The 72,089-nt window shown below is 36.8% G+C and overlaps 1 protein-coding gene across 1 annotated transcript; it reads left to right on the top strand.

Annotated features, from left to right (window-relative positions):
- Nucleotides 1-23,980: 23,980 nt before the first annotated feature.
- becn1 (beclin 1, autophagy related) lies at nt 23,981-65,815 on the top strand. Its single transcript, XM_026249455.1, has 8 exons — nt 23,981-24,092; nt 29,090-29,226; nt 29,419-29,613; nt 30,881-31,027; nt 33,486-33,635; nt 55,872-55,932; nt 59,028-59,170; nt 65,491-65,815. The coding sequence occupies exons 1-8, from the start codon at nt 24,003-24,005 to the stop codon at nt 65,657-65,659; spliced, it is 1,092 nt and encodes a 363-aa protein (XP_026105240.1). The 5' UTR covers nt 23,981-24,002; the 3' UTR covers nt 65,660-65,815.
- Nucleotides 65,816-72,089: the final 6,274 nt, after the last annotated feature.

Here is a 72,089-nt window from a genome sequence, read left to right as displayed (position 1 = left end):
CGAATGAGTTTCCTTTTTTATATAGATTAAAATTGAAGACAGAAGCAAGTGGTAAATGTGGTCACTTTAATATTCAAATCCAGTAGATCCAGTTTATGTTCACGTGGCTGTTTTCGTTTATAGTCGCCAAGCTATTATGTGTTTTGAAATAATCTTGTCCGTGATGTGTTCGTTCGTACGACGAAAGCAGAATCCTGCAGCTCGAGAGATATGTTATTCTGCCAGTCGCGCTTTCAAATAGTCTTGCACACTTAAACAGGTCACAAACACCTGCATTTAGCTCTTGTTGTGTTACAATGGGTTTATTGTGTGCATTTGTGGTAATATTTTATTTAAAAAAGCTCTTAAACAAGAATAAATTCGTTTGTTTTGAGCTGGACACTGTACGCGCTGATCGGAGGCGGTGATTTCAGATAGGCAGCCACAAATATTTCATTTTCACACAAACAGTTCAAAAACATCTTAATTTAGCTCTTGGTGTGTTCTAATTGGTTGATTGTGTGATATCGCTGTAATAATTTATTTTTAAAAGCTTTAAAACAGGAATAAATTCGTTTTTCTCTGAGCTCTTTACTCCAGACGCTCGTGATCACAGCGGTGATTCATCTCTCCTATTTCTCACGTATCTCTGGCCAGAAATAATTTATCCATGAGCCCTGAACCGGTAATAATCAGATATGTTGGTTTAGCTTGTCAGTGTGAATTAAATCTAAGTATTTATTTGTATTTTTAACCGATTTAAAAGTGAAAGTAAAAGTCCGGGAATTGAACCTGTAGGGGCGCTATTTCTCTCAGACAATGGAAGTCTAAGCACACACACTCAAACAGAGGGACAGAGTGAGATGAGATGTCTGACAGTTTTTTAATTTTCTGTTATCCATACAGTGTTGTAAAGTCGTGAAACTATGCATATTTCCTCAGAATGACTTTTTCATCTGTATGAAAAAATTCTTTGACGTGTTTGGAAGCTGCAATTTAAAAATACAATAATGATTCCCTTTGTAAGGTCATTTAAAAAAATCACCACGGCAAAACCATTCAAGCTATCCAAAATCCATTCACAATTTAAGTTCCTATCAGAAATACTGATGTGTGTTCAGAGTTTTGTGAAATTCTAAGTATGTTATTTGCCTCAAAATCACCTGAGAAGTATTCCAGTTTGACATGTTGCCACGGCAACAATTTTTTAGATATCAATATCCCCCTTGCAGATTTATATCGGCTGTGTTTTAACATTATTCTGATGAAGTTTGAAGCAAATCGAGTAATAATAAGATGCTGAATTCAAATCATTTTGAAAATGACACACTTCCTTCTGCCAGTTGGTGGCGCTATAACTTTGACTCCTAATAGTCACATATATGCGATCGACATCATACAACGAATAATCTGATGAAGTTTGATTAAAATCAGGAAATGTATGTGGATGGTATTAGACACTTCCTGTTTCTCATTTCTCGCCATAATTTCAACGCCTCGCCACGAGCAAACCGTTCGAGATATCAAAAATCCCCTGGCAATTTTTCATCCCCAGTGTCTTGAGATCATGTTGACCGAGTTTGGCGGCAATCGAGAAAAAAACCTATGACAAGTATTTCAAATTCCAGAGCATGCGCTTTTTACATAACTCTAAATAGCTGACTTCCTGTTGGGTGGAGCCTATGACATGCAATACGAAAGTTGTTCGGCACGATGAGATCTATATGTGTACTGAGTTTCATATGAATATGTGCAAGTATGTGTGAGCTATACATCAACATTTCTGACTGTGTTCCAGGGGGCGCCGTAGAGCCCCTGTGCCACGCCCGGGTCCCAGCCTCTGCAGGCTCCTAAAGGCCACAGATTCCAAAGTGTGCGCAAATTTTCAAGAGTTTTTGAGTATGTTAAGGACCCCAAAAGCCCCCACAACTTTGACGAAAAATTTGAATACTAAACCCTAAATAGCCAACTTCCTGTTGGGCGGAGCCTATGATATGCAATACAAAAGTTGTTTGGATTGATGAGATTTATATGTGTACCGAGTTTCATACGTCTACGAGCAAGAATGTATGATATATGGCCCTCCATATTCCAGGGGGCGCTGTAGAGCCCCTGTGCCACGCCCGTGTATCAGTCTCTGCCCGGCCCTAATGGCCGCAGGTTCCAATCTGTGTGCCAATTTTCAAGACTTTTTAAGCACGTTAAGGGCCCCAAAAGCCCCCGAGACGTTGGAAAAAAAAAAAAAATAATAATAATAATAAATATAGCTGCAAGCAGCGATGGCGGGCTCAAGCCACCAATGCCATCGCCACCCCGGTGGCATCAGGTAAACTGTGCCCAGCGGGCACATGCATTCACAATATCCCTCTGGCAGTGAGGTTTTAAAGGATACGGCAGTTAAAGGGTTAATCCGAATCATCTAGACTTTAAAATCACATTCACAGAACAATATATATATTAGTAACACTGTACAATAAGATTTCATTTATAAACATTATGTTAACATGAACAATATTTATATAGCATTCATTCATGTCAGTTAATATTCCAAACTTAAACATGAAAACATTGTTTTATTGTGATTTTTTTCCAAGTACATTTTACCAATTCCAAACCATATAAATCTTAATAACTACCATTATTTTTTATTTAATCATTTATGAGTGCTATACAATAGTCCAGGAAAGCTGGAAGAGAAAAACTCCTTATATTCATGTGTGCAGAATTATTAGGCATGTTTTCTTTTACAGATGAAATGCGCTAAAATAGACTTTTAACTCAAACTGTAAGGTCGAAAATTATGAAATACCCATGAGAAATATCAAACACAAATGCAATACAGAAATGGATAAGTTAAGACTTGACCATTGTACAAAAAATACTGACTGGGTCATGAGGTCAGAAAAGAAGAAGAAAAAAGCAGGTCAAGAAGAACTGACAAAAAGAATTGCAAAATAATTAGTAATTAATGTGAAGATTAATTTTTAGTCAATTCTGCAAGACAGACTTTTCAGGAAAGGAGGTGGAATAAAAATGAGCTCCTAAATCTTAATCCTGGATTCTGGAAGATATATTCCTCAAACCATCGAACAAGAGGAGGTGGTGCTGGTCCTTCACGAGTCACTCTAATCTGTGCATAAAGCCTATATATAAAGACTTAATATATAGTATTTCACAATACTTCATGGTATTCTAATTAAATCATTTTTTGGAATCTTAAGTCTCTCAGAGTCCGACACCGAGTAATTCTGGAGACTCCAGGAAAGTGGCAGTTCTGTAAAATGTTGGCGCTGGAGACTAAATGCACCCTGATAGTTTCACACCTAATTCACTTAACACACACACACACACACATTACCCACAGTGACAGTGGGACTGAGTGACATCAGATGTATGATAGTTTTTTTTTAATTTTCTATCATCCATATAGTGTTGTATAGTCATGAAACTATGGTCATGAGACCAGTCATTCTGAGGAAATATGCCTCAGAATGACTGGTCTTCTATGTGTACATTTTTTTTTTTAAAGTGTTTAGAAGCTGCACTTTAAAAAAATAAAAAGACATTTACTGGTTCCTTTTTTACTATTATTTCAAAAAACATCACGGCAAAACCATTCAAGCTATCCAAAATTCATTCACACCTATTCTGTAAGATTAATTCTTTAAACAGTGGTAAAAGAGGATGTGGTGCTGATCCTTCAAGAGTCACTCAAAACGTATCTGTCCATAAAGCCTATAAAGAATTATTCTTAATATACAGTTCAAAATACTTCAGCTTGTTATTCTAATTAAGTGAGGGTCATTTTATCAGTAAAATATATACAATTCATTTTTTTTTGAAAGATTTCTATAAATGATTTAAATCATACTCGTTTCTACAATAATTATTTAAAAGTAATCCTATAGCTCCCTCTGGTGGCCATTATAGGTACTAAGAATTGCAAGCTTGATTTATAAGTTATGATAGTTTAAATTTTATGCTGGCTCTTGAAAGTGATAAAGCTATGAAACTTACTGTGCTTCCTTCAAATGAGGACTTCTACTTATATAAAAAATTATGAAGATTTAGAATGAAAAATTGTAAAGATATAGTAAAATAACTATTGTATTTTTTTATGTTACTTTAATAAATCTCTATGGCAACACCATTTAAGCTATCCTAAACCCATTCACAATTTAACATCTCAGTATATTGGCATCATGTTGAAAAAGGAGTATGGAGTAGTATGAGTAGGAGTATGAATTCATTTGCAGGCTTTATCATAAATCCACAATAAAATTTCTGAGTTCTGTATCAATCTGTGTTGTTGTTTGTTTATTTTTATCTTTTATTTTTCATAGGAAGATAACTTACTCTCATTTTTAATAAATGTGCTTATAAACCAAGGACAAGCTATTTATAGCTGTATTTATAAACTGCTTACTACTGACTATTAATATTGGGACAAGGCTTTATAAAGCATGAACTGACTATTTAATAATGAGTGCAGTTATTATAAAGTGTTATCAATGAATTTGCTAATGTTAACAAATTAGACATTATTTTACAGTGTTATCAAATCCTTAAATGACTCATAAGCATTTGTGAAAGTTCTGCTTGCATTACAGCTTAGTATTGATCTGTGAGCTGAACAGATTTACTGTTACATCCATGAGATTATGTAAATTAAAATAAATATAATGTCACAGGATGTCATAGGTCAGTATCAAATGAGTTTGAAATTATTATTTGCAGCACAAATAAGGTTTTTTTTAGGATTTTTAAAAATCCCTAAAACTGTCAGAAAAAGGTTAAGGCCTAAGCTATTTCTATGTGAGTGGCTAATTTTATTTTTGTTTTTATAATTGTAATACACAAACTATGAAATTATACAAAATGTATAAAAAGATAAATAAATAAATACGCACACATTAAAAAAGCAGCCAAGTCGAATGAGTTTCCTTTTTTATATAGATTAAAATTGAAGACAGAAGCAAGTGGTAAATGTGGTCACTTTAATATTCAAATCCAGTAGATCCAGTTTATGTTCACGTGGCTGTTTTCGTTTATAGTCGCCAAGCTATTATGTGTTTTGAAATAATCTTGTCCGTGATGTGTTCGTTCGTACGACGAAAGCCAGAATCCTGCAGCTCGAGAGATATGTTATTCTGCCAGTCGCGCTTTCAAATAGTCTTGCACACTTAAACAGGTCACAAACACCTGCATTTAGCTCTTGTTGTGTTACAATGGGTTTATTGTGTGCATTTGTGGTAATATTTTATTTAAAAAAGCTCTTAAACAAGAATAAATTCGTTTGTTTTGAGCTGGACACTGTACGCGCTGATCGGAGGCGGTGATTTCAGATAGGCAGCTGCAAATATTTCATTTTCACACAAACAGTTCAAAAACATCTTAATTTAGCTCTTGGTGTGTTCTAATTGGTTGATTGTGTGATATCGCTGTAATAATTTATTTTTAAAAGCTTTAAAACAGGAATAAATTCGTTTTCTCTGAGCTCTTTACTCCAGACGCTCGTGATCACAGCGGTGATTCATCTCTCCTATTTCTCACGTATCTCTGGCCAGAAATAATTTATCCATGAGCCCTGAACCGGTAATAATCAGATATGTTGGTTTAGCTTGTCAGTGTGAATTAAATCTAAGTATTTGTTTGTATTTTTAACCGATTTAAAAGTGAAAGTAAAAGTCCGGGAATTGAACCTGTAGGGGCGCTATTTCTCTCAGACAATGGAAGTCTGAAGCACATATACTCAAACAGAGGGACAGAGTGAGATGAGATGTCTGACAGTTTTTTAATTTTCTGTTATCCATACAGTGTTGTAAAGTCGTGAAACTATGCATATTTCCTCAGAATGACTTTTTCATCTGTATGAAAAAATTCTTTGACGTGTTTGGAAGCTGCAATTTAAAAATACAATAATGATTCCCTTTGTAAGGTCATTTAAAAAAATCACCACGGCAAAACCATTCAAGCTATCCAAAATCCATTCACAATTTAAGTTCCTATCAGAAATACTGATGTGTGTTCAGAGTTTTGTGAAATTCTAAGTATGTTATTTGCCTCAAAATCACCTGAGAAGTATTCCAGTTTGACATGTTGCCACGGCAACAATTTTTTAGATATCAATATCCCCCTTGCAGATTTATATCGGCTGTGTTTTAACATTATTCTGATGAAGTTTGAAGCAAATCGAGTAATAATAAGATGCTGAATTCAAATCATTTTGAAAATGACACACTTCCTTCTGCCAGTTGGTGGCGCTATAACTTTGACTCCTAATAGTCACATATATGCGATCGACATCATACAACGAATAATCTGATGAAGTTTGATTAAAATCAGGAAATGTATGTGGACGGTATTAGACACTTCCTGTTTCTCATTTCTCGCCATAATTTCAACGCCTCGCCACGAGCAAACCGTTCGAGATATCAAAAATCCCCTGGCAATTTTTCATCCCCAGTGTCTTGAGATCATGTTGACCGAGTTTGGCGGCAATCGAGAAAAAAACCTATGACAAGTATTTCAAATTCCAGAGCATGCGCTTTTTACATAACTCTAAATAGCTGACTTCCTGTTGGGTGGAGCCTATGACATGCAATACGAAAGTTGTTCGGCACGATGAGATCTATATGTGTACTGAGTTTCATATGAATATGTGCAAGTATGTGTGAGCTATACATCAACATTTCTGACTGTGTTCCAGGGGGCGCCGTAGAGCCCCTGTGCCACGCCCGGGTCCCAGCCTCTGCAGGCTCCTAAAGGCCACAGATTCCAAAGTGTGCGCAAATTTTCAAGAGTTTTTGAGTATGTTAAGGACCCCAAAAGCCCCCACAACTTTGACGAAAAATTTGAATACTAAACCCTAAATAGCCAACTTCCTGTTGGGCGGAGCCTATGATATGCAATACAAAAGTTGTTTGGATTGATGAGATTTATATGTGTACCGAGTTTCATACGTCTACGAGCAAGAATGTATGATATATGGCCCTCCATATTCCAGGGGGCGCTGTAGAGCCCCTGTGCCACGCCCGTGTATCAGTCTCTGCCCGGCCCTAATGGCCGCAGGTTCCAATCTGTGTGCCAATTTTCAAGACTTTTTAAGCACGTTAAGGGCCCCAAAAGCCCCCGAGACGTTGGAAAAAAAAATAATAATAATAATAATAATAATAATAATAATAATAATAATAATAATAAAAATAATCCTAAGGAAAACAATAGGCCTCTCGCCCTTTGGGCTTGAGCCCTAATAATAAATATAGCTGCAAGCAGCGATGGCGGGCTCAAGCCACCAATGCCATCGCCACCCCGGTGGCATCAGGTAAACTGTGCCCAGCGGGCACATGCATTCACAATATCCCTCTGGCAGTGAGGTTTTAAAGGATACGGCAGTTAAAGGGTTAATCCGAATCATCTAGACTTTAAAATCACATTCACAGAACAATATATATATTAGTAACACTGTACAATAAGATTTCATTTATAAACATTATGTTAACATGAACAATATTTATATAGCATTCATTCATGTCAGTTAATATTCCAAACTTAAACATGAAAACATTGTTTTATTGTGATTTTTTTCCAAGTACATTTTACCAATTCCAAACCATATAAATCTTAATAACTACCATTATTTTTTATTTAATCATTTATGAGTGCTATACAATAGTCCAGGAAAGCTGGAAGAGAAAAACTCCTTATATTCATGTGTGCAGAATTATTAGGCATGTTTTCTTTTACAGATGAAATGCGCTAAAATAGACTTTTAACTCAAACTGTAAGGTCGAAAATTATGAAATACCCATGAGAAATATCAAACACAAATGCAATACAGAAATGGATAAGTTAAGACTTGACCATTGTACAAAAAATACTGACTGGGTCATGAGGTCAGAAAAGAAGAAGAAAAAAGCAGGTCAAGAAGAACTGACAAAAAGAATTGCAAAATAATTAGTAATTAATGTGAAGATTAATTTTTAGTCAATTCTGCAAGACAGACTTTTCAGGAAAGGAGGTGGAATAAAAATGAGCTCCTAAATCTTAATCCTGGATTCTGGAAGATATATTCCTCAAACCATCGAACAAGAGGAGGTGGTGCTGGTCCTTCACGAGTCACTCTAATCTGTGCATAAAGCCTATATATAAAGACTTAATATATAGTATTTCACAATACTTCATGGTATTCTAATTAAATCATTTTTTGGAATCTTAAGTCTCTCAGAGTCCGACACCGAGTAATTCTGGAGACTCCAGGAAAGTGGCAGTTCTGTAAAATGTTGGCGCTGGAGACTAAATGCACCCTGATAGTTTCACACCTAATTCACTTAACACACACACACACACACACATTACCCACAGTGACAGTGGGACTGAGTGACATCAGATGTATGATAGTTTTTTTTTAATTTTCTATCATCCATATAGTGTTGTATAGTCATGAAACTATGGTCATGAGACCAGTCATTCTGAGGAAATATGCCTCAGAATGACTGGTCTTCTATGTGTACATTTTTTTTTTTTAAAGTGTTTAGAAGCTGCACTTTAAAAAAATAAAAAGACATTTACTGGTTCCTTTTTTACTATTATTTCAAAAAACATCACGGCAAAACCATTCAAGCTATCCAAAATTCATTCACACCTATTCTGTAAGATTAATTCTTTAAACAGTGGTAAAAGAGGATGTGGTGCTGATCCTTCAAGAGTCACTCAAAACGTATCTGTCCATAAAGCCTATAAAGAATTATTCTTAATATACAGTTCAAAATACTTCAGCTTGTTATTCTAATTAAGTGAGGGTCATTTTATCAGTAAAATATATACAATTCATTTTTTTTTGAAAGATTTCTATAAATGATTTAAATCATACTCGTTTCTACAATAATTATTTAAAAGTAATCCTATAGCTCCCTCTGGTGGCCATTATAGGTACTAAGAATTGCAAGCTTGATTTATAAGTTATGATAGTTTAAATTTTATGCTGGCTCTTGAAAGTGATAAAGCTATGAAACTTACTGTGCTTCCTTCAAATGAGGACTTCTACTTATATAAAAAATTATGAAGATTTAGAATGAAAAATTGTAAAGATATAGTAAAATAACTATTGTATTTTTTTATGTTACTTTAATAAATCTCTATGGCAACACCATTTAAGCTATCCTAAACCCATTCACAATTTAACATCTCAGTATATTGGCATCATGTTGAAAAAGGAGTATGGAGTAGTATGAGTAGGAGTATGAATTCATTTGCAGGCTTTATCATAAATCCACAATAAAATTTCTGAGTTCTGTATCAATCTGTGTTGTTGTTTGTTTATTTTTATCTTTTATTTTTCATAGGAAGATAACTTACTCTCATTTTTAATAAATGTGCTTATAAACCAAGGACAAGCTATTTATAGCTGTATTTATAAACTGCTTACTACTGACTATTAATATTGGGACAAGGCTTTATAAAGCATGAACTGACTATTTAATAATGAGTGCAGTTATTATAAAGTGTTATCAATGAATTTGCTAATGTTAACAAATTAGACATTATTTTACAGTGTTATCAAATCCTTAAATGACTCATAAGCATTTGTGAAAGTTCTGCTTGTATTACAGCTTAGTATTGATCTGTGAGCTGAACAGATTTACTGTTACATCCATGAGATTATGTAAATTAAAATAAATATAATGTCACAGGATGTCATAGGTCAGTATCAAATGAGTTTGAAATTATTATTTGCAGCACAAATAAGGTTTTTTTAGGATTTTTAAAAATCCCTAAAACTGTCAGAAAAAGGTTAAGGCCTAAGCTATTTCTATGTGAGTGGCTAATTTTATTTTTGTTTTTATAATTGTAATACACAAACTATGAAATTATACAAAATGTATAAAAAGATAAATAAATAAATACGCACACATTAAAAAAGCAGCCAAGTCGAATGAGTTTCCTTTTTTATATAGATTAAAATTGAAGACAGAAGCAAGTGGTAAATGTGGTCACTTTAATATTCAAATCCAGTAGATCCAGTTTATGTTCACGTGGCTGTTTTCGTTTATAGTCGCCAAGCTATTATGTGTTTTGAAATAATCTTGTCCGTTATGTGTTCGTTCGTACGACGAAAGCCAGAATCCTGCAGCTCGAGAGATATGTTATTCTGCCAGTCGCGCTTTCAAATAGTCTTGCACACTTAAACAGGTCACAAACACCTGCATTTAGCTCTTGTTGTGTTACAATGGGTTTATTGTGTGCATTTGTGGTAATATTTTATTTAAAAAAGCTCTTAAACAAGAATAAATTCGTTTGTTTTGAGCTGGACACTGTACGCGCTGATCGGAGGCGGTGATTTCAGATAGGCAGCTGCAAATATTTCATTTTCACACAAACAGTTCAAAAACATCTTAATTTAGCTCTTGGTGTGTTCTAATTGGTTGATTGTGTGATATCGCTGTAATAATTTATTTTTAAAAGCTTTAAAACAGGAATAAATTCGTTTTCTCTGAGCTCTTTACTCCAGACGCTCGTGATCACAGCGGTGATTCATCTCTCCTATTTCTCACGTATCTCTGGCCAGAAATAATTTATCCATGAGCCCTGAACCGGTAATAATCAGATATGTTGGTTTAGCTTGTCAGTGTGAATTAAATCTAAGTATTTGTTTGTATTTTTAACCGATTTAAAAGTGAAAGTAAAAGTCCGGGAATTGAACCTGTAGGGGCGCTATTTCTCTCAGACAATGGAAGTCTGAAGCACATATACTCAAACAGAGGGACAGAGTGAGATGAGATGTCTGACAGTTTTTTTAATTTTCTGTTATCCATACAGTGTTGTAAAGTCGTGAAACTATGCATATTTCCTCAGAATGACTTTTTCATCTGTATGAAAAAATTCTTTGACGTGTTTGGAAGCTGCAATTTAAAAATACAATAATGATTCCCTTTGTAAGGTCATTTAAAAAAATCACCACGGCAAAACCATTCAAGCTATCCAAAATCCATTCACAATTTAAGTTCCTATCAGAAATACTGATGTGTGTTCAGAGTTTTGTGAAATTCTAAGTATGTTATTTGCCTCAAAATCACCTGAGAAGTATTCCAGTTTGACATGTTGCCACGGCAACAATTTTTTAGATATCAATATCCCCCTTGCAGATTTATATCAGCTGTGTTTTAACATTATTCTGATGAAGTTTGAAGCAAATCGAGTAATAATAAGATGCTGAATTCAAATCATTTTGAAAATGACACACTTCCTTCTGCCAGTTGGTGGCGCTATAACTTTGACTCCTAATAGTCACATATATGCGATCGACATCATACAACGAATAATCTGATGAAGTTTGATTAAAATCAGGAAATGTATGTGGATGGTATTAGACACTTCCTGTTTCTAATTTCTCGCCATAATTTCAACGCCTCGCCACGAGCAAACCGTTCGAGATATCAAAAATCCCCTGGCAATTTTTCATCCCCAGTGTCTTGAGATCATGTTGACCGAGTTTGGCGGCAATCGAGAAAAAAACCTATGACAAGTATTTCAAATTCCAGAGCATGCGCTTTTTACATAACTCTAAATAGCTGACTTCCTGTTGGGTGGAGCCTATGACATGCAATACGAAAGTTGTTCGGCACGATGAGATCTATATGTGTACTGAGTTTCATATGAATATGTGCAAGTATGTGTGAGCTATACATCAACATTTCTGACTGTGTTCCAGGGGGCGCCGTAGAGCCCCTGTGCCACGCCCGGGTCCCAGCCTCTGCAGGCTCCTAAAGGCCACAGATTCCAAAGTGTGCGCAAATTTTCAAGAGTTTTTGAGTATGTTAAGGACCCCAAAAGCCCCCACAACTTTGACGAAAAATTTGAATACTAAACCCTAAATAGCCAACTTCCTGTTGGGCGGAGCCCATGATATGCAATACAAAAGTTGTTTGGATTGATGAGATTTATATGTGTACCGAGTTTCATACGTCTACGAGCAAGAATGAATGATATATGGCCCTCCATATTCCAGGGGGCGCTGTAGAGCCCCTGTGCCACGCCCGTGTATCAGTCTCTGCCCGGCCCTAATGGCCGCAGGTTCCAATCTGTGTGCCAATTTTCAAGACTTTTTAAGCACGTTAAGGGCTCCAAAAGCCCCCGAGACGTTGGAAAAAAAATAATAATAATAATAATAATAAAAAATAATCCTAAGGAAAACAATAGGCCTCTCGCCCTTTGGGCTTGAGCCCTAATAATAAAAAATATAGCTGCAAGCAGCGATGGCGGGCTCAAGCCACCAATGCCATCGCCACCCCGGTGGCATCAGGTAAACTGTGCCCAGCGGGCACATGCATTCACAATATCCCTCTGGCAGTGAGGTTTTAAAGGATACGCCAGATAAAGGGTTAATCCGAATCATCTAGACTTTAAAATCACATTCACAGAACAATGTATATTTAACTTTAGTAACACTTTACAATAAGATTTCATTTATAAACATTATGTTAATATGAACAATATTTATATAACATTCATTCATGTCAGTTCATATTCCAAAATTAAACATTAAAACATTGTTTTATTGTGATTTTTTTTCCAAGCACATTTGACCAATTCCAAACCATATCAATCTTAATAACTACCATTATTTTTCATTTAATCATTTATGAGTGCTATACAATAGTCCAGGAAAGCTGGAAGAGAAAAACTCCTTATATTCATGTGTGCAGAATTATTAGGCATGTTTTCTTTTACAGATGAAATGCGCTAAAAAAAGAGTTTTAACTCAAACTGTAGAGTCGAAAATTATGAAATACCCATGATAAATATCAAACACACATGCAATACAGAAATGGATAAGTTAAGACTTGACCATTGTACAAAAAATGCTGACTGGGTCATGAGGTCAGAAAAGAAGAAGAAAAAAACAGGTCAAGAAGAACTGACAAAAAGAATTGCAAAATAATTAGGAATTAATGTGAAGATTAATTTTTAGTCAATTCTGCAAGACAGACTTTCAGGAAAGGAGGTGGAATAAAAATGAGCTCCTAAATCTTAATCCCGGATTCTGGAAGATATATTCCTCAAACCATCGGACAAGAGGAGGTGCTGCTGGTCCTTCACGAGTCACTCTAATCTGTTCATAAAGCCTATATATAAAGTCTTAATATATAGTATTTCACAATACTTCATGGTATTCTAATTCAATCATTTTTTGGAATCTTAGATCTCTCAGAACCTGGCACATTGTAATTCTGAGACTCCAGGAAAGTGTCAGTTCTGTAAAATGTTGGCGCTGGAGACTAAATGCTCCCTGATAGTTTCACACCTAATTCATTTAACACACACACACACACACACACATTACCCACAGTGACAGAGGGACAGAGTGACATCAGATGTATGATAGTTTTTTAATTTTCTATCATCCATATAGTGTTGTATAGTCATGAAACTATGCATATTTCCTCAGAATGACTTGTCTTCTATGTGTACATTTTTTTGAAGCATTTATAAGCTGCACTTTAAAAAAATAAAATACATTTACTGGTTACTTTTTTACTGTTATTTAAAAAAAAAATCACCACGACAAACCATTCAAGCTATCCAAAATTCATTCGCACCTCCTCTGTAAGATAAATTCTTTAAACAGTGGTAAAAGAGGATGTGGTGCTGATCCTTCAAGAGTCTCTGAAAACGTATCTGTCCATAAAGCCTATAAAGAATTATTCTTAATATACGGTTCACAATACTTCAGCTTGTTTTTCTAATTAAGTGAGGGTCATTTTATCAGTAAAATACATAAAATACATATTATTTTTCTTTGAAAGATTTCTATAAATGATTTAAATCATACTTGTTTCTACAATAATTATTTAAAAGTAATCCTATAGCTCCATCTGGTGGCCATTATTGGTATTAAGAATTGGCAGCTTGATTTATAAGTTATGATAGTTTTAATTTTATGCTGGCTCTTGAAAATGATAAAGCTATGAAACTTACTGTGCTTCCTTCAAATGATGACTTCTACGTATATAAAAAATTATGAATAGTTGGAATTAAACATTTTAAAGATATAGTAAAATAACTATTGTATTTTTTTATGTTACTTTAATAAATCGCTATGGCCACACCATTTAAGGTATCCTAAACCCATTTGAAATTTAACATCTTCAGTATATGGCTTCATGTTAAAACAGTTTGGTGTGAACTACTTGTGTCTTCTTGGAGGAGAATTAATTCATTTACAGGCTGAGTTTATCATAAATCCACAATAACATTTCTGAGTTCTGTATCAATCTGTGTTGTTGTTTGTTTATTTTTATTTTATTTATTTTTCATAGGAAGATAACTGACCCTTTACTCTCCTTTTTAATAAATGTGCTTATAAACCAAGAACAAGCTATTTATAGCTGTATTTATAAACTGCTTACTACTGACTATTAATATTGGGACAAGGCTTTATAAAGAATGAACTGACTATTTACTAATGAGTGCAGTTATTATAAAGTGTTATCAATGCATTTGCTAATGTTAACAAATTAGACATTATTTTACAGTGTTATCAAATCCCTTAAATGATTTGTAAATGTTTTGTAATGATTTTATTGACCTACAAGCATTTGTGAAAGTTCTGCTTGCATTACAGCTTAGTCTTGATCTGTGAGCTGAACAGATTTACTGTTACATCCATGAAATTATGTAAATTCAAATAAATATCATGTCACAGGATGTCAGAGGTCAGTATCAAATTAATTTGAAATTATTATTTGCAGCACAAATAAGGTTTTTTAGGGATTTTTAAAAATCCCTAAAACTGTCAAAAAAGGATAAGGCCTAAGATTTCTATGTGAGTGGCTAAATTTATTTGTTTTTATAACTATAATGCATAAACTATAAAATTATACAAAATGTATAAAAAAGTACAACAGTTATTCTTTTCCAATGTTTTTTATTTATTTAAACTTATTATTTTTTTTTTTTGGATTTACATTTAAAAAAATTAGCCTACTGCATTCATTCTAAACAGCTTGAATAAAACCTGTTAATATTTATTATAGACCACTGTAACTGTGTATAATCTAACAAACAAGTTTATTATGAAAATAAAAGTGTACACCAGATAAATTGGACGATAAAGAAATTGCTAACAATAGTATAATAGAGCATGTTTTAGGTTTTTAGGCGTTTAGATGCAGAAATGGACAAATCAAATGTAAAATAAAATGTAATTGATTTAATTAAATATAGATTAAGTCTTGTTAGAGCAAAATAATAAATAAATACGTACACATATTAAAAAAGCAGCCAAGATGAATGAGTTTAATTTTTTATATAGATTAAAATTGAAGACAGAAGCAGCTGGTATATGCGGTCACTTAATATTCAAATCCAGTAGATCCACTTCAGATTTATTTCTTAACAGTTTATGTCCACGTGGCTGTTTTCGTTTATATTCGCCAAGCTATTATGTATTTTGAAATAATCTTGTCCTTGATGTGTTCGTTCGTACGACGAAAGGCAGAATCCTGCAGCTCGAGAGATATTCTGCCAGTCGCGTTTTCAAGTAGTCTTGCACACTTAAACGGGTCACAAACACCTGCATTTAGCTCTTGTGTTATAATGGGTGTATTGTGTGCATTTATGGCAATATTTTATTTGAAAAAGCTCTTAAACAAGAATAAATTCGTTTGTTTTGAACTTGTGACACTGTAAGCGCTGATCGGAGGCGGTGATTTCAGATAGGCAGCCGCGAATATTTCATTTTCACACAAACAGTTCAAAAACATCTGAATTTAGCTCTTGGTGTGTTCTAATTGGTGAATTGTGTGATATCGCTTTAATATTTTATTTGTTAAAGCTATAAAACAAAAATAAACTCGTTTTTCTGAGCTCGTCATTCCACACGCTCATGCTCAGAGCGGTGATTCATCTCTCGTGTTTCTCACGTATCACTGACCACACATCAATTATTAATGAGCCCTGACCCGGTAATAATCATATATGTTGGTTTAGCTTGTCAGTGTGAATTAAATCCAAGTATTATTTTGTATTTTAACCGATTTAAAAATGAAACTAAAAGAGAGTCTCCTCCCTTTCAGTCGAATTTCCCTTTAAGGAATTGAACCTGTAGGGGAGCATTTTCTCTCAGACAATGTAAGTCTCAGCACATAATACTCAAACAGATGGACAGAGTGAGATGAGATGTCTGACAGTTTTTTAATTTTCTGTTATCCATACAGTGTTGTAAAGTCGTGAAACTATCCATATTTACTCAGAATGACTTTTTTTTGTATGAAAAAAGGTTTTGAAGTGTTTGGAATTTAAAAATGCAGGACAATTAATAATTCCATTTTTACTGTCATTTAAAAAAATCACCACGACAAAACCGTTCAAGCTATCCAAAATCCTTTGGCAATTTAAGTTGTTTAAAATGTTTTGGCATCATGTAGACAAAGTTTGGTGTGTATAGTGTTACTCTCCTCTGAGCAGTATGCATTAATTCACAGCTAAATGTAAAAAAAAATCCACATTCAAATCAAAATAGCTGACTTCCTGTTGATCGTAGCTGATGACTGTGAATTAGAAAGTTGTCCGTCTTGATAAGAACAATTTTTGTACCGAGTTTGGTGTCTGTAGCTAAAACTAACCCCCCCACTTTTGACAAAAGGTGGCGCTATAGAGTGCCTCTTCCACGCCCTCTTATGAACTTTTGCCAGTGTCTAGTTATCATAAATACTGATATGTGTTCTGAATTTCATGAAATTCTAAGCATGTTATATGCCTTAAAATCACCTGAGAAGTATTCAAGTTTGACATGTTGCCACGGCAACAATATTTTTAGATATCAATATCCCCCTAGCAGATTAATATAGGCTGTGTTTTAACATTATTCTGATGAAGTTTGAAGCAAATCGAGTAAAAATAAGATGCTGAATACAAAGCATTTTGAAAATGACACACTTCCTGCTGCCAGTTGGTGGCGCTATAACTTTGACTCCTAATAGTCACATATATGCGATCGACATCATACAATGAATAATCTGATGAAGTTTGATTAAAATCAGGAAATGTATGTGGATGGTATTAGACACTTCCTGTTTCTCATTTCTCGCCATAATTTCAACGCCTCGCCACGAGCAAACCGTTTGAGATATCAAAAATCCCCTGGCAATTTTTCATCCCCATTGTCTTGAGATCATGTTGACCGAGTTTGGCGGCAATCGAGTAAAAAACCTATGACAAGTATTTCAAATTCCAGAGCATATTGCTTTTTACATAACTCTAAATAGCTGACTTCCTGTTGGGCAGAGCCTATAACATGCAATACGCAAGTTGTTCGGCACGATGAGATCTAAATGTGTACTGAGTTTCATATTAATACGTGCAAGTATGTGTGAGCTATACATCAACATTTATGACTGTGTTCCAGGGGGCGCTGTAGAGCCCCTGTGCCACGCCCAGGTCCCAGCCTCTGCAGGCTCCTTAAGGCCACAGATTCCAAAGTGTGCGCAAACTTTCAAGAGTTTTTGAGTATGTTAAGGACCCCAAAAGCCCCCACAACTTTGACGACAAATATGAATAATAAACCCCAAATAGCCAACTTCCTGTTGGGCGGAGCCTATGATATGCAATTCGAAAGTTGTTTGTATTGATGAGTTCTATATGTGTACCGAGTTTTGTGCTTCTACGTGCAAGTATGTATGATATATGGCCCTCAGCATTCCAGGGGGCGCTGTAGAGCCCCTGTGCCACGCCCGTGTATCAGTCTCTGCCCGGCCCTAATGGCCGCAGGTTCCAATGTGTGTGCCAATTTTCAAGACTTTTTAAGCATGTTAAGGGCCCCAAAAGCCCCCGAAACCTTGAAGAAAAATAATAATAATAAATAATAATAATAATAATAATAATAATAATAATAACAAATAATCCTAAGGAAAACAATAGGGCTCTCGCCCTCCAGGCTTGAGCCCTAATAATCCTAAGGAAAACAATAGGCCTCTCGCCCTTTGGGCTTGAGCCCTAATAATAAACGGAGCAATTCCAAGAGGGTCCTCACACCATCGGTGCTCGGGCCCTAATTACGAATCCTTAAGCTATCCAATAGCTATTAAAAGACATACACAATAAGTGATTATAACATGATAGGCAAATGGACTGCTAAGCGATGGACTGATATTAATTTAGAAGTCTTTTTGAGTTCATTTAGGTCCATGTATATGTAGAAAAGACAGTTTCTTTGCCATTGTCTTGACAAAGATTTCTGTGGAGACCAAGAGGTTCAAGGTTATGTATAATATATATATATATTTAAATCAGGATTTTTGTATGAATCATTTGAATAAATGGATGGTGAATTACTTATTCTTAATGGAAATCACTTGTCACTACCTTAAAAGTGAAGCTGTTCCATACATGCACAATAGTGGTTTTCCACTGACATCCAAAAGGCCAACATTTGTGTAAAGTGTAATGTAAATCACACAATGTACACAGAAGATATGAGACACTACGCGTTTTCAAAATGTCTGGCAAGTTATATTAGCAAAAAGATCATGAAAATATTACTAATTTTAAATCTGTACTTTCTTGACATCATTATAATAAACATCTGTATCAATTTAGAGAAAGAGCAAAACAGGATTTTCAAAGTTAAAAACATTGAAAAACACAAGGTTAAAAAACATTGTCATTTTGTCAAAATATCATTTTAAAATTACCTAAATTCTCATAGATCCCCAAACGGTTCGCGCAAAGCTGTTCAAAAGATTCAGTTTCCTTAAAGCCCACCTTTCGGTAGCATACTGTGTTCTGATTGGTCAACTGACATAGTTTTGATTGGTTGTTCCGCACACAACTTCATGGTAAACAATGCGTTAGCATCTTTTTGGGGTGAATTTTGTCTTATTCCTCTTATCGCGAAGCAAACAGTAAAATAAAAAACTTGAACAGTCTCGCTGCTTTTTCTTCTGTGTGGGTGTATTCAAACTGCGTGCTTCAGTTTGAATCTGAATAGCGCGTTCAGCGCGGGGGCGTGGTCACATTAGATATAATGAAGGGAGACGTGAAAAACGGACATTGCGTTGTTTTCATATGGATTACTTTATCACAGAATATCTGTTAGCAGCACTTGTTACGCTTCATTTTAATGACGTGTTTGTAAATGAAAATCAGTACAGACAAAGGCTGCAGACAGCACACATACTGATAAGACGCTCGGGAGAAAACAAACACATAACTTCATAATCATACTTCGCGTTGTGATTCGGAGATGCTTGTTGGTCCAGAGTTCCGTTTCTCCCAAGACGGTAGGCAGAGATTATTATGCAAAGTGTTCCTAGTGACGTACATAGAGATGGGCAAAATATTTGAAATCTATAACGACTCGTTACAGCGATTCAGAGTCGACTCCTTACTTTAGAAGCCAATAACTTTATAAATCGTGTACTTTTTGGTTTAATTACTTTGCACATTGTTTACACTGATGGACAGCTACATCATACACTGTAACACAGGTAATTTTTGATTTCCCATCTGTGTGGCTCTTTAATGTAAATCACAGGATGGATGCAGAGAATATAGGACCCTTTTTGTTTCCCATTCTTACGTTTTTAACGCATCAACATGGCAACACAGTTCGAAGTAAAAAATCTAAATCTAGTTAGCTTTCTGCTGGCTGGAGCTAATTAAAGTTCTAGCTTAAGTTCTAGTTCTAATAAAAGCTAGTGCTGGGTACCACTGGCCACAGCCAAAACAAATGCCCACAGAATAAATAAATCTTGCTAAGCTTCTAAAGGGTGAAAAATATCTTGAGTTTTAATGTATTCTGAGAACAAGAAATATGCATGGAATGTTGTGGAGCTGATGAGCCACATCTCTCCTTGAATTGCAGTATCAAATTAAAAGAATACTGCTTAAGACAAATTTGTCTTATAGCTTTCATGAGTTTTTAACCATGGTACAGTGCAGGAAAATTGAAAAATTACACATTCCATCCAACATGGTGAACTTTGTTACAATTTCAGTGCACATCAGAGAAACTTCATCCTGACCATATCCTGTGTTTGGGGGAGCTGTAGAGCCCCCTGACCAGGGCCTAGCCCAAGCACAGCAATTTTTTATTTTTATTTGCAGGAGTCTGTGATGTGATGTGTGACCAAAAAACATTTTTAAACACTTTTTTAAGGTTATTTACATGAAATTATGCATAATTTATTGTTATGTAGCCACACTGGGTTGTACATAATTATTAACTCAAATGATATATAGGGAATTTGAATAATTAATCAGGAATATGATTAATATATATATATATATATGTATTAGGGGTGTAACGTTTCACAAAATTCACGGTTCGATACGATTCACTGGTGTCACGGTTTGGTTCGGTATGGTTCGGTACGTTTTAGATACAGCAAAAAGAAAAAATTGGCAGATAAATGTCCTTGATTTTTAAAAAATGTTTTATTTATTAAAACTAACAAAGTATGTTTCTTGTTTTTTTTTTTACATTGAACAGTGATGGAGCTATTCTTTACCCATCTTCTATGGTGTTTTCTTAGCAGCATACTGTATAAAACAAAAAGCTCCTTGTAAAAAAAAAAAAGAAATGTTATATTGTTGTAGTAGTTATGAACAAATAAAAGATGTAACTTTTTATATGGAACTCTAGAACTCTTTATATTGAGTGTGTTTTTACTCAATTGGTTCTCTACAGGGCTTATGTTTTTTGGAACAAAGCAGGAATTACGGTCTGGCTGAAATGGGCTCGTGAAGGAATATTGTAAAGGGGCTCAATTACATGTTCTTAAAACCTGCGTTTTCCACTATAGGCGCTCGCTCACTCAGTACGCGCTGAAGGCTCGTTGCATATGGCTAAAGGGTCTTTCACATAGGACGCGGTATGCGCGGCGCAGGACCCTGGGCTCAGCGTTGCCCTTCAGATACAACGCGATTCGCGCTGCACTATGCCAAGAGCAAACTAGGTGGAGTTTTCAAAACTGCCCATGCATACGTTCTATTTATAACAGTTCTTCTATATAATAACATGCAGGCCTGTTAATTGTATCGTACTGCTCAGGAAATTCCGACAAAGTACAGTACTAGTCCATTTTGATTTCCGTGCTTGTTTGGATGCCCCGATCGATTGGTAAAGTGCACCCAAACACCAGACCTGTTGGTTATTGGAGGATCTTCTATTTCTGGTCTGTTAAACGCATTGGCCATTTTGCAACGAGCCTTCAGCGCATACTGAGTGAGCGAGCGCCTGACTGAGTAGCCTAACATAAACATATAAGCTGGTGTTTTTTTCTTCTTCGGGGGTGTCAGGGGCGTTGCCTGTTACGTCGTTTGGGTTATTGGGCTACCTTGTTGAACGCATATCATTATATTTCACAATTTTTTTATTATTTTCCAAACATAATTAATTAGCCCAACGAACCGTTCGGTACATAATGCGTACCACGTACTGAACCGAAAGCCTCGTACCGAACGGTTTAATACAAATAAGCGTATCGTTACACCCCTTATATATATATATATATATATATATATATATATATATATATATATATATATATATATATATATATATATATATATCATATGACAGTTACATTAATATTATTGATTATGAAAAATAGCTCAATTGCATTTATCAATAACTCATTACAGGGCACTGTAATTTACTCATATGGCAATATTCCATTCTTCATATCAATTATGGTGATATCTCTTACTGTAAATTACCACAAATCAAACAGTGGTTTGTCCAGCAAACGGCCGTAAGATTAACTTGTCAATTTTCTATAAAGTTATCACTTCTTATAATTCAAGGAAAATATTATCTGGCCATGAAAACATTATCCTATCATTATGATAAATTTAGTTACTCAAAGTAAACAGCATGTAGCTAAAGATCAGACACTTCATTGACTCGTAATGTGAGCGGTTCAGAGGCAATCATGAATATATATGGGTTTTTAATAATTGAACTAATAATACATCAAACTACAAATCACACAGAGTAAATACGCGTACGACAATACAGACAGTAAACTTTGTACAAGACATAACGGAATCCAAATGAGGGAGAGAGAGAGAGAGAGAATGAATGAGAGAGAAAGGAAGAGAGAGAGAGGTGAATGAGAGAGAATGTGGCCACAGAATGAGCTCAGTTATGCAAACTCACAGACAGTAAGCCTTGAAAGACAACAACGAATCAAATCATAGGCAAACTTTAAACAGCATTTAAATCTCCATAGAAAATGATATTTGCAAGTGTCTCTCGTGATGCTTTGTGCGTGGTCTTTTGAAACCAGCGTGCATGTGGTTCTGTTCTGTCTTCCGGGGGTTGCTGCGGAATCGCACGTTTTTTGAAAAGTCCAACAAAACAATGTTTCGGAATTCGTCTTCCTCGTGTGGAGAGGCGAATAGCCGAATAAACTTAGTAATGAAAAGAAACAAAAACGACGAAAATGGAAGCTCCTGAAGGAGCCATGAGAACGGCTGTCCTCTCAGCCTCCGTGCTGAGAGGGGACGGCGATAGGAGGGCGGCCCAAGGCCGCGCAGAAGGACGAGCAGGGTCCGAGGCGTGGAAGCGAAGAAGCGAAGAGTAAGAGAGTAAAAGGAACTTCCTGGGTCAGCTCTTATGGTTCATGCCTCTGTTCGCGTGGTCAACCAATGAACGTCCGTGATCTGAAGTGGGAAAAAGTTCCTTTGTCTCTGTGGAAACACCCACCCTAATAAATTAGGGATTATCAGATTTCAGCAGTGATATTCTAGCAAGTCCGTAATTCAAGATTAATACATTTTTCATTAATTTGCTTTATATAAGTGGGTCCGTCAAAGCATGACAATTAAACAGATACCAAAAATAACATATATAAATGATCAAAACATAAAGTTGCATTCCAAAGCAGAATTACACACATTTAAAGTTTGAAATTTAAAGTATATAGTGTGTTAATCACACATTTTGATTAACACACTATATAAACTGCAGACACTCCAGTTTATATGGGGGAAAATCTAATGCACCAAAAAGGTAATACTCTATACATTTAGACTACATTTGAGTACATTTTACCATTCTCTTTCCTAAGAGTTAGCTTCCCTGTCCTGTTTGTTAGGTCATAAAGTTTTACGACCTGGTCAGGAGTAGTGTTACAACCCATGGTTCTATTTGAGAACATTCATTCCAAAAACATTTCGCCTTTACAATTCAGCAACTTTAACCATTTACACAGGATTAACCATTTTTATGCAATACACAAACATTCAAAATACATATTATTAATAAAATGACGAAGGTAAAGAACTTTAAGAAAGGTTTGTTTGTGTGTGTGTTGTGGAATGTGTTTCATTTCTCCTTTGAGGCTGCTCACGGGTATCCCTGGACAGTCTCAATAGGTGTAAAAACTGTCATCCACGGCAGGATGTTACCGACTTCACGGCGCCCCAAATGGTGAATTATGTTGTAAAACGAAGGTCCTTGTTTACTCACGTTCTGGTCTTTGAGTGCAGAATGTGTTAGAGTCAGGATTCATTAATATGGAACAGATGGCTGAAATACCATCAGCTCATTAGTGTTACAGTTATTAGTAAATGCATGTAACGTGTAACAATGACACAGTAAAATAAAGTATTACCGCATTGTCTGTCTCACACACTTTGCCATGTTTATTATTATTATTATTATATATATTTTTTTAGTTCTGAACTTTTTTAGTTAACAGAAAAATACACATATCATTGCATGCTATTTTCTCAAGTAGGGTAATGTTCCTGTTCTGTAAATCCCTTTTTTAAAATCACATTTGTGATTCTCAGTTAATGCATAATTGTGTCTCTAGTCCGTTTTTTTTTATATCTTTGTATCTCTATTATATGCATATTTATCTATATTTATTGATATCTATTTATTATTTATTGATATTCATGTGATGTGTTATATGCAACTCTTGTGAACTGTAACAGCAATGTGCTGAGCTTAAAGATTAAATATTACAATTGTATGATGGTGTATTAATTAGCTGTTTGTGTTCTTTAGGATGATGTCAACCGAAAGTGCAAATAGTTTCAGTCTAATTGGAGAAGCTTCAGATGGAGGAACCATGGAGAACTTGAGTCGCAGGCTGAAAGTATGGATTCATTAATACAAAACTGCACTATACAACTATACACAATTTCATATTTACATCATATTTACATCTTGGCAGACACAAAAGTAGTACAATAAAGCAGAGGATTTATTAGTTACAGTTGATTTCATTTATCTATAATCGATCTGATAATTTTTGCATTGCTGTTGATATTGCTATTTTAAACCATTAGTCAGAACAAAAAGCATTTGAAGGATGATGTGCACAATTCTGTTATTTGACACCAATATACCAATATGACACCAAAGCAAAACAAAACAACTATGTGTGTATATATACACACATAGTATTAACCAGACTTCCCAAGTTTTCAAACATATCAAAGTGCATTTCATAATATTTCATTCCCATAATTTAATAAAATGCGACACAAAATGTGGCCACTATTTAAATAAAACAATGGGACTTAAAAAGATAGGACAGATTATTAAAATGTCCTAATGTTTAAACTCCCGTTCTCTCATTATGATCAACGAAGTGCACACAGGATGTAAATGACATTCATTGTGTAATGTAGTCAACTTCATTGATTTATATTTAAATAATTGACAACATAGGTGATTTTAAAAGCAGTGCTGTTTACTTGCTTTCTATATTTAGTCCATTCACAATTCATGTAAAACCTTTATTTTTCATGCACACACATTTAAATGCAAGTATGATTATGCTAAATTATAAGTCAGAAAATTATTGGGGATTGACAGTGATAATTATAAAAATGGATGGAAAAAATTTCAACATTTGCAAATCCGTGTTGGTTGAGCATATGTTTAATATAGTTTAAAAAGCATCTAAACATTTTTGTTCCTATTGTGATTAGAAACAAATTTATCTCTATATTGTTGTTAGCATGTTGCATTGCTTATGCATATAATAATTCATATATCAGTTAAATCTATATATCTCAGTTAATAAGTAGACAAAGTAGGCTATTACAGATTACTTATTAAAACTATAACTATAATGGCTAAAACTTAAAAAAAAAAGGAATAACTAAGTAGTATTTTTAGTGTGTGTATATATATTCACAGCCACCGTGTGGCTTTAGTAAAAAGGTGAATGGTGAGAAATATGCATTTAAAGACATAAATATACTTGGAATATGTCAAAGTCATTTATATGTGCCAATTTTCCTGTTGCCAGCAGGTGGCGCAATCATTATAAGGAAATATTGGCCTTCAGATTTTTATGCATAAGTTAAAACAACTTCGCTGGCTGTGGCGAGAAATCAAATTTTGTCATGGCGTTATGGACAAGCCCTTTAACAAAAACTCAAGATCTCCATAATTTAACATTGCACAGGCCTTTAGATTAGACTGACCACAAAAAATACATTAATGTCAAAAGATTTCTAGGAGTAGTTTGTCGCAGCATAAAACATGTCACTTCATGTTGCCAGCAGGTGGCGCTATGACTATAACTGAATATGGGCATGTAGATCTGTTAAGGGCAGAAGTCTTATCTAACATGTGAAGTTTGGGGCAGATTGGACATTGTATGTCTGAGTTACAGCAACTTCCTTTTTCATGGCGAAACATCAAAATTTGTCAGGCCGCCATGGACACGCCCTTTAACAAAACCTCAAGATCTTCACAAATTAACATCGCAAAGGCCTTTAAATGATTTTAAATTAAGCAACACATGAGGCAGAACCTTCAAAATACCAACAAGGTAGGCAGATATCTTCATATTGTTCCAGTTAAAAGTGTGAAATTCTCTTGTCAGAACGTCTACACGACAAATTGATTATCATCACCGAAACGGGTAGTTTTCCACATTTAGAAAAATATTAGATTACAAATTTTCTATGAAAATATACTTCATTAATGCCTGATTATATCTACTGAGTAAAAAATTTGCTAAATCATCATGGTTTCTCTGTTGTTAGCAAAACATACTAAGACACCTCATCCTCCGCAACACCATTTTCACTCACCGCAACAATTTAAGGCCAGTTGGTAATGAGAATTTAATCATACAGACTATTTTTAAATGTATAAAATTAGTTATTAAATTAAATATTATTTAATAACAAAACAAAAAAGCTTAAGCAAAGGCTAGGGTGACCAATTTCAGAGAAAACGTTTATACCAACCCACCAAACCCCAGGAAGTAGAGAGACATTGTGGGTTAGAGGTTACAGCAGGAGTAGTTATCAAAAATTGTTGGGAAGCCTACACAAATGTTGGTGCATCTATCATTATGAGGACTTTCTATAAGTGTAATGATTTTTATACTGAGCAACAGAACTATGTGTGTGTTTTTGTGTGTGTGTGTGTGTGTGTGTGTGTGCGTTTGCGCGCACTGCTGTGTGTGTGCACTTTGGATGGGTTAGATGCAGAGCACAAATTCTGAGTATGGGTCACCATACTTGGCTGTATGTCATATTGGAATAATTTCTAAAGGATCATTTGACACTGAAACCTGGAGTAATGATGCTGAAAATTAAGCTTTGTCACCACAGAAATAAAATTCTGGTTTAAAGTATATTAAAAAGATAACCATCACTTTATCATAATATTACTGTTTTTACTGTAGTTCTGATCAAATAAATGCAGCCTTGATGAGCAGAAGAGGCTTTAAAAAACTTTTATTATTTTTTATTATTGATGCTAAACTTTTGAATGGCAGTGTATTTAGATATGACAAAATGCAGCAGTTTTAAATTCTAATTCAAAAACAATTATTAAAGAATGGTTAGGTTAAATTGAAGGAGAACATCTTTATGGAAATAAGAAAAATATATTGTGAACCATCTTTTTAGGAATGAGCGATTTTTGAAAAACTTTAGGTAAACACTTGGGTGTACTCTTTACCAGAACCAACTCTTTCAGTAGAAAGAAAAAAATCCACTTGAGTTACCATAGACTACATTCCCACTGTCAATGACAATTAATAAATAGTTATTACATAATTATATGATTATTACATAAAATATAAAATAAAATAAGAAACATTATTTTGTAATAATGTATTGTGAATATTTTTTTAATAATAAAACTAAAATTACAAAACTAATATTAGTCTGGTTTGTTTTCTAACATTGCACTATTAAGTATTTATTTTTGTGGAAAACCACAGGGTCCCCTTTAAACAGCTTCTCTTAAAACTTATTCATAAAGCAGCTGTGACAGAATTTTACTAAGGAATGGGGAGAAATCTTAAGCTAAGAAAAAGAGTGAGGATGACCTTTTTGGTATGGATGATGTCAGCATGATTACTAACTACACCCACAGTGATTGGCTGATAAGGGATGGGTCTCTGTCAGTTATTTTATAATAGAAATATTGTAGAATGAGATATCATGTTGCCATAATCAAATAAAGATTGAACTAGAGTGTCACTAATTAAACAAGCATATGTTCAGCTAATTGTCAGCCTCTACATGTCTGCATCTTATAAATAATTGTTATATGTATAAGCAGCCTTTTAATTAACAGACTAGAATTATTATGGCTTATAAAACAGTAAGATTTAGTACAAAGGTAAAATAAATCCAAACTGGATTGCTGTGGAAACAGCCATTTTAGGATTGTGTATGATTTGGTCTTTGTGATTTAGCTGTCCTCTTGATTACCACTAACTTTTCACAGATTTAAGAGCTGATTTTTACATAAAAACACTTTATGAAGTACTTGAAGAAGAGTCAAAGAGTCCTAAAGATGTGGAGTTAGGAGCAACATTTAGTTTCACTTAAAATATTTTGTGAAAATGGCCCCTGGTGTTTTTACCCTATGTTATCTAGTTATGAAGCACTGCAAAATAATTTATGCCAATATTATCTAATTTATTTTCTACATTAAATATTATTTGTTTGACTATACCACATACTTAATATTCCTATTATCATTACCGAAATCATGAACCTCATCTCCGTAACCTATGTATCATTACCGCAACATGCATTCTTTTAAGATTTATTTAAGAAATTGAAAAATTTTAAATGTATGTGCAGAATCTATACATTATGTTCTTTCAGGTTTGGCACATCATTTTGAAAATATTTCAGTTTTTAAAGAAAAAATTTATAAAAATGGGTTGCAAAATGCAGAAGGTGTTGCGGTAATGAGAGAAATAATTGAAAAACACACAAAAATGTTATTATAAAAATATATTTTATACCAAAGTTTCAAGTAACTGTGCATGACTGTTAATAAACCATTTAAAAAAATGTGAAAATGTATTATTTTTCCCCATGGCACTGGACTTTTCAGAGTGTTACGGTAATTAGATTTTTAACAACATGTTTTGGAAAATATGTTCAAAAAATTGTTAAATTGTCAGTAAAACTTATTTCAATTTATGGTCACCGACATTTCAGACCTGGCTCTTAATGCTTAAAAAGAAAATTTGTTGATACAAACATTTTTTAAAATGTCATATATGAAATCTTTGAAACTACGATTTCGTGAGAATCACCCATTTTAGTGAGCTAGGCTACATATATAAAAAAAAAAAAATCTCACATACACCTTTTATGCTCCGATGAAAAGGATAATATAACACATAATTCATATTATATAAATAATAGTTCACGGCTGTTAATGTTTCAAATCTAAAAAAAGTTGTAGTACTGTGTAGCTTAAAGAAAATATAAGCACAGGCACAGACATTTATCCTGCTTTAATTTGTTCTAAGAAACACACATAACTTCATAAGTACTAAATTTTCACCTGTGAATATTAAATATTTTAACTACAGTGTTGCTCTTTAATTTTCCCTGATTGCAGCTGTCAAATGTAAATCATCTGGCAAAGCTGACAGCTATTTGCAAAAATGTGCTTTGATGCATTTGTTTGATAACTTGTGGTTTAAGCACCACTCAGCAGTCAAAAGCTGCAAATGCACTTTGCAGAAGCAGCAGTGACGGCGACCACCGTGATAAAAGGCTCATTCTTGTTGGCCACCTACTGTAACATAGGTTGAGTGGATGGATGGAAAAGAATCTAGGGTTCATGTATGTGTTTTTCCTGCAGGTGACAAGTGATCTGTTTGATATCATGTCTGGTCAGACAGACATTGATCACCCACTGTGTGAGGAGTGCACGGACACACTACTCGACCATCTGGACACTCAGCTAAGCATGACAGAAAATGAATGCCAGAATTACAAGTTAGTGTCACTCACACTCAAAACATCTCAAGTAACTTAAAGCTGCTTTACTTTATTATTATGTAAGTGGGATGTGTTATTTGCCTGGTTTAAAGGGTTTGTATCATTATTTTTGTCATTAAACATTTTTAGTCAGTACATGACTGACATCATTGACTTCAGTGGGACACTCAATTGGCTCTTAATTGTTAGGAGCTGTTTAGAGTTGCTGTCTCAACTACCAGAGGAGGAGGAAGCCAGTCTACTGAATGCATTGCAGCAGTTGAAACAAGAGGAGGAATCTCTGATCCAGGAGCTTGAGAGCATTGAAGTGCAGCGTGAAGCCGTGGCCAAAGAGCTGGCTGAGGGACGCAACCATAACCAGCTGATGGAAACCGAAGAACTTCAGTACATACGAATGAGAATATTTACTAAGAATTCATATCTTTCTTTCTTTCTTTCTTTCTTTCTTTCTTTCTTTCTTTCTTTCTTTCTTTCTTTCTTTCTTTCTTTCTTTTGCCTTTATTTTACAGAATAGTGGAGAAGTTACAGGAAAGTACAGGGAGGGGTGGGGGGACGGGATTGAGACATGAGCCAGTCTGAACGTAAACCAGGGTCTCCATAAGCTTAACAGCTCTTTATATATTATATATGGGAGCAACACACTTAAAATGATTGAAAAATGCAGATGGATCAGTTACATCTGCATATATATATATATATATATATATATATATATATATATATATATATATATATATATATATTACCATTAGCATCTTGGAAACAGAGCTTACTTGTGTGTTTGCCCTGAGAGCCATTTTATTAATTTCTTTGAGGTCTTGTTCAATGGTGACAATCCCACTAATGTATAGTATGTGAGATGCCCACAACTACACAGTGATTTTCCTTGCTCACACATGAGCTGCAGATTTGCTGTTATTACATGTCTTTCAATAACAGCCTCTTTGCAAAACTTGTATTACTTTGCTTGTATTATAAACTATTAATAATGTATTCTGAAATGTACTTCTCAAACTGTTAAGAACAGACTTCTGTCAAAAAAAAAAAAAAAAAACTGATAGCTTTGGGAGAAGCTAGCTATTTTTAATATAAAATATGAGGGCTGTCTGGAAAGTATCCAGCCATGTAATTTGAAAAATAGAGACATTCATCCCATAATACCATTGAACATCACCTTTGAAAGCAAAGAGATTTCAGACCGTCTGTGAGATTCGAGAAATCAGATGAGGCAGCTTTTGGTTTTTGATTCCAACAAAGGATTTTGCTGAGTACTTTGAACAGTGGATGAGATGCTTGGAAAACTTTGTGAGGTATCAAGGTGCCTACAATGAAGAGGACTGCATTGAAGAGTACTACATTGAGGAATACATTTAAGTGGACATTGTCTTGTGTACAGTGGTTCTTGTATCTTATATTTTTTTTGAGAAAAGTCTCTATTTATCTTATTAAATGGCTGGATCCTTTCCTGACAGCTCTCGTATGTCATACATGATTTGCAGTTATAGTTGTATTAGAAGCATGTTTATAGTGCATTGAACATATTTTTCTTTAAAGATTGAGGAAAAATGTATTCCTCATGATGACACTTTTAATTTATTTTTTTTGTCAGTTTCCAAGTAAATGCCCTCATCTTTGTCTGTTTCTGTCTCAGGTATCAGAAGGAGTACTGCGAGTTTAAGAGACAGCAGTTGGAGTTGGATGATGATCTTAAGAGTGTGGACAATCAAATGCGTTACTGTCAGATTCAGTTGGACAGACTCAAGAAGACCAACGTTTTCAATGCCACCTTTCATATCTGGTTTCAAATCTCTTTATAAAATCTCTTTAGTTTTAGGACCATCATCCAAATGGTCCCACTTTATAGTATGTGCCCCTACTACCTGTGTACCTGCATAGTAACTGTTTGTGTACATAGTATGTAACCACAGTGTAAGTACATAGTATCTACAGTTCTAGTGTTTGTGTAACTACACATGTGTAACAACCCTCAGGAAGGTTTGCTTAAGTACAAATTTGTAACAGGACATTGGTAACAACACTTTTTTCACTTCATCAAGTACTCGTGTAACAGGAATTATATAACTACATTTTGTAACAACTTGTATAAGAGTCATTGGAACCATTTGATCCAGGGGGTAGGTTTAGGGGTGGAAATGGGATCCAGGGGGTGGAAATTGGTAGATTTAAGGATACGTAAAGTAGAAGGAGTTGGATCTCAACTTGGAGTTGGTGCAACACTATAATACCAGTGTACTTACATGGGAACTGTCCACAATATATAGTGTAACATTCTGGACACCAACCACAATTTATATGTAAAGCCTAACTTACTGGCCACTGCTGTGTAACTTCAGAGTAATTACATGTTAAATCTAGTGTAACACTTTCTTTTAAGTGCTGTTAGTCCTGTGACACATTTGTACTTTCATTAACAAAGTGTTATCAAATTCCTGTTACCCAGTTGTACAGTCGTGGCCAAAAGTTTTGAGAATTGCATAAAAATTAGTTTTCAAAAAGTTTGCTGCTAAACTGCTTTTAGATCTTTGTTTCAGTTGTTTCTGTGATGTACTGAAATATAATTACAAGCACTTCATGTGTTTCAAAGGCTTTTATTGACAATTACATGACAAAGAGTCGTGTGTTGGCCCTTCTTTTTCAGGACCTCTGCAATTCGACTGGGCATGCTCTCAATCAACTTCTGGGCCAAATCCTGACTGATAGCAACCCATTCTTTCATAATCACTTCTTGGAGTTTGTCCGAATTAGTGGGTTTTTGTTTGTCCACCTGCCTCTTGAGGATTGACCACAAGTTCTCAATGGGATTAAGATCTGGGGAGTTTCCAGGCCATGGACCCAAAATTTCAACATTCTGGTCCCAGAGCCACTTAGTTATCACTTTTGCCTTATGGCATGGTGCTCCATCGTGCTGGAAAATGCATTGTTCTTCACTAAACTGTTGTTGGATTGTTGGAATAAGTTTCTGTTGGAGGGTGTTTTGGTACCATTCTTTATTCATGGCTGTTTTTTGTTTTTTTGGGGCAGAATTGTGAGTGAGCCCACTCCCTTGGATGAGAAGCAACCCCACACATGAATGGTGTCTGGATGCTTTACTGTTGGCATGACACAGGACTGATGGTAGCGCTCACCTTTTCTTTTCCGGACAAGCCTTTTTCCAGATGCCCCAAACAATCGGAAAGGGGCTTCATCGGAGAATATGACTTTGCCCCAGTCCTCAGCAATCCATTCACTGTAATTTCTGCAGAAGATCAATCTGTCCCTGATGTTTTTTTTGGAGAGAAGTGGCTTCTTTGTCCCTTCTTGACACCAGGCCATCTTCCAAAATTCTTCGCCTCACTGTGCGTGCAGATGCGCTCACACCTGCCTGCTGCCATTCCGGAGCAAGCTCTGCACTGGTGGCACTCCGATCCCGCAGCTGAATCCTCTTTAGGAGGTGATCCTGGCGCTTGCTCGACTTTCTTGGATGCCCTGAAGCCTTCTTTACCAGAATTTAACCTCTTTCCTTGAAGTTCTTGATGATCCTATAAATTGTTGATTTAGGTGCAATCTTAGTAACCACAATATCCTTGCCTGTCGAGCCATTTTTATGCAACGCAATGAACATTTCAAGCCTGCAATTCTAACCCAATCAGCCTGACATAATGATCTCCAACCTTGTGCTCGTCAACATTCTCACCTGAGTTAACAAGACGATTACTGAAATGATCTCAGCAGGTCCTTTGATAGCAGTGAAATGCAGTGGAAAGGTTTTTTTGGGATTAAGTTCATTTTCATGGCAAAGAAGGATTATGCAATGCATCTGATCACTCTTCATAACATTCTGGAGTATATGCAAATTGCTATTATAAAAACTTAGGCAGCAACTTTTCAAATTTCCAATATTTATATAATTCTCAAAACTTTTGGCCACGACTTACTTGCACATTGTTACACGTTGTAGTTACACAAACATTAGAGCTGTAGATACGATGTACCAATGTGTACTTACACTGTGGTTACATACTACGTACACATTTAGTTATTATGTAAGCACACATGTATTAGGGATACTTAATATAAAGTGGGACCCAAAACGGAAATATGTGCATACTGAATAAGCTTTTTTAAACATTTATATGCAAAATAGAATAGTGTAATCTCTAAAATCAGGTTTTGCTTAACCTGCTTATGATGTAGAATTTTGTATATAACACTTTTTTTTTTTTTTTACATTTTTTTTTCTTCTACCTTTTTCTCAGGCACAGTGGGCAGTTCGGAACAATAAATAACTTCCGCCTAGGAAGATTACCCAGTGTACCAGTGGAATGGAATGAGATAAATGCAGCCTGGGGTCAAACTGTACTTCTGCTGCATGCACTTGCAAACAAGATGGGACTATGCTTTCAGAGGTGGTTAGATAAGAAAAAAATATTTACAACTAGATAGATAGAGCTTGTAGACAAACTTCGATCCCTTGACTGAAAGTACAAGATTAAGCGATGAAACTGCATTAGACATCAGCAGACCTTTAAGAAACCTCTTTAGATACAATTAGAACTGATCAGACCTTAATAAACCGAATAAAACCAAGTCAGGCTGCTTTAGACCACATCAGAACCCAAATGAACTACGATTTACTACCTTAAACAATTTATCAATTTTAAATTTGATCAAGTTGCATCCGTAATGTATCCCAATCCACCTCCTGAAGTGGTTTGATTGATCTGATTATTCTCAAATACGTTTCAGAGAGCATTGTAGGTGCTTGCTGATAATGATCATAGATCTAAAGTCTGCATTCTGTAGATTTATTTGCATGTGAAACAAAGTTGTGCATCAAATACATTCCATAATTGTTTCACAGGCATACAAAATGATGTCCAAAATTCATGATAAACAACATTAAACAGTATTTTAATCATTTTAGGAGTCAGCCAATATAAGACTTTCCCCGTCACCCCCTCTTTCCATACCCCAAACACACAGGTGGACAGATGATATATTCTTAGTACTTCCGCCACCAACAGGTGTTGCATTTAATGCAAAAATGTGTTCAAAATAATAAACTATACCTGGTTCTTACATTCTAGCTCCTAATTATTGCAGTTAATAATTACATATGCATTACACATACAGGAGAATAAAAAATATATATTTATTTATTCACAGAGGTAAAGGTGAATTATAAAGAGTTCAAGTGCTCAGTGTATCTTCGGTGGTAGTTGCACAGTAAAGTTCCGTTCATTTAGTGCATGGAGTATTGTTCGTGGAACGGGGACATCGCACAGGTCGAGAGTTTGGAACTCAGATGTCACAGCCACAATTATAGATCTCACTGTTCTTCGCTTCCTTCTCACAAGCCAAAGACAGTATCCACTCGGAATGTTCATGGGAGAATACAGCGACCATAGAATCACATGGCATCGCACGGTGATCCACAGTCCTGGGAACAGCAGAACAAGAAGACAGGTTAGCGTAACACTGAGATGAGTATATGTTACTTCTGACTTGAAGGCGCTGGGAGAAACTATGCAACAATCTTTTCTGTTGGAGGCTTGACAGGGAACTGAGGTGCAGGTGAGTGTATTTATAGTGCTCTTGATTGGTTCCGTGATACGTGGCAGGTGTGGCTGGTTAATAGTCAAGTGATTGAGAGCATTGGTGATTGGTTGGGCCTAGGCTTGCCAGATCCCTGACACTAGTCTCCCCTTCCAGGGTCCGCACCAGCGGACCTAACTCTCCAACGTCATGGGTCATATTATCCAAAAGATCTTGGTTACCAGCCTGCATATACGCTTGGTTTGGGTCTTGATCCAGATTTGTCTAATGGGTCGTCTTCTGTCTGGAACCACTTCAGTTATCTTTCCAGTGATCCAGGAGTTGGGGGGCACAGAATCATCCACTACCAGTATGATGTCTCCAGGAATTAAATTCCGCTTGATCTTTGTCCATTACTGTCATTCCTGCATTTGTGGTAAGTATTCCTAATGCTCCTCCATGATGTGACCAGTGGGAGGGTTGAAGGTCCATTTAATTCCTTTAATGAGAGTGCATCATTGATCTGTTCCAAGTTCCATCTTTCAATGTCTCGTCTCAACTAGTGCTCTCCACCGACAAAGTTAGTGCCATTGTCTGACCATAACTCTTTAACCTGGTTTCGTCTTGCAATAAAGTGTCATAATGCATTACTCCAAGAATCTCTGTCCAGTGATGAAGCAACTTCAATGTGCATTGCTCTTATTGCCAAATACTTAAAGATAACTCCATATCTTTTCCCATCTCTCTTCCCATGTTTGACTTCAAATGGTCCAAAGTAGTCGACTCCAACATGACTCAAGGGAGGTTCTTCTGAAAAACTCTATCTTCAGGCAATTCTGCCATCTGTTGTTGACCTGCAGCTCCATGTAGCTGTGGACACACCACACATCTTGCCAAGATCTTCCTTATAGAACCACTAACACCAGTATCCAGTATCTCTGGCGTAGTCTTGACAACATATTATTTCTACCTCCATGGCCAACCTCTCGATGATTATGTTGTAAGATGAGTAAAAATAGAGGTCTTTAGCTAATATGGCAGGAAGTTTTAACTCCTCAGGCATGGTGGCCTTACTTAGCCTTATATATATACTATTTCTTTTCACAACTTCGCCCCTTGTGGAGGAAGAGGGGGGCGGGGGTTGGGAGAGGAGAACTTGAGAACCATAACAACAATAGTATGCATATATTTATGTTTTTCTAGTGTAATGTGAGTCTGTGTCTTTGTGCATTTCTTAGTGGGCGTTTGTCCCTTGCCCACTTCTTTTCCATCACAGTGGTAAAACTGCTGTCCTCAGTCTCTCCTTGGTTCTTTTTTCCAATGCCCATTCTTTTCAGTTGGGAAGAGTCCTTCTGAATGAAATACTCAGTCTTGTTGTGGTGGCCTTTAGCATTGGTGGGTCTCAGGGTTTCTAGATATTTTAGGCTTGGAGTTCTTTCAAGTCTGGAAATCACTCAATTTCTGGTTCTAATGATCACCCTGTCCTTTAAGAAGTCCTTTCTCTTGTGGAAATCCCCTAGCTCCACTGTGTCTGGCAAGGTGTGAATATCTTCTTCCTTATTCCCTTACAACAGTGCCAATTGGGTTTCTAAACTGCCTATTTTGTTAAGCAAACCGCAATAGCTCATCCTTCTTTTGCGTGAAAATTGACACTGTCTTGCCTTGTGTCCCATCCTTCCTCAAGCAAAACAATCATCTTCCCAATCTTTTCTACCTTTATTCAAACAATGCCTTGCTATGTGCCCATCCTTTCCACATGCATGACAGACAAAGCTTCTCATTTTCTCATTGTCTTGACAAAGTCTAGCAATGTGACCAGCTTTTCCGCAAGCATAACAGAGAGTGACACCTTCTGAAGTTACTCTTTCTAATTTCTTTTGTCTCTGATGGAAACCATTAGATAATCTACAACATTCTCTCCTGCCAAAGGCAGCAACTGGATGTCTACATTCTGAAGCTTTAATTCGACTTCTTGCATTGAAATGCTGTGTCATTTTTTTTAAATGATTAGCTCGTATGGTGTTTACATCTACATGCATAGCAATGGCTTTTTGTATGTGTGAACTACTCTGTGCAATTAATGTAGACTTAAACATGAGGTTTTGTTTAGTTGCATTTGAAAAAAAAACAAATGTAACAGCTGAACAATTCCCACAACCTGAATGCAAATGCTAGAGGATGCTCTCCAATTTGCATTGTGACCTCGGTTATCTTTCTCAAGTTAACAAAATTAGTTCCAGTAAGTTTAAGTAGATAATCTCTCCTTGCACTCTTGTCTGCTCTTTTGTCATGAACTTCCAATGAGAGAGCATTAGTTAATGAGTGAAGAATGCAGATCATTAGAAGTCTACAAGCATCTTTTTTTGACACACTATAAACATCCACTACCTTCTCCAGTTTTGACAAAAACTCTACAGGATCCATGTTATCAGGGTCAAAAGTATCTACTGCTGTAACAAGACTTTGAAAGTCCATAAAAGACTGGTCCATTGTCATTTCTTTGATCAAGAACTCTCTCATTTCTAGTACGTCTTGTTCGCACTGGTGCTACTGTGAACCTTACAGAACCATCTGACGAATTATGTCATTGACTAAAGGCTTCCTTGCAGTTATTCTCATTATATTAAAAATTGGATTGAGCATTTACTAACTGTCTAGCTTTCCCTTCATACAAACATCTAAATGTTTCCCTCTCTGTTTTGGACTTTGAAATTCCTTTTCCCAATTTCACTATCTGTTCCTTCAAAATGATCTCTTCAGCCTCACAATTTCTCAATGATATGACATAGCCTCTGACTTGAGAATTTAACAACTTGTTTTCAGTTTTAATGTCCTATGATATTTTCTTAGTTACCTTGTATGAGGCATAAAGAGCTTGAAGTGCATTGGTAACTTTTCCCTCTTTGTCTTTGGCCATTTTGGGACAATTTTTGAATTGGGATAAAGCCCACTCATAGGGGTCATCTGCCTTCTCTATCCCATCAAATATTCTCACCGAGCCATGCTTTAGCGATGTATTTAACTCTCAGCTCTTCCATTTTCACAATCTTATTAAATTGTCTTCAGCAATTCAATAGGCTTTATTCCTTCACTGACTGAACATTATCTAGTTACTTTGAGATACTCTAATTATTCACAGCTCCTGTGCTTTGGATGCAAATGAATAAAACAGCCACTCTACGTCGGGCTTCTGAACTAAACTGTTCACTTTTCCGGACATGGCCACACTCCTTTGGGCCTTACTCTTCACTACACTGTTAAAAACGTAACACTTCCGGCTTTATGTTATATTTTTACAAGTTTACTGAGCCACAGTACGATGGGCAAATAAACACTGATTTTGGGCTTCAAACGTCACAGAGTTCATTGCATTGGATTTACTACACTATAAACACAACAGTTATGAAATAATTCTGTGACCACACTGCTGGTCAATTCACTTACTTTATAATTTCATCAGAATTATCACAACTTCACAGTCAGCTTCAATTACGTTATTATGGTATTACATAATTACTTACAACTCCGTTTCAGTTACTTTAGAAACAATAGATCTAATACAACTCTGCCACCATAATATGTCGGGTTTGTTCAATTACATTAGAATCCTAACAGAATTATAACAGACCAAAACAGAGTTTCAATTACTTTATAAACTTTAAACTTAAGAACTTTGCTTCAGTTACTTTAGAAACAACAATTCCCAATACAACTCTGCTACCACACTGTGTCGGGCTGATTCAGTTCCATTAGAATCTTAAACAAAATTTGTACAGAATAGGCTTAAGAACTCCTCCTGCCAATACAGATTAAACTAGATTCTCTTCTATCCTTACAATTTTTTTTCCAAATCTTTTTTTAAAACGAGGGGGTTCCCTGACAACATCAGAAAAAAGAAAGAAATTGCTTTTCTTACCTTTTTCTGCTTTTTAGAAATCCCTCGGTGGGTGGCTTGCCAATGTAAGAAAAAGTGATGAGGACTGTGACGAGTGGGGCAGGGCCAAGAGCCATGGGAATGGAGCAAGGCCGGTGGAGTGATTGGAAAAGAGCGACACCTGCGACACTCACCGGTCTCGAGTCACACAGAGGAGATTGGAAGGATACAAAAGAGGAGCGACAACCGTGAAGGACCAGAGAGGACCAGGCCTGGGCTTTATTTTGTGTTTGGTCTTTATTTGTGCATGATAGTCGTCCGCGAGGGGCTGTCGCGCTGTTTTATGTTTATTTGATCATTAAAGTCTCATTTGATTGTCCGGCGGTTCCCAAGTCCTCCTTCCCGTGACCATGGAGTTTTTGCCTTTGTTACAAGGACATTGTTGATCTTGATGAAGATGTTTATTGGAGCATAGTAGTGACAAAGTACATGTAGTACCTTGGGTTCAACAGAGTCAAAATGAACCCAGAACATACGAAGTTCAAAACTTTTATACATTTTCAGTTTACAACCCTTGATGTAAATAGAGTTGCTCCTGTTGTAACAGCTGTAGTCTGTATGTTAATTAAGTTCCGGCACTCCTTTGTCTGAGGTGGTTCTTAGTGTCCCACATCATTCACATTCTACAATTGGTCACCATTTGCTCAGCATGTCATCATCCCAAATGTTTCAAACAACTTAACTGTTGACTTTATTCTTCTCTGTAATAATTAAGACATTTTGGGAAATGAGCATGATCAAACATATTGTAGAGTGGAAGCTTGGTCGAGGCAGAATATAAATTCTTGGTGGTGTGCAATATACCAAATTCTCCATGGTGTGGGATCGATGTACCAAACCTTTCCGTCACTGCATGCCAGATCTGTGGTTGGCACTCTCTCTGCATAGCCACTGGATATAAGGTTATTCATGAAAGCAGTGTAATCCTTATGAATTAGTGCATCTCTGGTAAACCTTATCTTCAGGTTAAGAGTGCATTGTTCTGCAATGTTACGGTTGTTAGGCATACTTATCTTTCTGTCCTTCAGAGGTAAAGCCAAACTGTCTTGAACTGTTGTTTCCAGAGTTCATCAAGTGTTACAGCAAAAATTCTGTTGATGGTATCTGCAGAATGATACAAGTCAGGTTCATCACAGCATCCTCCACCAAGAGGTCCATTTACCATCCAACCATGATGGTACAGGGCCCTTTATCCACACTCCTAAAGACTTCAAGTGGTTCCTAAGCTCTGAACAGAAGCTCCACATCTGAGGCCATTTATGCAGATCTTCCTGTCCTGGGATGTTACTCATATTAACAAGCATCCTAAGTTGTGTGAAGATATCTTCCATTTCACAGTACCAGCCACTGTCCAGTCCAGCCACTTCCAAATCTGTCTCTTGGTCTGTGGTGCGCAGAAGAATCTTTGTTATTCTCCCAGAGAGATTCAGTCTCTCCATCAAACCCATTGTGTAGAAGGATCCTTTGACCTCTCTTTGATTTTAAATTCACTGGTACGATGGCGAGCTTAAAGTCTTTGAATTGTAACCAAACAACTGCACTGCATTCTCTGAGTTGCTCTTACCTTTCTTTTTACATCTGCTACCTTCTCCTTGTGGTGGATGTGAAGCATACTAAGGTCCCTTAAACCACAAGTTTAGCAAAAGAGATGTTCTCTACACTCCTTTCTGATGTTACCAGTTCAGAGACAGTCAAAACAAACGCCAGTGTTTTTTTTTTTTTTGTTTGTTTGTTTTTTTTTAGAAAAAAAAAAAAATCTGTATTCTCAACTCTGAGCTCTCTTCTCCAACAGAGTACAAAACTCCAGCATGTGTCCACCTTTGCAGTACAGACAAGTCTTTTCAGGTAAAGTTTCATCTTTAATCTTGTGTTCCATGTATGTTTCTTTTCAACTGTGATAGGAACAGGTGAGGTGATTTCTTTAATTGCATCCTGTAGGTTTCCAAACACAAGATCTGTCATCTTTTTCACTTGTCGCTCAATGAAAGTCACAATATCAACAAACGCAGCTCTCTGATGTTGCTTTTCCTGGATGTTACATGACACTGTTTGCCCCTTGTCTCTCATTTTGTAAGGTAATCTTTTAATCACAGTGATCATGTTGGCAGGTGTTTTCAATTCACACAGACTATGAACCTCATCCATGACATTGCAACATCCATGCAAGAACAGACTGTATACACGTAAAGTTTTTCCATTTTCTGACTTAAATGATGGCCATTAAGATATCTTATTCAAATAGTCAGATGCAATCATATGTTTGTTTCCAAAATGTTCATGCAGTAAGGTCTTTGCCTTTGCATATCCTGAGCCATCAGTTACATGCATCTTCAGCATTATAAGTCTTTTCCTTAATTACTTGTTCAAGAGGCCACAAGAAAGCATGGTAATGTAGAGGGTCACCATCAAATATTTGGATATCTCCCTTAGGCAGCATTGATGTTATCTCATTCTGTTTTTCCATTATAGACAACACAGGGTTCTGTTCACTGTTAATGTTTATGGAATTAGAGTGTATGGAAATATCTACGATGAGACACTGCAGGTGCGGTAGTATTTGAAACTGATGAACTTTGTCTGATGAACTCTGTGGGGCATCTGCTGGAGATTCATGGCATTGTCTGCCTTTTTCTGATTTGGCCTTCAAAAATGTAAATCAGCATTTCCAGTTGCTGTTTTTCCCTTTTTATCCTTTCCAAGGTTTCATGGAACAAAAGTCTCTGCATCAAGAGCTTCAACTGTTTTTCCTTTTATCATAAAATATGACTCCATGCCATCAGATCGTTAAGAAAGCCGCACTCTGTGCTCCAGATCCAGAGTTCTTTAAAGCATTCACTTTTGCCATTGATGTGGCTATATCAACCTTAAGCTAAAGTTATTTTTGTTGTCTTAATTTCTTTTCCTGCTCCTCAAGGTAATGTTTTTGCTTTAGCAAACTTTGACAGAGAAGCAGAGCAGCTATTTCAACCTCTGCTTTAAGATGTGCTGATGAAGTAAAAGAAACATTTGATTTTGAACCTTGTTTTCTACTGCTTAGGTTTGCTATGCTGTCACATGGCAATATGTCATCCTGATCATCATGTTGAGAAGATAGTTGCTGTTGTAACCTTTTTTACATCCTCATGAATGCTACTTTTTTCCCTTGACAAAACATCCTGGTAAAAGTCAATGTCATGAGTTAGCTGTGAAGGAGACCTATTAAGTTAAGTTCTGAATTCCACACTTCGGCATCATTAGTTAATCCTTGTTTGTTTTCGGTGACATTTGTGAACCATGCATTTTGTCTTTTTTGTTCATCTTTGGAATTAAAGGCATCAGAGGTTTGTGCAATGCCGTGGCATTTTCAGATAATTGCAGCAGAACATCAAACTTTGCTTTCACTTGTGAAACAAAGACAAAATCTGGCTATTTCATTTGTTTACTTTCTCTTTATGCTGTTTCTAAATTGACTCAGTCTTGCTTGCCAAAACCTTTGCAGTCAGAGTGAATTTTCTTTTCTCCATTTTAGATTAGGTTGAGCAACCCCTTGATCCACTCATTTTGTGTTTACAGACAGCTGCAAATAATCAACAATGTATGAATCCAACCACACACACACCAGTCATCCACTTCAAACACAGCGAACCCAAGCCCGATCAGCGGCAATGAACTCTTGCTATAAACAACAGTAACATCAAACTTCAATATGTAGCTATAACCCCTGCAAACTGTGTTCACAAAAACCATAACACAGTACAAAACACAGGTTACATACCACTGTTTGTGTGCGATGCTATCGGGTGGCTGCCGCTCTCCAGATAATCAAGCCGTGACTTCATGTGTGGTCTCAATGGCTGATAATCCGTTTTGTCTTGGACATAGAGTAGATTTTTCTGACAAATGTAGGCAACTATCTTGAAAACTAAATTTTGCTGCAGAGAGACTGAGTAAAAGAAAGCTTACTTGTCAGAAGGGCTTCCTGATAATGATCATAGATCCAAAGACTGAATTCTGTGGATTTATTTGGATGATAAACAATCAAGGTTGTGCATCCAATACATTCCAAAATTGTTTCACTGGCATACAAAATTGTGTCCAAAAGTCAAGATAAATGATATTAATCAGCATTAGAAGCCTTTTAGCTGTCAGCAAAAAATAAGCCTTCCCCCTTCACCCGTCTCTCTATATCCCAAACACACAGGTGAAGAGATGATATATTCTTACTAAATCTGCCACTACCAGGTCCCTCAATTAATGCAAAAAAAAAAAAAAAAAAAAATGTGTTGAAAATAATAGACCTGAACCTGGTTCTTACAGGCATTTACACTTGGTCATTTCATGAATGCTATCCAATAAGTAAAAGCAAGTATAAACAAGCCCTAAGAAAAAGTGACCACATCAGTCTTTACAGAATTTTCTGATGCTTGTGAGGTGTTGCTTCCATGTTCATATAATATCACTAGTGTGACTAGGTATGCTTCTGCTAACACTTGACCTAACACCTGAGGCTTCGCTTTCTGAGCAGGTTGTTGAAATCAAACAAGACTTGAGGTAGGGAGGCATTACCATGACATATAGGTAGTAAGTACGGAGTCACTGGATATAAGTCTGCAACATCTGAGCACACACAGCCTTGACCTCGGGTTTTCGAATCCAAGTGGACCCGTGAAGACCTGAAATATGTTGCCTTTATGATGGCCTGGTCTAGATCACCAGCACAATATGGTCATCCACCTACTGTAATAAGTTCAGTAGCCCCATTATACTCTGGTACAAGAGACTATCCAGTATTTAAAGCCCTGACTTCCAATGGAAATGAGTCACCTTGGAAATGAGTCACCTTGGAAATTAGAAGGAGCTTCTCTGCTTAAATGTAATTAGATGCCTTGCCATGGGATGTGGCAGCTGCTACCCCATGCAGGGACCTAACGGTCTCCTGTACCAGTTCTTGATAAATTTCTTGTGAAATAAGGCACAAGGAGTGAACAACTAGGCACAGAAACTGTTAAAAAAATAAAAGCAGCCTTCTTTAATTAAATTAGTTGCCATACCCAATTTTGGGAATGGACTGCTACTTGTTGACTGGTTGAATCAGGAAGGCTGGTCCTGAGCTCCTCTGATAAGGGCCTGCCAACTTTTTTAGTACAAGAATCATACCTCCATTTATAAATATTTGTGTCTGTGATTGGTGTGCTGTGAAGGGAGTAATCAATTTGGAATTAATCTTCCACTATGTCATTTAAGTCAGCCATATCACTTCTGTGCTCTTGTACGTGGTATTGGAGGGTATAAGAAATACAACATGGGCTGCAAGTGGTAATAATTTGAATCAAATCTCCTGATAATCCCAATGCATTGTCTCTCCAAAGAAACCACAGTACTCGCTTGCATACCTGTTGCAACATACCTTTGACGTTTTTGCTAATGGCAATGGTATGCTGACGGAACCTCAGGAGGACATCTCAGGGTCATTCAGAGATTATCTCTGATGTTGAAAAGAACAGTTAAAGAGAATTCTGCCTTTACAATCATGTTGCACCATAAGGTGTGGAATGAACCGAGACTTTGCTATTTTGCATTCCTCTTCTAGTAATCTTAGCCAAATTCCTGGCTGAGTTCAACTTTACAATTTCAGTGCAATTTCAGTGCAAAGCAGTTTATGCTTCATAAACTGGGGAGCACAGCCACTTTACCTGGCATAGCGTAGTACAGCAGTTCTCAATTCCAGTCCTCGCGCTCACCTGCTCTGCACATTTTGCATGTTTCTCTTTGTTAACACACCTGATTCAGATAATCAGCTCGTTAGAAGTGAGCTCCGTGCATGAACTGTGTTCCAATTGACATGGTCTCTACACAGTGTTTATTGCTCCCTTCTCACTGTGCAGGGGAAATCTGTTCGTTTACTTCACTTCGGAAAATTCTTTCATGGATTTGCGCTGTGCAACGTCTGCACATACGGATCATATACCTTACATCATATAAGGTAGTCTTACATCATATACCGCTGTAAATAGATACAATTAAAATCAATGTCTCACACACTCCAATGCACTTTGAATGGAACATATACATTCACTTCGAACTGGAATCATGATGGAATATCCTTTGATGTCCCCTTCACAGGGCACTTGAATAGGGGTTTGAATAGAACAAATGTCTGAAGTGATAAGAGCAGCATACAAAATGTGCAGAGCAAGGAGGTGCGAGGACTGCAATAGAAAACTGCTGGTGTAGTAAATGTAGACCATCCACATTCACTCTGATGGTTGCATTTTGCAGTAGGGTTGTAAGGGTTTTGATCCTGTTTATACCTAGTGACCATCTTGTCACTGTACAGGAGAGTATAAACTTGCCAGAGACTTTCCATATGCTGAAAGCGATCACGAGGGCCGCATTTGATCCGTTGTTCCCAGAAGAGACCATCCAAGCTATAATAATAATACAATAATACAAGACAGCAGTGAGTTCCCCTATCTGGTCCTTTGCATATGGACTGAATTGTTGTTTGGATGTGAGACATCAGGTGTCTTCTACCAGTATACAGTAAGCAATAACAGGTTCTTCAGATGTGGATAACTATTCTGCAGAGCAGTCACTGGATAGTTGTGATTTGCAAGACACAGACCTGAGGGATTGAATGCGTTATGTATAGCAAACATCTGTTTGGGCTTAGAGACTGAGAAAGTGATGACCCTTCAACTTTAGTAAAGTCAAGTCACATTTATATAGCGCTTTAAACAAAATATATTGCGTCAAAGCAACTGAACAACATTCATTAGGAGAACATTGTGTCAATAATGCAAAATGATAGTTAAAGGCAGTTCATCATTGAATTCAGTGATGTCATCTCTGTTCAGTTAAATGGTGTTTGTGCATTTATTTTTTCAATCAAGTCAACGATATCGCTGTAGATAAAGTGACCCCCAACTTAGCAAGCCGGGGGCGACAGCGGCAAGGAACCGAAACTCCATCGGTGACAGAATGGAGAAAATAACCTTGGTAGAAACCAGGCTCAGTTGGGGGGCCAGTTCTCCTCTGACCAGACGAAACCAGTAGTTCAATTCCAGGCTGCAGCAAAGTCAGATTGTGCAGAAGAATCATCTGTTTCCTGTGGTCTTGTCCTGGTGGTCCGAGGTTTTTACAGGGGATCTGTATCTGGGGCTCTAGTTGTCCTGGTCTCCGCTGTCTTTCAGGGCAGTAGAGGTCCTTTCTAGGTGCTGATCCACCATCTGGTCTGGATACGTACTGGATCCGGGTGACTGCAGTGACCCTCTGATCTGGACACAGACTGGATCTGGTGGCCACGGTGACCTCGGAACAAGAGAGAAACAGACAAATATTAGCGTACATGCCATTCTTCTAATGATGTAGAAAGTACGGTGTTATGTGAAGTGTTCCGGTTCCAGTTTACCTAATTAATGCAGCCTAAAAATCCTTTAACGGATTTGGATATTAAAAGCATATTAGTATGTTATGTGTATGCCAGGTTAAAGAGATGGGTCTTTAATCTAGATTTAAACTGCAAGAGTGTGTCTGCCTCCCGAAAAATGTTAGGTAGGTTATTCCAGAGTTTAGGCGCCAAATAGGAAAAGGATCTGCCGCCCGCAGTTGATTTTGATATTCTAGGTATTATTCTAGGAGTTTTGAGAACGTAGCGGACGTAGAGGAGTATAATGTAAAAGGAGCTCATTCAAATACTGAGGTGCTAAACCATTCAGGGCTTTATAAGTAATAAGCAATATTTAAAAATCTATACGATGTTTGATAGGGAGCCAGTGCAGTGTGGACAGGACCGGGCTAATATGGTCATACTTCCTGGTTCTAGTAAGAACTCTTGCTGCTGCATTTTGGTCTACCTTTAGTGTCTACCTTTGACTGTACAAACTCAAAACTATTTTGTACAAACATTTTTTTTTTCTGGGATTTAGCAATCCTGTGAATCACTAAACTAATATTTAGTTGTATGACCAGTTTTTTAAAACTGCTTGACATCTGTGTGGCATGGAGTCAACCAACTTGTGGCACCTCTCAGCTGTTATTCCACTCCATGATTCTTTAACAACATTCCACAATTCATTCACATTTCTTGGTTTTGCTTCAGAAACAGCATTTTTGATATCACCCCACAAGTTCTCAATTGGATTAAGGTCTGGAGATTGGGCTGGCCACTCCATAACATTAATTTTGTTGGTTTGGAACCAAGACTTTGCCCATTTACTAGTGTGTTTTGGGTCATTGTCTTGTTGAAACAACCATTTCAAGGGCATGTCCTCTTCAGCATAGGGCAACATGACCTCTTCAAGTATTTTAACATATGCAAACTGATCCATGATCCCTGGTATGCGATAAATAGGCCCAACACCATAGTAGGAGAAACATGCCCATATCATGATGCTTGCACCTCCATGCTTCACTGTCTTCACTGTGTACTGTGGCTTGAATTCAGAGTTTGGGGGTCGTCTCACAAACTGCCTGTGGCCCTTGGACCCAAAAAGAACAATTTTACTCTCATCAGTCCACAAAATGTTCCTCCATTTCTCTTTAGGCCAGTTGATGTGTTCTTTGGCAAATTGTAACCTCTTCTGCACATGCATTTTTTTTTAACAGAGGGACTTTGCGGGGGATTCTTGAAAATAGATTAGCTTCACACAGACGTCTTCTAACTGTCACAGTACTTACAGGTAACTCCAGACTGTCTTTGATCATCCTGGAGGTGATCATTGGCTGAGCCTTTGCCATTCTGGTTATTCTTCTATCCATTTTGATGGTTGTCTTCCGTTTTCTTCCACTTCTCTCTGGTTTTGCTCTCCATTTTAAGGCATTGGAGATCATTTTAGCTGAACAGCCTATCATTTTTTGCACCTCTTTATAGGTTTTCCCCTCTCTAATCAACTTTTTAATCAAAGTACGCTGTTCTTCTGAACAATGTCTTGAACGACCCATTTTCCTCAGCTTTCAAATGCATGTTCAACAAGTGTTGGCTTCATCCTTAAATAGGGGCCACCTGATTCACACCTGTTTCTTCACAAAATTGATGACCTCAGTGATTGAATGCCACACTGCTATTTTTTTGAACACACCCCTTTCAACTAATTCAACTAATTGCCCAATTGCACAGCCTTAAGAGCGTGCATATCATGAATGCTGGGTCTCATTTGTTTTCTGAGAATCTACTGAACCTACTGGTAACTTGTTTGCCACGTAGCAATAAAAAAATATACGAAAAACCTTGATTATTCTGGTTAGTCACATTGTACTGCTATTATTTTGAACAATACTGTAAGTATGATTTAAACCATGCTAATGCACTTCCATTAATGCCAACAAAGTGTTCAAGTCTATGCAGAATAATGTTGTGGTCAATTGTTTCAAACGCAGCACTAAGACCCCATAAAACTAATAGAGAGATACACCCACGATTAGATGATATGAGCACATCATTTGTACATCTAAGGAGAGCAGTCTCAGTACTGAAAATGGAGATTTGAGATTGGTCTATAATTAACTAGTTCTTTGGGGTCAAGTTGTGTTTTTTTTTTTGATGAGAGGCTTAATAACAGGCAGTTTGAAGGTTTTGGGGACATATCCTAGTGACAATGAGCAATTAATAATAGTCAGAAGACGATCTATGACTTCTGAAAGCACCTCTTTTAGGAGCTTAGATGGTATAGGGTCTAACATATACAGTACATGTTGTTGGTTTAGATGATTTAACAAGTTTATACAATTCTTCCTCTCCTATAGTAGAGAGTGAGTGGAACTGTTCCTCAGGGGTTCTATAGTACACTGTCTGATGTGATACTGTAGCTGACGGCTGAATGGTTGCAATTTTATCTCTAATAGTATTGATTTTAGAAGTAAAGAAGTTCATTAAAGTCATTACTGCTGTGGTGTTGGGAAATGTCAACACTTGTTGAGGCTTTATTTTTCGTTAATTTAGCCACTGTATTGATTAAATACCTGGGGTTATGTTTGTTTTTATTCTAAAAGAGAAGAAAAGTAATCAGATCTAGCAGTTTTTAATGCTTTTCTGTAGGATAGGTTACTTTCCCGCCAAGCAATACTAAATACCTCTAGTTTTGTTTTCCTCCAGCTGCGCTCCATTTTTCAGGCTACTCTCTTTAGGGTGTGAGTATGCTCATTATACCATGGTGTCAAACTGTTTTTCTTAACCTTCCTTATGCGTAAAGGAGCAACTGTATTTAAAGTGCTAGAAAAGAGAAAGTCCATAGTTTCTGTTACATCATCAAGTTGTTCTGAGGTTTTGGATATGCTAAGGAATTTGGATACATCAGGAAGAAATCAGGTATAAACACTTTGACTATTTGCCATATTTCTAGAGAGAATAGCGGCCTTCACCCCAGGAGGGATGAAGACCATCTCTTTCCAACAGGTCAGGTCTGCCCCAAAAGCTCTTCCAATTGTCTATGAAACCTATGTTATTCTGTGGGCACCACTTAGACATCCAGCCATTGAGTGATGACAATCTGCTATGCATCTCATCACCATGGTAAGCAGGGAGGGGACCAGAGCATATTACAGTGTCTGACATCGTGCTTGCAAGTTCACACACCTTTTTAATTGTTATTTTTAGTGATCTCCGACTAGCGAAGTCAAACATCATTTGCGCCTGCAAATGAATGGCAATCTTACTGTATTTACGTTTAGCATTAGCCAGCACCCTTAAATTTGCCAAGATGTCAGGTGCTCTGGCTCCCGGTAAACATTTGATAATGGTGTCTGGTGTCTCTATATTCACGTTCCATACAATAGAATCACCAATAACTAGAGCACTTTTATCAGGTTTCTCAGTGGGTGCATCACTGAGTGGGGAGAACCTGTTTAATGTTTTGATCGGAACAGAAGAGCGGTGTTTTGACCCACAACTATGCTGCCTCACTGTCACCCAGTTGCCCTGCTGCAATTAATGTTTGAATGTGTGTCTCTAATTCTGAAATCTTCTCTGTCAGCCTAACTATTTCCCTGCATTTATCACATGTGGATCCCTCATCTGCGACAGAGATAGATAAACTGTACCTGTGCCAAGAGGTGCAAATAACAATAGCAGGAGAAGCCATTACTCACCATGCTTGATGAAATATTATACGTTTGTTTGATTAACTTGTGAAAAACAGGAGTGAGAGAGAGGAGATGAGAAAAGAAAACAGCGATGGGTTCGAATGAAAACGTTAATGACAAGCTAACAAGTGCTAACGCTTTGTAGGTGTACTGCACTCACGGATATAAAATAAAAGTGAACGATCAAAATTAATCTGATAAGATTGATCGATATTAACAGAAATATGGTGTGGATTGTTATATTTTATCACTTTAAAAAACAGAGAGTGATAGGAAGATAAAGATTCTAGAGAGAGGGAAAAAAACAGCTACACGGAGCTACGATTAGCTATGGAAGGCCAACAGGAAGTAGAGAAAACACTGTCCAACAGCGACACCCGCAGTCAGGAAGGCCATTTGTGAGTTTTTGTGTGACATTGCAAAATTGTCTGCAAGGGAAGCAACTCAGGAGTACTTGGGAGGCTTACCATAAGAACAGCCCTGGTGATTAGGGCAGAGACAAAAAAATTGATGAGATTCGTGGATTGATTGTGAGATTTTCGGAATGCATCATGATTCTCTCTCAAATCAATTCTGAGCTTAATTTTTAACAGTAGATAGCGCTCTAGGCTAGTTTTTATTCACAAAGTCAAATGCTCATGAAGCACAGCTCTTATGCCTTCGGCTAAGTAATGTAGTCTTTTATGCTTTTATGATGCAAGATTAATGTAAACAGCCCATTGTGAACATCCTTGTAATTCACTTAACCTTTTCGCTCTACATGAATGATTATTTTAGGTTAAAATTGTGCGTGTGTAAGGAGCGCCAACCTCCCGATCTCTCTTGTGAGGCCAATAAGGAAGTGACTAAAACTGTAATTCATCGACTGGCCGCTTGAGGCTGGCTGCAAAAGGGAGTCAGTCCCATTGATGACATGACAACTGTGAGGGGCGTGAATTTTTTTTATAACTCATCCGTTTAAATTATATTAAGACTTAAATTTCTGCATAATTAAGGGCGTATCCACTTGAGTGTCAGGTGGATTGCAGCTGCTGACACTGCCATCGTGCTAGGTGGGTGTGGCTTCAGCAACTAGCTCCCGCTAGGGCTGGGACAACGCGTCGAGGTCATCGATGACGTCGACACAAAAAATATGTCTACGCAAAATATGCACATCGATTCGTCGGCCTGTTTTTATTTCTCTAAAAACGTTTGTAGAATGTTTACCTTATGTGCACTGAATATACGCGATGGCCGGATCAACATTCTGTACAACGTTATATAACCAATCCAGGGTTTTTTCTGCATTGATCTTTTTTTTGGCGGCTGTCAAAGCCTTATTTGATCGGTGAGCGATGACAGGGCGCGTACGAGAGAGAGCCCCGGCTGTGCGCGCGCACTCACAGTCTTCAAACAACACGAGCGCTTCTTGCTCTCTCTCTCCCTTGTGCATATTAATCAAAATCATTGAACACGATAGAAAAAAGGCGAAACACCAAAATTTCACGCGCGTTCGCGGACTCACAGTCTTCAAACTACACGAGCACTGTCTTGCTCTCTCTCTCTCCCTCCCTCGTGCATATTAACAAAAATCATTAGACACAATAGAAAAAGGGCGGAACGCCAAAGTTTCACATCGAGCTTTCGTAGATTATTTTTTTCTCCATTACAGGCTGCTGGCTCACACTGTTAATTTTTTTTTTTTTTTGAAAAAGCACTCTTTGTATTAGCTTAAAGCCCTCAAGTTTACATTGGTTACTGTATTCTTTCAATTGCTCTAAACAAGTATTTTGGGTGACTTTTCTTATTGAATGCTAGACATCAAGTTGTTGTTATTTTCATCTGAAAGAATAACTTTTTTTTTCAGTAAGCTAGGCCCTATGTGTTCAATAAGCTTGTTTAAGTAAGCTATGTGTTTTCAAGGCTTCAAGGTTTTATTGAATGCTATCTCTATACAAGTGCAAAGTAATGCATTCTTAGTCTTTTATTTTGTAATTTTAAGAGCAATAAACATATATTGCAATGTTAAGGAATTCATGTTTTTTTTTTTTCATTCAGATATGTAAATCAACATGTATAAATTGTTAGTAGTCAATTGATGGGGAGATAATCGAAATCGAATCGGTCTGAAACATTAATCGTTAGATTAATTGATGCATCGAGAAAATAATCGCTAGATTAATAGTTTAAAAAATAATCGTTTATCCAAGCCCTAGCTCCCGCCTTTTTGCCCATTGTTGATTGTCCGGGAGTCGCGCGGTGACGCGCTGCCAAAATTGCGACGGCCCTCTCTACACACTTTAGGCTTCAAAAACACACTTCAGGGAGGCTACGGGTGACGTCACGGACACTACGTCCATGTTTTTATACAGTCTATGGTGTGTAAGGAACTGGAAGCAAGCAGAATATGGCTATTTCTAAAGCATTCAGTCCCATCTGCTGTTAAAAACTAAGCTCAGAATCAAATCAAGAGAGACTCGGGATGCCTTGGGAAAATCTCAGAATCAATGCAGGATCTCACAATCAATGCAAGATGAATCAATTTATTGTCCCAGCCTTACTGAAGATGTCATTGGTGTCATGAAGAACTCTTTTCAGAACGTTCATGCATTCTTGAGGTTGCAGGTGCCTACTACATTGTCCAAGCCACATCTCCAGTATCTATTGTATTAGTGTAACAATAAAAACGTTCATAGTCACGGGAAGGAGGAGGCAGGAACCGGCAAACATTCAAACGAGACTTTAATAATAAAATAAACACAAAACAGCGTGACAGACCCTCATGGACGACTGTTGTGCACAAATAAAACCAAAACACAAAGTAAAACCAAGGCCTGGTCCTCTCTCATCCTTCACTGTCGTAACGCCTCCCTTTATCCTTCTGGAGCTCTTCCGTGGGTATCGAGACCAGTGAGTGGTGCAGCTGTCGCTCATTTCCAATTTCTCCACTGGCCAAACTCCATTCCCATGGCTCTCAGCCCCACCCCACGCTTCACAATAAGCTATTGCAGCTTTTTTGTATTGTAGTTATTGCAGCTATTGTTAATGTATGTAGCGATTGTAAATAGTTTAACATTAAATAACTTTGTAAGTAGTAAAACAACACAAACGCAAATGGGGCAAAAATTTGTTTTAAGTTTAGAAACTTTTTGAGTCTGCCCCTCCCTTTCCTCAGAGTGCTTTTGTCCAAATCCTTGCTTTCCTCTTTTGCATCAATCATTGTTTTCAAATTCACAGTTTTCCCATGTAATTGGGCTACTTAAACACTGTGGCCTTAGGTTGTCTTTTCATTTGCACGGGTTGAAGCACCCCCTAACATGGTATTTAGCTCCTGGAATGCAAATTTTATTGGTGGAACTCCACTGAAACGTGATTGAGCTACTTTTGGGCTACTTTAGAGTAGCAGTTGGGGTGGGATGGTTTTGCGAAAACCTTGCAACCCTGCATCACCTACACTACGGCTATTCAATTCATTTAATTTGAGGGCCAGATTATTGAATTGAAAATTTCAAGGGGGCAAAGGGGGAAGGGCATATAAAATTAGAAATTAAATTTAAATTTCACACTGAAACTCCAAAGTAATGTAGAAACTAAAGGTGGTATATTTTAAATGTTTAATGTCACTTCTTTGCTAATTAGCCTATTATTAACAAAGTCCACTATTTTTGGTACCAATACTGCTACTGATCTCTCTTTTAAATGCATTTTCACCTCAATTTTAGCCATTAATTATAGCCATTCAACATTAAAGTATAATTGAAAGACATAATTTTTAAAATTTAGTTGGCTCCGAAAAATCTAACTTTTAATTTAGGTGAACTTAAAGAAATCTTCACAAACTATAAATTATATTTGATAGTTTTGGCATAATTGCGTGTTTTTGTCAGTTGAAGAGGAGCTACTGGTGTGCTGTCTGAAGCTGCTCAGTGTGTGCCTACAGCCGAATGCACAGCCTTTCAAACTGTACTTCATTATCCCGCTTATTACATGGCTACTTTCCACATAAATAAATAATTAGACGCGAAATATTGATTTAGTTTAAATATTTTAATGCAAAGCTCCCGTGGAGACAGCAGTTGCAAGCAAGCGGCAAATTCAAACTAAACTGACATTTATGGCTGTGCAGGCAAACTTTGTATTATGCAACATTTCACCACAAAATAATTAAGGCAATAAAATAAGATGAAAATGTTTGAAAACATACAAAACAAGCGTACAAAACCATTGTAGAAGAAATGGCAGCAGCTGGGTTGACATACCGTAATTCCTCAAATAAAAGCCGGGGCCTTTATTTACCTGAACTGCAGAAAGTAACAGGCTTTTATTTGAGGCAGGCCTTTATTTTAAATTCCATTTGTTTGATAAGTAATTGTTTTAAATAACCCGTTTTAAATTAAAAGTGATAGCGTTCCAGTGGAGAGAGATCATAACATTAGCACAGAATAAGTTCAGAATCTATAACCAAAAGAACCAGTTCGGTTCAGACGCTCTGTGTGTCAGTCTAATTCACGCTGAATCATGCATGTGCAGTATCATCAGCTCCTCGGTTCTCGAATCGGACTCATCCAACAGAAACGGTTCTCGGTTCAGTGTACGATTCAACCGGTTCTTGACTTGAGAACGAGAAACGCTCCAGCAGTGGGTGTGTACGTTAGTTATCTGGCTCTGCTGCACAATTTTTCCCCCGGCCTTTATTTAAGACCGGCCTTTATTTGTCCGTGTTGACCACGCCCCCGGCCACTATAAGAGACCCGCGATTATTTGACTACCGGTTTTTATTTGAGGAATTATGGTAATTAAACAATTATACACCATATTAAATCGAGTTTTAATATTTTATTAGCTAAACAGACGCAAAGCTTCCACCAAGAAAAAACAAATAGTTCAAGCAAGAGTATAGCACCGACTGCTGTTACCCGGATAAACCTGTGTTATTAGCTTTTACAGCTTGTTATCCAGGGATAACACCTCGGAGTGTCGCGACTGACCAATCAGAATCAAGTATTCCACAGAGCTATGTAATAAACTCATTTAAACTAGAGTTGTGAATATCTCATAACCCCCTCACACAAGCGCTTGTCAATGCTGCTGTCTACTGCTATTGCAGTCTCCGGTAGATTGTTGTTGTTGCATCTCTTCCTTTTCTTTTTTGGCTGTGTGAAACAATGACCTGCGCCATTGATGCCCCCTTGTGGACAAATTCAATAGTGCAATTCAAGGCATATGTGCGTTCTGCGTATACTCTTCCCTAAGGCCAGATGAAGATAACTGGCAGTTCGGATTGGGCCCGTGGACCGCCAATTGAATAGTGACACACAAATCCAATGAGTGAGAAAAATTCAATAGTTGTGGGACTCGGCCATCACACAGGAGATCTGTTTTTTTCCTTAGTTATGTAAATGTCTGTTTCTTGAAGCTTATGTATAAAATCATTATCACACTTCAGCTTGTGTGATATAGATCATGTATGAATAAATGTATCTGCAATAATCTTTAGCTGCTAATGTTCGCCGGATTTAATTTATTGTTAGATAATTCTGTATATGGTAAATTATGCCATTTTCAATAAAAATTTAAAGGCGATTGGACTTATATAGGGTATAGTATAGCAGCTCAAAGTAGTCTAAAAATCTATTTCAGTTTACATTTGTAATATGATTGTTACAGCATTCTGTCAATGTAAGGGTCCATTCGCAGCAAAAAAAAAAAAAAAAAAAAAAAAAAAACATTATAACTGTAATATTAACTACATTAGCGTCCTCACTCATGTTTACCAACTCTGTTTATTCTGGTGCTCTATTTATGCTGGTGCTGCAGTTAAGCTCTGTGAAGAATAGATATGTGTACTTCTCTTAGAGTTAGGAGTCTCTTAGTTATAACTTTATCGTTATCATTTTAGTTATCATTGTAGTATAAACATGTTATGTGAATTTTAGATTGTTTTTAATTCTGTAGGGTCTGATGTATGTATGACAGATGTAGCTTGAAAACGTTACACGTTACAGACGCAGAAATAAAACACAACACAACTCAATGCATCTAGTATAGACAGCATAATTTCCAAGCCACTGTCAAGCCAACATGATAATCATAAATTATGAAAACTCCACTCAAATGGTTTATGTTCTCTTTGTAGATATCGACTAGTTCCTTATGGAAACCATTCCTATTTGGAATCTCTCACAGATAAGTCCAAGGTAGGTACCACATATATATATACTGTGAATAATATATGAAGGAGAAGGAAAAACTATTTTTATGAGAGCACAAGTTTTGGAGCAATAGTGGTATTGGAATTTATACTGGGCTAAAATTGTAAAAGTGCATGACTGGTTCTTGTTCTAGAGAGAGTCTTATTTAATGGCAGGGCAGGTGATTTGATTCAAAAATATTTTTTGTTAAGCTGGTTGACAGTCTCTTCACATCCTGATAGCAATCACTAAGTTTTCTAAATGTATTTAGATGTATTTATATTGGCTGTGGAAAGTGTAGGACCATATAATATTAATCCAGTCATATCTCTCGGTCTGAGGGCTATGATAGGCTGTCCTACATGCCTGTCAATATATGTATTTGCATACCTCCATGCTCTCTGTTTGTGCAGCCATGATATGTCATCAGCATGTTCAATTACGCTATTGCAGACTGAGCGAGAATGGAAGGCGTTATTTTTGTAATAAAATGTGATTTGTACTGTAATGTTTTCACACAGGTGAATGAGACACGAGGTAATCTGACAGTGTTGCATTGAATCCTCCTCCAACACCATCTCTAATCATGACACTGGTTAGCCTTTACTTAGCTTGCATGTGTTCATGTGTTTTGGAGGAGGCAAGGCTTTGGATAGTAGTAATGGGAAGTTTGGCTCATTTTACCAACTCAGACCTTTGAGTCTCATTTAACAAAATGAAGAAGTCTTTTTTCAAGTAATTTCAATCATTTTTGCAAAATGTAATTAAAATGTTACGTGTAACTTCCCTAACACACCTACTACTACAGTGTTGGGGGTAACGAGTTACAAAGTAATGGATTACAGTAACTATATTACTTTTTTGTGTAACGAAGTAAAGTAATGCATTACCCTAATAATACTGGTAACTACACTACTTTACTAAACTATAGGAACGCGCTTTTCTGCGCTACACAAGCCGTGTTTGCATCTGTGTAAAGTTCTGGGCCGGGTTTCTCGATAACAATTTATCTTAGCGCTTAAGAGCGTTTTCTTCATGTAATTGTATGATCGTTCGTTATTTTTTCACGTATGTTTCCCAACAATCACGTAGCTGTGCTTTAAGTGCTGCATAGAGGAGTCGCTGTCCATTTGTCAAGTGCTGAAATGTCACCTTATAGAATGACTTGTAATTGTAGTACACACTCATTTATTGACGTTAACTTAATGCTGCATTCCAGACAGACTTGGATATAATAACTATAATACAATACTATATTATATTGTAGTGTACAATATTATACTTTAATAATATATAATGTACTTTTTATACAGTAGAGAGAGGGAGAGAGAGAGAGATGTTATTTCCGGTCTAATACATACATAGCTGGTTTTCATGCACTTCAGCAAGTCATTGACATATTTACATGCATAAAACAACTTAATTTATTCAATTATATCTTAAAATAGCCTTATGAAATGTTTTCCTCCAGAACTGCACTGATAGTCATGCTGCATTCACTTCATGTGCATTTGACCGTTTGATTTGAGTAAAACTAGCGTCACATCACATACACGGAACTGTAAAGGTATTCATGTTAATGTCAAAATAAGAGTCCGGTTTAATTTAAAGACAAGTATTTGATTAATACATTTAAATAACCATTAAAAAGGAGTTGAGAGAAAAATATACAGAAAAAAATTTAATCCAGAAAAATTAAAACGGAAAAAACTGTATTTGGAAGAAAATAAAACTGAATTTGGGAAAAAATAAAACTGATTTCATAGGGCCCTAAAAAGGTAAAGTAATAAGTAGTGAAGTTACTTTTCAAATGCAGTAACTAGTAATCTCATTACAATTTACAGAAGTAACTAGTAACCAATTAATTTTTTTTGAGTAACTACCCCAACACTGTACTTTCACAAATGTTGACCACACTACAAACATTGCAAAAATTTTATCCTATAAGAAAAATAAAATATTAATTCACTATTTTCCTGGGTTTTTAGCCTATGATTAGCTCACCTTACCTCTTATCTGACAAGTCTTCGGGTTTGAGTTGTTCCTTCATTACGTGACAGCCCCATAAACTAAACCTATGCTGTCTGATCCAGAAAGACAATTGATTAGTCAACCTTTTCAAGTAATTCGTTCTTTTGTCACGTGACCTGACAACGATTGATAGAGAAATTAATTTCCTTACAAATGGGTATAATGTTACTCTTACATTTACATGATGTGTTTCTGGTCTCAAATTGTAGCTTTTTATTTCTTACAGTATATAAATGTGTGAATTTCTGTTATGATGTTTTTTTTTTTTTCCATTACACTGAATGTGGTAACCAAGGTAATAAAGAGTTGGTTATTATTATTAAGTCTCTTTCCGGCTCAGACTGCATTAGTTAAGTATGGGTCTGTCATGCGATGAACTAACGACTCGGAAAACCCAAAGACTCAAGAGATGAACTAATCAGTTCTCTTTCTGCCTCAGACTGCCTTGGTTAAGCTATGAGGTTATCACGTTATGTACAAACAACTTGAAAAACCTGAATGCTCGAAACAGGTGAACTAATTTCAGTACAGAAATTACTAGTTTGTCCCAAGTTAAATTATTGGATAGTGATTTGCAAGGAGGATGTGATCTTATGCTATCAAAGCTAGCTTGCTCTTGCTAACCTTTTTGAAATCACCTACCCTACAGTTAAGTCTTATTTGCCCTTGTTATATCACAAATCCCACAAGCCATTTTTCGAGATTTTTCTTACAGAATGTTTATGTCAAAAGTTATAGAAAAATATTAATGTCGTGACATATCTGGCTGACATTAAGACTTGTCTGACAGTGTTTACATTGATTTTGCATCATAATTGTATTCAACAAATGCAATTGCATTTGTGGTAAGCTGCATTCCATGAGCACTCTTAAAGAGAGCATGTGCACACATATGCACTTAAGCATTAATGGAAATGAACAGGTGATGAAGAGGTTATTTGCATTACCTAGTATGATTAAGTCAATTATCAGGAGGACACCATCTTCCCTTTAAAACTGTATTGTTTTAATGTTTTAATGAGGAAATGTACTGTTAACATCAGCATATTTTTCTTGTTCCCTGTTTGTAGGAGTTGCCGTTGTATTGCTCAGGTGGTCTCCGATTTTTCTGGGATAATAAATTTGACCATGCTATGGTGGCCTTTCTAGACTGTGTCCAGCAGTTTAAAGATGAGGTGGAGAAGGGCGACACAGGCTTTTGTCTGCCATATAGGTGAGAATGTTCAGAACACACACATATACACTCCATTATAAGTGGCATGTCATTATAGACCATCAGGCTTTTGCAAGATGTAAATCTAGCTGATGCAAGGGAAAGCTAATGAACAGGGAAGTTTCTGACCATTTTGGAGCCCTAGGAGAGATCCCCGTAGGCACATTTTTACAAATTCAATTCATTTTACAAGTTTTCTCTCTTAATAAGCATTAAAATTATAAACCGTCTGTACATGAATGATTTTTATTTTCTATTTAAAAAGCATTTGCAAATCCATATTGGCTGAAATGAAAATAAGTGGATATATTTAGATCTGCAAACATTTCTTTTATACTGAATAACCCAGTCTAATTCACTGTTTGGTTCTTCAGGATACCTGTGTGAAGTCTCGATTTTATAATGCATAAAAATCTATAAACTAGACTTTTAGTTAGTTTAAGAAGCTCACAGTATTTTCAGTTTACTTTCACTCCTGGGTGAGCATTTCTGTATCTCTACCACTCGATTACCATCTGATCACTAAAAACCTTGCTCCATATTCACTCCAATGGCAATATTCATTCCATGCTCTCAGTCACTGCTGTGTGTGTGCACTTGGATGGGTTAAACACAGTGCACCAATTCCAAGTATGGGTTTCCATCGGCTATTAGTTGGCATTTGTATCATGATGCATTGTTTCTAACATGTTTGCATCTGTGAAAAACAATTTATTTATATAATTATTAGTGGATGCGCTATACTTTTATGCTTTAGAAAGTGAACAAAAATCTGAGACCAATATTTTATATGTAGATTGATTTCTCCTCTCTAAACTGTTTATCAAGCGTGTTCTACCTCTCATTACTGCTGCTGCTGCTGCTGCTGCTGCTGCATCAGTACCACCACTCCCTATATGCAGAGTATGCAGTTTGCAAAGGGCACCAACTTCCAGGGGTACACCATCCCAGTTTCTCAAAAAAAAAAAAAAAAAAAAACACGCCATTCCCCTGGCCGCTCGCACCTCATGTTTGCGGCTCAATTTCATAATTGATGGATGGATTTCTATGTCCGGTTAAAAGACATCAGCAATCTGGCACAGAGAAAAGATAATGGAAGAAAGTAAAAAACACATGCATAAAGTTGCTTGACGTTGGACATGCGATATTTGCAAATTTAGGGACCATCTCTAAAGTTACATCCGATATTGGTATACAGTTTTCTAACGTCAATAGCATTTGAGGAGAATGACTTAGTCATAAAAACAACTCTAATGTGTTAATTTAGGTGTCAACTACAACGTACATCTTAATATTTTTTTCATATTAATTCAAATTAATTATAAATCATTTAGGTATAAACGAGGCACGTGTATTACTTCCAGGCACATTCCTGTAAAAGGTTTTTGTCTGTTGACATTAAAGGGGGGGTGAAATGCTCGTTTTCACTCAATATCCTGTTAATCTTGAGTACCTATAGAGTAGTACTGCATCCTTCATAACTCCAAAAAGTCTTAAGTTTTATTATATTCATAAGAGAAAGATAGTCTGTACCGATTTTTCCCGGAAAAACACGAGCGCCTAGAGGCGTGACGTGTGGGCGGAGCTAAAGAATCACGAGCGCCAGTAGGCTTTTGCGTTGAGCGAGTCTGGAAGCTGTGACACAGATCCAGAGGCTGAAATTTAACAAGAGCAGCATCAGCAAAGGCTTCTCTATGTGGTATGTACTGAAACTGTATATATTTGCTTAGCAATCCCAACGAAAAAGGGTCACGATTGTGTGTTGGAACTGCAGGCGGTGAGTAAAACTGCTTCAAATATCTTTGTGTTGTTAACTTAGCTATCGGCGTGTAAGCACATCAAGTAAACAACATGCGATGTTGTCATCAAACTGCACGAGTAAAACTGCTTCAAATATCTCTGTGTTGTTTACTTAGCTATCAGCGCGTAAGCACATCAAGTAAACAACATGCGATGTTGTTATCAAACTGCACTTTCCACATGTACAGCTTAAAAAAAAAAAAAAAAAAAAGACGACAAAGTGGAACTTAGTCATTTTCCAAAACCGCTAAGCAAATATATACAGTTTCAGTACATACCACATAGAGGATCCTTTGCTGATGCTGCTCTTGTTAAATTTCAGCCTCTGGATCTGTGTCACAGCTTCCAGACGCGCTCAACACAAAATCCTACTGGCGCTCGTGATTCTTTAGCTCCGCCCACACGTCACGCCTCTAGGCGCTCGTGTTTTTCCGGGAAAAATCGGTACAGACTATCTTTCTCTTATGAATATAATAAAACTAAAGACTTTTTGGAGTTATGAAGGATGCAGTACTACTCTATAGGTACTCAAGATTAACAGGATATTGAGTGAAAACGAGCATTTCACCCCCCCTTTAAGAAATAAACGATGTGCATATCCAGCGTCAACCTGGGCCTTGTTTGTAAAACAAGCATCTTCGAAATGCAGGGGAACAAACACAAACACTTGCACAACTCCGTTGATGCTCTGTAAAAAATAAACTCCATCCACTGGTCCCTTAATGCTGTTTCTCTTTTGGTAATCTGTGCAGGGTTGTCTTGCCCTGGCAACCAAAAACACATTCCTTTTGTGACATTTCGCGACGCTCTCGCTCTGATCAGTGATTGTCTGTGCACAGCCTCTCTCTGCTCTGCTATACGGGAGCGCGCGCTCTTCCGGCAGACGCGCCCTTAGCACCCATATAAGGAAATTCCGCTCCATCTAACGTCACACAGAGCCATACTCGAAAAAAACTTTCCGAAACTTGTGACAAACCGGAAGGAGTATTTTTGGAACAGAAATACTCCTTCAAACGTACAACTTAATTTTTGAAACTTTGTCCATGTTTAGCATGGGAATCCAACTCTTTAACAGTGTAAAAAAACTCAGTATGCATGAAATAGCATTTCACCCCCCCCCTTTAATAACAAGTTTTAATGTCGGAAATAATTACACCACTACCAACGCATCTAATATTCTCTCTGACTTTCGATGTTCCCTTATGAAACTTATCCATGGTTTTAACAAGAATAACACCAAAAATCATTGTTTTTGTAGCCATAGTAACTGCAAATTAACCATGGTTTTGTTAATTCAAATAATAATTTACAAAAAAGTATTAATATAGTATTTTTGTTGTTGTTATTATAAAAACAGACCTAAGCCACCAATAGCCTTTAACATGAATTATATAATAGCCTTAAAATGCATTATATAAAAACAATAATGACTGGTTAATAACACTGTTAAAATACATAATGTAGCCTTATACAAAATAAACAATTTGTGTACATTACATGTTATTACAAATGCCTGCAAAGGAAGTCAAAGGGTAATTGCTGCTGTTACGCTTACAAGATGATCAAATCCCTGTTTAGGCAATTGGTCAAATATTTAATTCAAATATTCACTTAATCTTTCATTTTTGGACCAATACCAATATGATTTTCACCAATGTCCCAGAGTAATTCATGTACTCAAACAGTACACTGACTGAAATGCTGTGAAGAGAGAACTGAAGATGAACGCTGAGCCGAGCCAGATAACGAACAAACGATTGACTCAATCGTTCTCGAGTCAAAGAACCGTTTCTGTCAGACACATCTGATTCGAGAACTGAGGAGCTGATGATATGGCACATTTACATTACATTTAATCATTTAGCAGACGCTTTTATCCAAAGCGACTTACAAATGATAAACATGACATTCAGCCAAGTATGGTGACCCATACTCCGAATTCGTGCTCTGCATTTAACCCATCCGAAGTGCACACACACAGAGCAGTGAACACACACCCGGAGCAGTGGGCAGCCATTTATGCTGTGGCACCCGGGGAGCAGTTGGGGGTTCGATACCTTGCTCAATGGCACCTAAGTCGTGGTATTGAAGGTGGAGAGAGAACTGTACATGCACTCCCCCCACCTACAATTTCTGCCGGCCTGAGACTCGAACTCAAAACCCTTCAATTGCGATTCCGACTCTCTAACCATTAGGCCACGACTTGCCGCATGTGTGATTCGGCATGAAGCAGTCTGAACTGAACTGATTCTTTTGGTGATTGATTGTGAACTGATTCTGTGCTAGTGTTATGAGCGCAGGTAAACCGAAGGCTTTAATCAAGGGCAATCATCGCCAATGACGCTATTACGTTGAGCGCAAAAGAAATGGTGAACTGTTTTCTTCAACCAGTTTATTGAATCGAACTGTCCGAAAGAAGTACTGGTGATCCGAAAACCGATGCAACCGGTTCTTGACTCGTGAACGAGTCAGTCTGTTGTTCGTTATCTGGCTCGGCTCAGTGTTCATCTTCAGTTCTCTCTTCACAGCAGTTCAGTCAGTGTACTGTTTGAGTGCATGAATTATTCCGGGATATTGGTTTGTTTACACTCGGAGGGAGTGTCAGCCACATTAAAAAAGTTAACAGCTTGAGTCATTTGTGTATTAATGTGTATTGGAGACGCGAACCGTTTCTGATGATTTATTTCGATTTGGTGAATTGTTTAAAAAAAATCTGGTTACATTTACAAACTGCGTAGTTGTTTTAAGTGAACCGGTCGAACCAGTTCACCAAATTGGAGTGAACATTGGTCAAAATAGTTTGCATCTCGAGTCAGCCCTTATCCACAATTTTCAACAAATTTTCACTTTTAGACATGCCTGACAAGTCCCTACGACTCAAAATAAGTACCATTATCCCGGAGTATGTTACTCCTGTAACTCCAGTGTTCCTGTAGCTCAACTGGTAGAGCACTGCGCTAGCAAGCAAGCAAGCACAAGGTTGGGGGTTCAATTCCCCGGGAACACATGATATGTAAAAATTGATAACCTGAATGCACTGTAAGTCGCTTTGGATAAAAGCGTCTGCTAAATGCATAAATTTAATTTAATTAATTTTTTTATTTAACTCCAACAGCACTGAAACATTTGAACATGATGAACATGCAACAGTCAAAATTTACTATTTAGTATTGTGAAAAAATTAAAAATAAAAACTACATACTCATTTTAGTTGTAATTAATTTATTTAAATGTAATTCTCCAGGCATTTCTTTCAACAAATTCATCCACAGTGTCCCTTTTAAACAGTGTCCTGTTTAATTTAAGGCTTTGTGTATTCTCAGTGGAAAGAATGGTGACTTTTGATAAAACAGAAGTAAAATGAAAGAGAGTTAAAACGGCGCAGGTGTCGCTAAAGCTAGATGTGATACAGTTGTGATACAGTGTTTTTAACTAGCTTGCTACCAATTATTAATTATTAGCTAGTTAACAACCAATTATTGATGATTATTGTACAGTATGTGGCCGTGGCAATGCAGCATTTGCAAGTAGTTAAAAAAAAAACGAGACAGTTCTACAACAGCAATATAACACATGCACACAATAAATTACATAGCCCTGCACATGATGTGCAGACAAAATATTTATTTATTTAGGCCATGAATTAAGAATTTGTTCCCTCGTTTAATTAAATGGCACCCCTTGGTGGGCCCCCAATCAGCCCAGGCCTATGTACATGTGCCTACCCTGCATACCCTTGCCCTGTACATTAAAAAGTGATGTCAAAGGGCCCTGACTAAGCATCAATATGTGAAGAGATGGAAGTGAGAAAGTTTTGACAAAGCTCATCAATATTGACTGTGTATGTATGTACACTGCAGTGAGAGAAGTCACTCTGTTTGGTGTTTTGAGTGGTATAACTGAGCGCATTTCTGTGGGTTTTTCAAGTTTTGTTATGTTTATTTATTTATTTATGCATTTTTTTTTTCACAAGGACCTCCAAATTAAGGATAACAGTCCTGGTTCTGTGGGGGTCCTGGTTGTCAAACACCCTTAAAAAATAGCAAAAGGCACCTTCAGCTGAGGCTGTAATAATAACACAGTTTTTACGCTCTGGAGAAGACTAAAATGTGTCTATTTACAACGTGATATTACAGTGCAGAGCAATACAGCCAATTATATTCATACCTGTTGATTTCTTGAATGCAATGGCCAACCAAACATCTTATCACCACTTTAAATCACAGAAGTTTTTTTCAAGTGCTGAGTTATTAGGGTGACCAGATTTCTCATGGTGAAAATATGGGACAGTTGGGCAATATATGGGGACAAATTTTTTTCATTTAGAAATTGTAATGTTATATATATATATATATATATATATATATATATATATATATATATATATATATATATATATATATATATATTAGTTATTTTGTTATATTACTGAATATAACTTTTCACAATATATACAAATTGAGATTACCACTATCATGTATTTGTGTTTGCACTGAATGTTGTTTTTCTTTCGTATTCAGAATGGATGTGGACAAAGGAAAGATCGAGGACACAGGTGGCAGTGGAGGTTCTTACTCTATTAAGACTCAGTTTAACTCAGAGGAACAGTGGACCAAAGCCCTCAAGTTCATGCTCACTAACCTGAAGTGGGGTCTGGCCTGGGTCTCCTCGCAGTTTTACAACCGTTAGATTTGATCTCAACTCTTGATACCTGATCAGTGATACCAGGAAATCGCATGAAATCTTCACAGTACTAAGATCATAATTTACCTAATTAAAATATTTTTGTGTGTGTTTATGTTTTGTGTTTAACTGTTAAACACCATTAAATACCAGTGATATGAATTTGTGTTTGGTGTATTTAATTTGCATCACTAGAAATATTAGAGGTGAGAAAGGGATAGTGGAAGTTTTATTTTATTTTCGTCCTATTCCTGAATGTTTTCTTGTCTAGAACTGCCCAGGAGTCAATTGCAACCTTAATGGTTATTCTTAATCAGCCTTGTAATAAGACAGAGGTAAGAAAATATATACTGTATAGATTTACAAAGGTTGAAAATTGGCTACTCATTGGTATTTCTGTTTATTATAACAGCATATAATAACAAGCAGTTTTAAAGTTTTATGATAATGACCCTTTTATTTTTTTAAGCATATGTTAATGAACTGACAAGGCTGTTTTTATAATTATATAAAATTAAGTTATGGTTTTTCATACATTGTATGATGGTTTACCCATAACATGATTCGAATACACTACATGACTTTTCAAATCAAAAACCGTTAAAAATATGAAACATATTTGATATCCTGTTACTGGTTGGAATCATAATCTGAAGCTAAAAAATACATTTGTGGCCATCATTTCACCACCTGAAATCTGTCAGATCAAATCTGCAGACGGGATCTTATCTTCAGCAACTAAAAGTCTTGGCAAAAATATGGGAAAATTATCTTGTAGTCTGTTCTAGCCATAAATGGTCTAAATACCCTAGATACAACAATACCACTTTTTCCAGAAAGCTTGCAATAACGATGGTTTAACTGTTGGTACTTACTGATATATACAAGTATTTGCAATTTTTATTATTGATCTAAGAAAAAAAAAATAAAACATTCAAAAGCACAGTGCACAAGATCTGCTCCAGTGCAGCCAAATTGTAATCACATAAAATTTTCCTGTGATGATAATGCAAAATGATTATCACATTGATTCAACGTTGAAACAACGTCAGTTATAGTTGAATTAACTTACAATTTAGCAAATTGGATCAACGTGGATATTGGATATTGTGACGTAGTTGCACCTTTTAAGTCGCGAAAAAAAAATTCACCATCATACTTTTCAGCATGGGTAAATACACAACTGTACGTTAAATAAGAGCATAGTTTGCATTTAGATAAACACTGTACATTATAAAGGTTAAAAATCAAATGACTGGCAGCAATGGCTTCACAGTCAACTTCAATAAACTACCACATGCTCAAATTGTAAAACAGCAGTTTTATTTTGGAAACATTTGGAAACAGATGAAAATAACCCCAAACTTTAGCTTGCAGTGTTTGTGCATGTATTGTTAAAAACCTGTAGAAGAACAATTCAAATACAATAATATTTATTCCAATATTTTTTATATAATATGCATATTTTGTTCTGCACTTGCAAGAGAAACCATTACTATTATGATTGAAAGCAGTTGATCTTTTATTTAGGTGGAAAACTATAGTTTCTCTAAAAACTTGTATACTAATGTGTCTCATTACAAGTTTGCACATTTGTACAGGGAAAATGTGTTGCACAGTTTGAGAATGGAAGCTGCAACCAGGGGCACTGTAAGAGGAGGGAAAGTTAGGACAATTCCAAGGGCCCACCGTTAGAGGGGGCCCCCCGAGAGGGGAATGTGATTTCTAACAAAGGGACCATAAAGTGTTAGAACCAACAGCCATGTGCATATAGTGTGGTTGTGCTTACGGTGATCCTTGAGAGTGTCCCAGTTCTAGGTCCTTTCTAATGCCATCCCCTCCACTCTCTCCCATTTGTGTGCTTTCTGTACTGCCTTGTATAAACAAAAACCCAAAAAATAAATTCTAATAAAATATCAACTTTGATGTTGTGAAATATTTTTTTTTACTGAAAACTGAATGCAAAACAAATCACACAATATTTTTCACTTTAAAGTTCAATAACAGTGGTGTTGGAAAGAAAAAGGCACAACACTATTCATTAAATACTTATTAAATGTAATCAAATGAAAGTTTACAATATTAACAAATTATTCACAAGCAGTGTCCTCCCCTATCCTAGACCCTATCTATACAGTGTATTTAGTGAATCAAGTAAAATCTAATTAAGTACATTTTATTAAACTAAGTAAAATCACAACCTATCGCAAAAGGTAAATTAATCTCTACCAGTGCAACAGTGCAATGTAGCAGATGGACAATTCCTTACCAATTTGCCAATAATAAGCTGGATCCTTGATGACTCTACAAGGGAAAGAAGAAAAGGTTTACTGTAAGTTCTTAAAAAGCAGGATTAAAAACAGTGGTATACTTCAGAAAATATTTGGCTCTCTAAGTACCACCATAATGACCAAAATTTAATTTCAGCAGCATAGTAGTCCTAACTATTCAGCCACAGCTCTGCACAGTTCAAAGATGAGGCAGTTTTACTCCTAAAAGGGCGGTCACACTAGACTTTGAACGTGCTAAATGTTTTCGGAAGCTGCTGCGAATATGGGCGGGAGCAGGATATAACATCAGGCCCCAAGGTTTACCCTAAGTTATCACAACATGGATTCCGATGTGCTTGTACGGTTTATTTTGCAACGGAGAGAAAGAGAGAGAACAATATAAGACATGGTACAAGCACATTGCAAAAATACAAATTCAAATGTACCATCTGTTCCTGTTTCCACTGACACCGCAAACCATTCTGCTATTTTTATTTTATTTTTATAATCTTTTAAAGATGTTACGCTGCGCTATGGTTAAAATTAGCGCTTCCTCCATTTTTGAATTTCTGTACAGAGAGGTCACGCAGTGACGTATCGATCTTCTACTTGTCACACGTCTTCACATGATGCGAATTCGCAAGTCAGAGTTCACCAAACTTGAACTTTGGAACGCAGCAAAATTTTTAGCATGAGCTTGCGTTTCCGGTCTGACCGTCTGACGCATTCACATGCGTATGAATGGAAGTCTATGGAATGAAAAGTACAGTGTGACCGCCCCTTAATGACAATATTTATTGTTGTCAGCACCTTTTACATTCTAAATACACAGTTTGAACATTAACACTGCACTGTGCTTACATACAGGTAAATGAAAAATTTTAAGGTACAATTTGTAAGATTTTTGGAGTAAAAGATCCAAAAACCACTAGGCTAGTGTTATATATTTTGTCCAGCTTATTACTAACAATATATCTATTGTTTTCAACTACTTGTAAATAATGAAACATTCTCATTCTAAACATGAGGCAATTGCCTATCAATGACGTTAGTTACCCTTTGTTACTGCCTTTACTGACGTAGAAACCACATGACAGAAGTGTTGTGGACAAATGCGGAAGTAGCTTCGTGCCAAACTTCAATTAGAAAGAGATGCTGATCTTTCTTGTGTTTTACTCGACAGGTGAGTTGTTTTGATTCATATCTTTACAGAAAACATATGCTATTAGACCCGGATAGTCTGATTGCGTCTTTACATTAGGCCTGTTTGAAATGAGCAAAATCTCTGCAGAACCGATCACAGGTGATCACCGCAAGATGCATGCCGGTTAGAAAAGTGTCCGAGTTACGTCCGCCTCTGATGTCATGCTGACGTGTGCCAAAAAACTCTCGCAATGGCAAGGCGGCTGTGTCGGATTGAGCAGTCGAGCGCAGTTGATCATAAGCATGATGGGAAAAACGGCTGACGACACATCTTTACGGCATGCTCATTAGCTGAGAATTTCAACTGATACATTTTCTCTTTATTCTAAGAATTAGATTACCCATTTGTTTAATTATATTTACATGTGAACTGAACAAAAACAAAATACGCCTAGTGAAGTTAAGAATTAGGACATGCGTTTATTTTATTAGGGCCCGAGCACCGAGGTGCGAGGTGCGAGGACCCTCTTGTATCTGCTTTGTTTATTATTATTAGGGCCCGAGCACCGAAGGTGTGAGGACCCTATTGTATCTGCTCCGTTTATTATTATCAGGGCCCGAGCACCGAAGGTGTGAGGACCCTATTGTATCTGCTACGTTTATTATTATTAGGGCCCGAGCACCGAGGTGCGAGGACCCTCTTGTATCTGCTTTGTTTATTAGGGCCCGAGCACCGATGGTGCGACGACCCTCTTGGAATTGCTCCGTTTATTAGGGCTCAAGCCCAAAGGGGCGAAGAGCCCTATTGTTCCCCTAAGGATTATTAGGGCTCAAGCCCGAAGGGGCGAAGAGCCCTATTGTTCTTCTAAGGATTATTCTTATTATTAGGGCCCGAGCACCGATGGTGCGAGGACCCTTTTGGAATTGCTCCGTTTATTAAGGCCCGAGCACCGAGGTGCGAGGACCCTCTTGTATCTGCTTTGTTTATTAGGGCCCGAGCACCGAGGTGCGAGGATCCTCTTGTATCTGCTTTGTTTAATATTATTAGGGCCCGAGCACCGATGGTGCGAGGACCCTCTTGGAATTGCTCCGTTTATTATTATTATTATTATTATTAGGGCCCGAGCACTGCAGTGCGAGGACCCTATTGGAATTGCTCCGTTTATTATTAGGGCCCGAGCACTGCAGTGTAACTCAGGCAAGCAATGTCCAATCTTCCCCAAACTTCACACGTGTGATAGGTGTTCTGTTCTGAACAAACACCCATGACCAAATTCAGTTATAGTCATAGCGCCACCTGCTGGTAACAGGAAGTGACAAGGTTAACACTGTTATTGACTTCTAAGAACAAATTAAAAAGTGTCAGTAAGTGTTAAATAGGCTAGCAGCATGCTAGAAACATAACAAAAGATGCTAGCAACACTTAGCTAAGTGTTATAGCATTCTTCTAAGGCAGTGAAAAAGGAAGTTGCTGTAAAAAAGGCAAGTAATGTTTGATCTTCCCCAAACTTCATACGTGTGATAGGTGTTCTGTCCTGAACAAACAACCATGACCAATTTCAGTTATAGTCATAGCGCCACCTGCTGGTAACAGGAAGTGACATGGTTAACACTGTTACAGACTTCTAGGAACATATTAAAAAGTGTAAACAAGTGTTAAATAGGCTGTCAACATACTAGATACATACTAATACATGCTAGCAACACTTAGCTTAGTGCTAAAGCATGCCAATAATGTATTGAAAAGGGAAGTTGCTGTAACTCAGGCAAGCAATGTCCAATCTTCCCCAAACTTCACACGTGTGATAGGTGTTCTGTTCTGAACAAACACCCATGACCAAATTCAGTTACAGTCATAGCGCCACCTGCTGGTAACAGGAATTGACAAGGTTAACACTGTTATGGACTTCTAAGAACAAATTAAAAAGTGTCAATAAGTGTTAAATAGGCTGGCAGCATGCTAGAAACATAACGAAAGATGCTAGCAACACTTAGCTAAGTGTTAGAGCATTCTACTAAGATAGTGAAAAAGGAAGTTGCTGTAAAAAAGGCAAGCAATGTCTGATCTTCCCCAAACTTCACACGTGTGATAGGTGTTCTGTCCTGAACAAACAACCATGACCAAATTCAGTTATAGTCATAAGCCGCGTTTCCACTGCAGGAACTTTACCAAGGAATTAGGGTCTTTGGCCAGGAACTAAATAAAGTTCCGGGTAAAAAAATGCCCCTCAGAAAGTCCCTGCTGGCGAGGTGGTACTTTTTCAAAGTTCCGGAACTTTCGCGGGCGGGACTTTGGCGCTAAACATTCTGATTGGTTGAGTTCATGCAGCATTGGTTGAGTTCAACCACCATTTATTTGGATCAACATTTTCAAAATATTACTGTTATTGTGTCATGAAATTTAATTTTAAAAGTATTTCAGGCGAGAATGTAATTGTTTAAAACTCAAATCTGTTGTTTATTTATAAAGACAGCGCCTATTTAAAAATGTGTTTCGCCGATCTCTGAGACGGTAAGCTCCACTCGATCAGCGGGAGCCCAGTCCTCATGTATCCGCCGAGAAGCAGCCTCACCTGGGATAGACCTTCTGATATGTGCCGCTGGCTCTGATGTCTGTTTAGTGGTTAAACATAAAATATAATTCAGCTGCGGGGTAAATCAAACAGGTTTTCTTTGGTCTGTATTCAACTTATCTATATGTTAAAATGAAAATAAAAAAGGCAAGTCTATATTTCGTTTCATTGTAATGGCTGTATATAACGTTACACATATCCCTGAAGTAAGTACATTTCTGCAGCTGTTCTGTTATTATGTTTAAATGAAAATGAAAGGAGGCAGTGGTATTTTATATCCTATTTCGTGTTATTGTAAATATACTGAGGGGAAAATTGCTGTAGCCAAAGCCATCTGAGTTCACGCAGCATTGGTTGAGTTCAAACACCATTTATTCAGATCATTTTCAAATATTACTGTTATTGTGTAATGAAATGTAATTTTAAAAGTATTTCAGGTGAGAATGTAGT

The sequence above is a fragment of the Carassius auratus genome, unplaced genomic scaffold (genome assembly GCF_003368295.1).
Source record: "Carassius auratus strain Wakin unplaced genomic scaffold, ASM336829v1 scaf_tig00021163, whole genome shotgun sequence".
In the NCBI taxonomy this organism is placed as follows: domain Eukaryota; kingdom Metazoa; phylum Chordata; class Actinopteri; order Cypriniformes; family Cyprinidae; genus Carassius; species Carassius auratus.
This window is presented reverse-complemented; position numbering and strand designations above follow the sequence as displayed.

Bases quoted from the DNA above. Each gene is read 5' to 3' on its own strand.
- becn1 (XM_026249455.1), top strand. From the start codon at position 24,003: ATGATGTCAACCGAAAGTGCAAATAGTTTCAGTCTAATTGGAGAAGCT. The intron at 29,614-30,880 runs GTACATACGAAT...TTTCTGTCTCAG, and splicing joins ATGGAAACCGAAGAACTTCA to GTATCAGAAGGAGTACTGCG. The intron at 33,636-55,871 runs GTGGTTAGATAA...TTCTCTTTGTAG, and splicing joins ATGGGACTATGCTTTCAGAG to ATATCGACTAGTTCCTTATG.